General features: G+C 32.1%; 5 protein-coding genes across 6 annotated transcripts; 1 reads left to right on the forward strand and 4 right to left on the reverse strand.

Annotated features, from left to right (window-relative positions):
• The first annotated feature begins 273 nt into the window (after positions 1-273).
• On the forward strand, positions 274-14,759 carry LOC139520607 (COP9 signalosome complex subunit 2-like). 2 transcript variants are annotated; one of them, XM_071313424.1, is made up of 14 exons: positions 274-402; positions 2,970-3,083; positions 4,236-4,316; positions 4,876-5,001; positions 5,279-5,296; positions 5,436-5,603; positions 6,119-6,223; positions 6,850-6,919; positions 7,327-7,426; positions 8,397-8,528; positions 9,041-9,138; positions 9,736-9,818; positions 12,908-12,966; positions 14,154-14,759. In XM_071313424.1, the coding sequence occupies exons 1-14, from the start codon at positions 325-327 to the stop codon at positions 14,293-14,295; spliced, it is 1,374 nt and encodes a 457-aa protein (XP_071169525.1). In that variant the 5' UTR covers positions 274-324; the 3' UTR covers positions 14,296-14,759. The 2 variants fall into 2 exon arrangements, with proteins under 2 accessions (XP_071169525.1, XP_071169526.1); XM_071313425.1 differs by lacking the exon at positions 5,279-5,296 and having other exon boundaries at positions 320-402.
• Positions 14,760-15,210: 451 nt separating this feature from the next.
• On the reverse strand, positions 15,211-18,184 carry LOC139520608 (protein CA_C1420-like). Its single transcript, XM_071313427.1, has 4 exons — positions 17,694-18,184; positions 16,806-16,930; positions 16,238-16,368; positions 15,211-15,494 (listed from the first exon to the last, which is right to left on the reverse strand). Exons 1-4 carry the CDS (start codon positions 18,140-18,142, stop codon positions 15,258-15,260), a joined length of 942 nt encoding a protein of 313 aa, XP_071169528.1. The 5' UTR covers positions 18,143-18,184; the 3' UTR covers positions 15,211-15,257.
• A 5,897-nt stretch (positions 18,185-24,081) lies between these two features.
• Positions 24,082-29,551, reverse strand: LOC139520609 (translocon-associated protein subunit beta-like). The gene is made up of 6 exons (XM_071313428.1): positions 29,440-29,551; positions 28,564-28,727; positions 27,819-27,917; positions 26,448-26,559; positions 25,737-25,814; positions 24,082-24,245 (listed from the first exon to the last, which is right to left on the reverse strand). The coding sequence occupies exons 2-6, from the start codon at positions 28,725-28,727 to the stop codon at positions 24,135-24,137; spliced, it is 564 nt and encodes a 187-aa protein (XP_071169529.1). The 5' UTR covers positions 29,440-29,551; the 3' UTR covers positions 24,082-24,134.
• Positions 29,552-40,080: 10,529 nt separating this feature from the next.
• Positions 40,081-44,471, reverse strand: LOC139520610 (zinc finger protein 660-like). Its single transcript, XM_071313429.1, has 2 exons — positions 44,263-44,471; positions 40,081-42,428 (listed from the first exon to the last, which is right to left on the reverse strand). Exon 2 carries the CDS (start codon positions 42,303-42,305, stop codon positions 41,151-41,153), a length of 1,155 nt encoding a protein of 384 aa, XP_071169530.1. The 5' UTR covers positions 42,306-42,428; positions 44,263-44,471; the 3' UTR covers positions 40,081-41,150.
• Positions 44,472-46,830: 2,359 nt separating this feature from the next.
• Positions 46,831-51,983, reverse strand: LOC139520611 (uncharacterized). The gene is made up of 2 exons (XM_071313430.1): positions 51,645-51,983; positions 46,831-50,127 (listed from the first exon to the last, which is right to left on the reverse strand). Exons 1-2 carry the CDS (start codon positions 51,645-51,647, stop codon positions 48,184-48,186), a joined length of 1,947 nt encoding a protein of 648 aa, XP_071169531.1. The 5' UTR covers positions 51,648-51,983; the 3' UTR covers positions 46,831-48,183.
• Positions 51,984-72,089: the final 20,106 nt, after the last annotated feature.

Below are 72,089 nucleotides of genomic sequence, written 5' to 3' on the forward strand. Positions count from 1 at the left end.
TTCAGCTTCCAATTGCATTTGAGCAATTGTCCATATGCATTCTATAGCAATCGTTACAAAAAGATGTGCAACTTATTACAAAAAAATAATGAAAAAGTATAATGATTATGCTTCATTTGCAAAAAAAATATAAAACAGATCTTAAAATCTAGTTAAATGTTTTATTTTAGTTGAAAAACAATTTAATTTTAAAATTTTAAAATTTAGTTTTATTTATTTATCGATTAGAAATTAAATATAAGCAAGATAAGAGTGGACAGAAAGGGAGTTAATCAAAGGCCGTCACATATCCCGGAAAGTGCGTTCCGTTATCAGATTGTTTTGATGTTTATAAAACTCACAGAAAAAAAAAATATGTCTGACGATGAATGCATGTACGATGACGACGAAGAATATGATTTAGTACGTTCACCAAGTAACATAAGACCATTAATAGTATTTCATATAGCACATGAACAGATATTGAACATATAAAAATCCCAATTTGTGCCATTCTTATTACAGGAAGAAAAAGATCTCGGATATTATACCGTCATCAAAATTATTTATAGTCTTTTTTTTTTTTTTTAGATGACCGGTATCTTTCACTTTGTATGGGAAAACCGACAAAACATAAATGACAAAGCCTTTGCAGTCGTTGTAACTTACAGAATTGTTTGAATATTGAAACATATTTATTGACATAAAGTTAAAGAGACAGATGTGCACAGATGCATGCAGCTGCAGCTTTAGGCTTTAATACTAGCATATAGTACCACCTTTTAAAATTATATATGTGTGTATTTCAGTAATTTAATAATGTAATAGCACACTCCCATTTTTCCATTACACTAATTTCTTGAAATTGGTTTTCCATTGATAATTTACTTCAATGAGGGAAAAATTGATAACAAATGATTTTATAAAGATTCAATTTTTAAAGGGAGACAACTCTATTTTATTTAAATGTACCATTTATAAACATCTTCACTCTCTCCCCCTTTGGATTTTACTAACCCTCTATGGATCCATAGGGGTCAATAGTGAATCATATAGCTTGTAATATCCTGCACATAGTTTCTTTCCGCTACATTAAAAATCTAGCCCATGTGTCCATCTACCATGTCTACTACATGTACATGTACATAGCAGAGATACAAATCATTACATATTTGATGATTTCTTATTATCTGACTCTTACTTAACAAATAACAGCTATTCAGTTTGATGTTTTACTTGTTACTTACCAAACATCCAAAGCTAAGATGACGATGTGATGTCAACCTAGGATACTAATATGAGGCAGGCATTTCCTGTAAATGGGGACGAAGTCTGTATGAATTATTTTTTTGTAACTTAAATATTTGTTAAAAAAAAGAAACTGAAATACCGTAACGTTTTCGATTTTGGCTCTGTTGTTAGGGATTTTAGTTGTGACGTTATTTAAGTTATGACGTCATATGCAATGTAAACAAAGAAACACTATCATCAGGTAACGTTTTTTCATATCAAAGAATTATTAAAAATGAAATTGGTATTGCGTTCCTTCCTTTTTTATACTAGACTGATATTCATAAATATATATTTTACTCAAAGTTTCATACAAGAGAGACTGGAAAAAGGAAGTACATTGTAGATTTCTGCGCAGATGCGTGAATTCAAAACATGACTTAAAAAAAATTGAACGATTTTGAGTTCATATTAGTACAATGAAAATTTCGGGATTTTTTTTATTTTTTTTTTTTTATTGATTTTTCTACTGTTATTGGGGACTTTGTCCCCATGTAAGGTAATTTCAGACTTTTCTGAAACCCACAGCCTTCTCGACAATATTTTCATGTATGATTGCATGTGTAATATTAAGTTATGACATTGTCAATTTGTCAGCGCAATCATTGTCCAATGACATTTTAATTTAGTTTGCAGACAATAATTTGAGAATTTAAGTGTATGGATCTCTATCATGTCTATGAAATTGTACCACATTTAGCATACTTTTATCAATCAGTCAATCTTTATTAGAGCATTTTAGTGATGTAGTAGTTACTATCTTTTTGTCTTAGGCCACACCAATTTAATTTCTTGTTCTACAGATTTTTGGACTCCAAAATTCGGGGCCAGCCATTTGAAAATTTTAAATAAAAAAATATTTGTAATATTCCTGGACTTCAACCATGTTAACATATTTACTTTAACAGTTTAATATTATTCAAAATAAGTAGAATCCTCTTTTAGAAAACTTGTTTAAAATATGATGTATTTCTCCTCTTTTTGACTAAAAAATTCTAAGTTTTCAAAGCCAAAGGTTTTTTAGTAGCACTATACAAATTCTTGGTATTTCTATATTCTTTTCTACATCAGTAAAATGACCCCTTGTCTGAGGGAGGGTTGTTCTCAACCTGAAAATAACAAACACAGGTCAAAGTACGGCTTTTTACAGGGCTTTGATTCAGACCAAACAGCAAGCTATAACTGTATAAAGGACCCTAAAATTATTAGTGTACATAATTTCGAACAGGAAAACCAACCATCTAATTTATATATCCAAACCAGCAAACTGGAAAATACCAATGAACCGCATCAACAAATGATAACTGCTGAACCACAGGCGACTGAATCAATCAGGACAGGTGCATAAACATGCGTCGGCTATGGATAGTTTTGTTTCGCCAGCACTCCAACTTTGGATAAATTGGTTTCATGCTGAAACAAATATTCTCACAGATATTTACACAGTGTGGTGGGTTGCTTATAGGTTTTAAATCGTTTTATACAGGTTTAGACTGTGATTTTAAAAACAAATGTTGATATCTTTTAAAAAAAAAACAATGTGGGAAATGGACTGATTATGTTTCCAGATGCGGGAAGCGGGAATATAAAAAAAATAAAAAATTCTGTTATGAAAAAAATATGTGCGGGCGGGTCCATCGAACAAGGAATTAAATTGGTGTGGCCTTATATACATGTACATATATGTAATTTTATTATAGGAATATTCAGAAGAAAGTAACTCTGAACCAGATGTTGACTTAGAAAATCAATATTATAATTCTAAAGCACAGAAAGATGATGACCCAAGACAAGCCCTAGAAAGTTTTCAAAAGGTACAAATACTAATTCATTTGATCATTGTTGAAGTTTTTAAGGTAAGGTTGAGTAGTATTGATGTTTTATATTTAAGTGGTAAACTCTACTCTTGAAGTGTTATCACTGTAATGCATTTAGTAAATAATTAACTTTCTGTAATTTATAAGAACAACTGAAGAATGGTCTCAAAAAAAATTTCATCTTTATTCACCATCTTATTAAAAGAAATAATTTTTGGAACAGCATTCTATAGGAAATCTAGTCAGTTTGATTTTTTATCTGTCAATCAGTAATATGGTTCTGTGGGTAGGTACTGTACTTGGCGGAATAGTCAACTATAATTTAGCTTATAGTATGTTCACATCAATAGGAAAAGCTGCACAATTGTTCTCTAAATTCTCTTTTTCAGATTGATTGAATTTTTCCTTTTATAAAGTGCTTTATAAAAGGAAAAATTCAATCAATCTGAAAAACAAATGTATATATTTTGTGAAATGATGTATTAAGTAATTGTTCTCTGCTTGACAAAGAAGTGTATGAAGCCTTGAAAAAAATAATTATGTCACTATAATCAAAAAATCTAGTGTTAAATACATTTTGTATTGACACAATACTTAATATTTGCCTCTGTTGAAGATATAGCGTACTCTCCTTCAACATTGTAGTATTTGATTTCTGCATAGTCATTGCTAAATATTCTATAAAAATTAAATACTCTATAAATATCATATACTACTATTCAAAACAGTGCAACTTGACTTGCATAGTGTAATACATTCCACACACTATCAAAATACATCTTACTGTCCTTTTGTGTTAGCCGTAGGTATATTTAAGATAAATCATAATCATTATGAGATTGGGTTCAAGATGTTTAGTTTAAAAACTCAGTCTGCATTAGATAATCCATGGTTATTCAATGATAATTTTTATAAGTGCTGTGAAATCAATGCTTCATATAACAAAATGTTAAATGCCCAGTCTGTCACAACCTGCCATGTCACTGCTGTCATGGCTGTTGAATTATATTATTATATTTCTCTTCTTGAATATGCATGATTAAGTTGCTACTAGACCTTAATAAATTAACAATCATCGTTCAATCAGTGAAATAAACAGGAATCCAATAATATTAGCATAAATTAATAAGTCATTTTGTTTTTTACTAGGTTTTAGATTTGGAAGGAAAGGATAAAGGAGAATGGGGGTTCAAAGCATTGAAACAGATGATCAAAATCAACTTCAAACTGGTATGTATAATTAATAGTTCATTTAATTTTTATTTTAAACACTCTATCTGGTAGTTATAATTTTCTTCTAGTCACACCGTAATTTTTTAGTAAGCATTAAGCATTGTTACTCTAATGTTTAGGAGATTTATACTTTTCAAGTCGAGATAATTTTGTTTGTATAGATAACATGTGGATTGATTGTTCTCAGTTCTTTAATGGCTTAATTTTTTAATACAACATCAAACTGTCTTTTTCTCCAAATTTGTGATTGTACTGCTAGGAAAAAAGGAAACCTTGCTTGAGAATGTCTCACAGAATTAGCACAAATTTTTTTACAAAGGTTGCCTTCATATTATCTTAAAATCATACAAGAAATAGATTCCATCACAAAGTTGGATGCATTAATCATGATAATTCTTAAATCAGGATTTTTATTATTCTCAAAATATTTTTTGCTGTAGTATTTTATGACATATGAATACTTTTTTCCTAACAAGTCTGATTTGAATAATGTGATAAATATTAAATGAAATAATACCTGTCAGGCTACTTGTGTATATAAAAGTGATATTAACAGGGGCACTTTGACGAAATGATGAGGCGTTATCAACAACTACTGACCTACATTAAATCAGCCGTGACCAGGAATTACTCAGAGAAGTCTATTAATTCCATCCTGGATTACATATCGACTTCAAAACAGGTACACAATGTATATTCTGTAATAAAAATAAATACTAACATAAATTAGTAGTTTTAACCAATCATTGGCAGTGTTTTCATCCTTTTGGTCTGGTGACGCATTGTCTAATCAGGCTCATTAGCAGCAATTACATATATATCTAATTCATATAAGTTTCTTTTAACAGTTTGTAAGGTACAAGCGTTTAAATCTGATGTAAAATTAGGCGGGTTTTGAAATTAATGCTAATTTTTTTTTTTTAAATGCATGTATTTAACAGTACAATATCATGTTTTAGATCCAATTTCATTCATTGGTAAGTATATAGTTCATTTTAAACAATTTGATTTCAATGTTACTGTTTGGTTAAGGTTCCAGTAAAAATATTTTTTGTTTTAAAATTGTATTTATTATTGTTCAAGTTATATAATTTTGCTTCCACTTTTACTGTTCAGATGGAGTTACTGCAGAATTTTTACGAAACAACGTTAGATGCTTTAAAGGAAGCAAAGAATGAAAGATTATGGTTTAAAACAAATACCAAGCTTGGTAAACTGTATTACGACAGAGAAGATTACAACAAACTACAGAAAATATTAAAGCAGCTCCATCAATCTTGTCAGGTGAGAAACTCGAGAGTTAAGCTCATACTATATGTACTAGATTATAAAAAATTACAGAAAATATTAAAATAGCTCCACCAATCCTGTCAGATGAGAAACTGGAGAGTTAAAGCTCATACTATATGTACTAGATTATAACAAATTACAGAAAATATTAAAATAGCTCCACCAATCTTGTCAGATGAGAAACTGCTCATTGACCATTACAACATTTTATAAAAAAAAAATCAAAGTCTCACCTGACTTCTAAGTTGAAAATGTGAAAGACATACTCCTATTTTCATTATATTGTATCTTTTTACTAATATTTATTAAAATTGTTTATTTTTTAATCATTAGATTTCTTTAATTTCAAGTAACTCTTATTTTAAAATAAAGTTCCATTTTTTTCAAAGATATAACATTTTTTTAGGTAACGAAAGTTTCTTCCATAAGGATGGTAAAACTATTTTTTCTGTAATAGACTGCCTTAACTGTAGATATATACATATCTGTAAGAATATGATCGATTTCAGACTGATGAAGGTGAAGATGATCTGAAGAAAGGGACACAACTCTTGGAAATATATGCCTTGGAAATCCAGATGTACACAGCCCAGAAAAACAATAAAAAATTAAAGGTATGTTAAAAGCAAGTTACCAGCAAAGCTTGACATGAATCATTTGTGTACCTAGTTGTACACTGCTTATATGAACAATAACAAAAAGAAATATTGCAGTTATACCATTTATCCATGATTTCACATGTTGTGGTTAATTTAAGTTGCACTTTGTAAAAAAAAAAGCTGTTTCACAAACCACATCTCTTTTGGGTAGATATATGATATTTATAGATAAATATACATGAATAGCGGCAAAAATAAATTCTAAGGTAGACCCAAAGTGTAGCAAGGGGTAGTTAAAAATTTTAGTATAAGTTTAAGAAGTTTGGGACATATAAATGTTGAAAATATGCAGCACAACCTTATATTTTAACCTTTGAAAAAATTAATAGTAGTGCTTATGAACTCTACCTTCTAGGATAATATTATTTACGCAACTTTATAGTGAAAGTGGTACAGTTTAAGCCGTATAAAGAGTTCATATGGGAAATCTCATTGTCTATATATATTTACAGAAGTGCAACTTGTAATAATTTTTTTTAATATCAATATTTAAATAAATATAAAATTGTTGATTCTTGAAAAAAAGATAAGTTGTGCTTATTGATTTGTTTATTTTGTTTTAATATGTTTGTGTTTTGTAGGCATTATATGAGCAGTCCTTACATATTAAGTCAGCAATTCCACATCCGTTAATTATGGGAGTAATAAGAGGTAAGCTTGTTAATCTATTTACTGGAATCATGTTCTGGACTTCGATAGCTCAATTTGTTACATAACTGATGAGTCAGTCAATTAGAAGAAACTAAATTAAATAATGTGCGACTTTTGACTTGGCTTATGTTTTAATTCTGTTAGGTAATCACTGATATCTTAGTCTCATATTATTCGTCAAAAGGACAAAAATGTCATTTCATAGTGATTTTTAAACATGCTTACTTTCCAAGTCAAACCAGGATTCATCTCAGATAAATCAACAAGAAACATGCTGTTTAATGTTTTATATTCTTACAATGAGAAAAGTATTATTTTTCTTCCTCTTTTTATAAGTTTAAAACAATGTAATAAAAATGAAATAATAATTGATTTTCTTCATAGTTTTAATGCACATTTATTTCCAGAATGTGGCGGCAAGATGCATTTGAGAGAAGGAGAATATGAGAAAGCACATACAGACTTTTTTGAAGCTTTTAAAAACTATGATGAATCTGGAAGTCCTAGGTAATAATTGCCTTGAAAGTTTTTTAATAGTTTTTTTTTTACCTTAGGATAAAAAATACTGTGAAAAAAGTCTTGCCTTTTGCAGAATAAAATTACAAAATCATTTTTATCCATGATGTTAGCAACAACTGACAGCATCAATGGTGTTAATGCAGAACCTCTTGGTTACATAGAAAAGCTACATGCAATCCACATTTAATTTTGATTCCAGTTACATCACTATTACAATATTAGTTACACAGTGTGTAATTGTCCTAATATGAGAATTTATCGGGTCAATAAAATTCATATCGGGTGAGGCGAATTTATCCTGATTTTGTTATTACATATTATTATATTTAAATTCAATATAAGGACAACATCAACCAAATATATTTTAGATATTTAATCTATTAGGACTATGAAGTAACTCATTTTTTAATTTTTTTTTAATTAGGTCAATGGTATAAGGGAGATAGTCCCAATTGACGTAATAAATAAGGGAGATAATTCATATTGACGTAATAAAAAATTGTACTGAAATTTATTAGGACAATATCAGCTAATCAAATTGTGAAAAATTACTCTAAATTAGAATAATGTATATTTCACTTGAATTGAGTTAACAAATTAACTACCGTTATTTGTAAAATTCATTCTTTTTTAAATAACAACAGGGACTTATATCAGTAAGTCATGTGATGTTATGCTTATACATGTATTTAAAATGTCTGGTAGTTTGAGGTAGTACTTGTGTATCTTTGATGATTTTTGCAGTTGAAGTTACATCAAATTGAAACTTAGTTTACATATTTTGATGCTATTCAAATAATGTGCCAAATAAGGATTTTAATCCAGAATTTACAGTTTACTGAACATGAAAATGTGATAGTTTGATTGGACCATGGGCACATGTTCTTGTTATTTCTCTATTGACTGAAATAATTATGTTTTTAAATTAACTTATTTGATTAAATAATTACTTTTACAGGAGAACAACTTGTTTGAAATACCTGGTTCTGGCCAACATGCTGATGAAATCAGGCATCAATCCATTTGATTCACAGGAAACTAAACCATACAAAAATGACCCAGAGATCCTTGCAATGACCAATTTGGTGAGGTAGGTCAAGCAATTATAAAAATAAAAAGTTGTGGTTTTATTGCCAATGAGACAAGTCTCTACAAGACACTAAATGACGGAGGTTAACAACTATAAAGTTATACAAAAACAATAACAAAAGTTGATTTACATCACACCATTCATATTACAGAACATAACCACTCATGATAACATAGTATTAATACATAAAATATAAAAATATGCAATATTAATGTCATTTGTAAAAAATTTACAGAGACTCGGAATAAATATATATCAGTGAACAGTTCAATTTGGAATTTTCTTTACAGTGAAGACTAAAAGTTTAGCGAGATAAATAATTTTATGTTCTTTTTTTAATAAGTTATCCAAAATAACGACCCAGAGATCTTTGTGATGACTAAATTGGTGTAGTAGATCTATTAAAGGTTATACAAAATACGGTATAAAGTGCCAAGGATATTGGTTGAAAAGACGCTATAAGAGGATGTGTACCTTCTTTTCAAAGGTTAATGATAACTTTGTATTTTCAGCTCCTATCAGAATAATGACATAAATGAATTTGAGAAAATACTTAAAACTAACAGGAGAAATATAATGGAAGATCCATTCATCAGAGAACATATTGAAGGTAAGCAATATCAAAGTATGAAACTAATAACCTTTGTAATAACAATACTTATTCTGGATCAGTTTTATAATTTTTTTATTTACCAGTCCCATTAACACGGTAGGTTGTTAATCTTTGCTAATCTTATATAAAATACATATGCAGCTGGATAGATGGTTCAGAATCAGATGATGAAGTAATATTTTTCCTATTGCATAATAAGTGGTATTTATTAGGTCATATATTTGTGAACAGCTTTTACAGTTTCAATTGAGATAGTTGAAGTTAGGTTTATTAATCTATGTAAACAATCATGCCAGAATTAGACATACTTTAAAGAGTGGAAAAATTTTAATAATATTTAAACTGTGTTTATTTTATAACATTTTAATGCTTAGCCACTTTATATATATATATATTGTACAGCTGTGAAAAAAACATGAGAAATTATCTTACCACTATACTATTTTATGTGCTGGCTCATCATCAAAATACATTTGTTTTAAAGAAAATAATAGTCTGTTATCAAGCAATCAAAGATCAGAATGAAATTAAGCACCAAAATTACAAAATGCATGATAAAAACAGATAAATGATCAATTTTGTTTTATTTTTCAGATTTACTACGAAACATCAGAACACAAGTGTTAATTAAACTAATTAACCCATACACTAGAATACAGATTCCTTTTATTTCAAAAGTTAGTAACTTAGTTGTTTTATATTTTATCAAATTGTGGTTGAAAAAATCCCTACAATTTGTCACAATTTCTCCAACAGAAATGACTACTATGATATTATATATATGAGATAACATCACCTTTTTAAAAGTGACTGAGTGATGGCCCTTTAGTTTTGTTCTTCATTTTCTTAAAATTCTGCCTCCCAATTTTTCAGTCTGCTCTTTCACCACTGAAATATGCAACAAGAAAAAGTTTTGAGAAGATATAAGGTCCAAAAAGGATTCAAGTACCCTCACCATATCAATATAAAGAATGTTTAAGATGAGCATCAATATTTCTACAAATAAAAAAATGCCAGACCCAAACAGTACAGTCATGACAGTGTACATGTACCTTTCAATTAGTGGAGCAATTTAGTTACAAATGGTTTGAACTGAACAAACCTATAAATCCCTATACCAAACTATGCAATAGCTTTTTATACGACCGCAAAATTTGAAAAATTTTTCGTCGTATATTGCTATCACGTTGGCGTCGTCGTCGTCGTCGTCGTCGTCGTCGTCGTCGTCGTCGTCCGAATACTTTTAGTTTTCGCACTCTAACTTTAGTAAAAGTGAATGGAAATCTATGAAATTTTAACACAAGGTTTATGACCACAAAAGGAAGGTTGGTAACGATTTTGGGAGTTTTGGTCCCAACATTTTAGGAATCAGGGGCCAAAAAGGGCCCAAATAAGCATTTTCTTGGTTTTCGCACTATAACTTTAGTTTAAGTGAATAGAAATCTATGAAATTTTGACACAAGGTTTATGACCACAAAAGAACGGTTGGGATTGATTTTGGGAGTTTTGGTTTCAACAGTTTAGGAATTAGGGGCCAAAAAAGGGCCCAAATAAGCATTATTCTTGGTTTTCGCACAATAACTTTAGTTTAAGTAAATAGAAATCAATGAAATTTAAACACAATGTTAATGACTACAAAAGGAAGGTTGGTATTGATTTTGGGAGTTTAGGTCCCAACAGTTTAGGAATTAGGGGCCAAAAAGGGACCCAAATAAGCATTTTTCTTGGTTTTCGCACCATAACGTTAGTATAAGTAAATAGAAATCTATGAAATTTAAACACAAGGTTTATGACCATATAAGGAAGGTTGGTATTGATTTTGGGAGTTTTGGTCCCAACAGAATAAGGGGCCCAAAGGGTCCAAAATTGAACTTTGTGTGATTTCATCAAAAATTGAATAATAGGGGTTCTTTGATATGCCGAATCTAACTATGTATGTAGATTCTTAATTTTTGGTCCCGTTTTCAAATTGGTCTACATTAAGGTCCAAAGAGTCCAAAATTAAACTTAGTTTGATTTTAACAAAAATTAAATCCTTGGGTTCTTTGATATGCTGAATCTAAAAATGTGCTTAGATTTTTAATTATTGGCCTAGTTTTCAAGTTAGTCCAAATTGGGGTCCAAAATTAAACTTTGTTTGTTTTCATCAAAAATTGAATAATTGGGGTTCTTTGATATGCCAAATCTAACTGTGTATGTAGATTCTTAATTTTTGGTCCAGTTTTCAAATTGGTCTACATTAAGGTCCAAAGGGTCCAAAATTAAACTAAGTTTGATTTTAACAAAAATTAAATTCTTGGGCTTATTTGATATGTTTTATCTAAATATGTACTTTGATTTTTGATTATGGGCCCAGTTTTCAAGTTGGTCCAAATCAGGATTCCATATCAAGTATTGTGCAATAGCAAGAAATTTTCAATTGCACAGTATTGCACAATAGCAAGAAATATCTAATTGCACAATATTGTGCAATAGCAATTAATTTTCAATTGGAGTTATCTTTCTTTGTATAGAATAGTAGTTGATAATATATGTTGGAAATTTGCCAGACATGACTATGATGTCATTTTCTATTTTTATTTGCCAATAACTTTATGTAAATAACTTCATTGGAAATTTGCCAATATAAAATGTTGCTGATGAAGCTTTTTTTCCTTATCTTATCTAAAATGTTTTTAGATAATGTATGTTGGACATTTGCCAGACATGACTATGATGTCATTTTCTATTTTTATTTGCCAATAACTTTATGTAAATAACTTCATTGGAAATTTGCCAATATAAAATGTTGCTGATGAAGTTTTTTTTATTGTTTTATACAATAAACAATGTATATTCACTTTTACTACCAACCAATCTTTACCATTCAGTGATAACAAACACTTTATTTTACATTTTAATATTTTATGATGTATTTAAAAGAGTAGTTATTGTTGCAAACTCCATTAGAAATTTGAATTAATATCAGTTTTGGAAAAAGGGAAGCGGGGATGTGAAAAAAAAGGGGGGGGGGGTTAAATTTTTCTCATTTCAGATTTCATAAATAAAAAAAAAAATTCTTCAAACATTTTTTTGAGAGGATTAATATTCAACAGCATAGTGAATTGCTCAAAGGCAAAAAAAAAACTTTTAAGTTCATTAGACCACATTCATTCTGTGTCAGAAACCTATGCTGTGTCAACTATTTAATTTTAGATTTAAAAAGTTTGAAGAAGAAATCTTTAATTGATTTGTAAAATCTTGACATTTGTTTTGTGTAAAAAAAAACATGTAATGTCAAAAATTTGATCACAATCCAAATTCAGAGCTGTATCACGCTTGAATGTTTTGTCCATACTTGCCCCAACTGTTCAGGGTTCGACCTCTGCGGTCGTATAAAGCTGCGCCCTGCGGAGCACCTGGTTATACCTGCATTAAAAAGTAAAATTGATTTGTGTATGCTCAATTATATCATACAAGTCATGAAACATTCAAAAGCAGTATACTAGAAAGTCCAACAAAAGGAATGTTACTTTAATACCGTTTTATAAAATGCGAAATACCACTTTTTGCAAAACATGATACTTTTAAAACTTCTTTCCAATGTTTGCCCCAATTCAAAGTTGAGAACTCTATTCAAATGCAGGAAAACTATTGAGAGCATCTTATGTCATCTACCATGTACACATCAAGTGCAAGTCAAGATTTACTTTTGGTTTGCGGAGTTGTATTCGTTTAAAAGAACAATTTCTTTAAATTACTAAAATAAAAAATGGTTCTATTACAGGAATTAAATATAGAGCCTGCAGAAGTGGAGAATTTACTGGTTTCCTGTATACTGGATAAGTATGTGTTATTCTATTTATAACTTATTTTTAAAATTATGTCTTTATGTAAAGTTATAACTTATATGTTTGAAATGAATTGAATTCACCAAATGAACAATATCTAGAGAAGGGCGTTATTTGGATGATGGTGTGAAATGATATTGTGGTGAAAGGGAGCATGCTAACAGCTGAGTAAGAAATGTAAAAGTCACTGTTTAACAATAGATAGAACCTTTTAGACAAATCAGACAATTAAAGATATCTAGCCATTTTGAAAGCAAGAACATAAAAATCACGCTGTCACTTAATAGTCTAAGCAGTGTCCATAGTAATGTTGTTGTCTGTCTTTTGTATGACCTATTTAACAACAAATACTAGAGATTTAACCAGTGAAACCATATTAAACCAGTCTTGACTATGCGCTATGGGCTTTGTTCATTGTTGAACTTATAGTTGTTAATGTCTGTGTCATTTTGGTCTCTTGTGGAGAGTTGTCTCATTGGCAATCATACCACATCTTCTTTTATTATTGAATTAGTTTTAATATAAACATCTTTGTCTTTATAAGCTCTTAAAATTACATAGCAAACAAGCTGAATGTGTCTTATTTCAATTGAAGTTTTGTCGATGAACAAACGTATTTTTTAACGCTATTAACCAAATAAGCAAACAACTTTTTAACTGTATGCTGACAACTTGTTTTAAATGGACTATTGCCAGAAACAAATAAAATTCAAAAATCTGTAAAATTTTGCATAAGCTTTCATGGGAATAAAACAACACATGTGTACATTTATCATTATAATTTATTTGTTTATACCCACGTAATAAATTAATGTTTAGACCTATCATCAGTTAATGGTTGCCAGGATAGTTATACCCACATAAGAAATTAATGTTTAGACCTATCATCAGTTACTTGTTGCCAGGATAGTTATATTCGAATTAGGATTAAGGTTTCAACACATCATTACTGCAAATGATGCTGATAACTAGGAAAAAGATCCTCATATAAGACCATGTTACTCTGATATAACAAACAAGAACAGACTATGATGGTAGGGCATTAAAGCTTTCCTTAATGTGGGTGTATATGAGCTTATTCACTGAAGGTTGTTTCATATCATTTGTTTTAGTACCACCTCAATGGAAAGTGATTTTAACTAGAAAACCTTATTTGTGTATCTATACGTTATTTTATTTCAGTGCCATTAATGGAAGAATTGATCAAGTTAACCAGGTTTTAGAATTAAAACGGGAATCAACTTGTGCCAGATACAATGCTTTAGATAAATGGACACAACAACTATCCAGTCTCCATGTGGCCGTCATCAATAAAACAGCTTAACTAGAAAAACTGTATAGTGTGAAACAAACTTGACAGTGTTGCACTGTGAAATTCATTCTAGAATGTTTAAGTGAAATAATAAAACTCTTATAGTTTGATCTGCATTCATCCGTGAAAAATATCAATGAAACCCAGACTTTGATAAAGATAAGCAGGAACATATGTAAACAAAGAATAAAAATATCATGTAATATAAGTAGTTGAAGAATTCTGGAGAATTTTCCAACTTATGAATTTGTAAAAACATAAACTATATGTCCAACTTCTATTTTATTGGTCTTTTTTCTATAAAACTATAATTGTGTTTTACAAGTGCTATATATATTGAATTTTACCGTGATGACAAACAATAGAAAGTAACATTTATTTCACTGTGTCCTTACACTTTTAATATGTTTTGTATGGTCATTCAGATATTTATTTCATTATGAGATTGTAATAATGCAGTAAATTTACAAATTCTGTGCTTTTGTCAATTATTTTTTAACCACAATAACTAATTTGTCTATTTGGGACTTGATTCAATCAATACACCTAACTCTGGAGGATAGGGGAATACTGGATTGACTGAAAAAGTACATTCACCTTAATAAGAGCTTTTTCAGGAAAAAAACAAAACAATACGGGCTTTTCTTATGGCCATCAACCATATACGGTAATTGCATTTTACTTGCATACATTATGATTAAATTTGAACACTGTGACCTGCTACCACCCATACAAAAATAATTAAAGTATCATCCAACCCCAACCACACATTTTTTTCTGGAATAGCCCTTAGATAATAAAAAATTGATAAGACAAAATACCATGCTATGTTCACCTCAATATGTACATAAATCTGTTTTTAAAAAGATAAAGTACACCTCAAAACATAATACACTCTCCTTATTGATACATGTAATAAAAAAAACATGCGTTTAAAGGTGTTTTTATTCAACAAAATATGAAAATATTATATATTATAAGGAATCATGAATATGTGAAGTCCGGAGAAATGAAGCAACCAACATTCCATAATAACTGGGATGATAATTTGCATAAAGATTTGGTTTCCATGATGACAATTCCCCAGCATGCATCATTCCATGAAGCATGACAAGTCCAGTGTATCCACAAGATAAAGCTTTATCAACATATTTTGCTGCTTTTACAGTCAGAACTGATTGGTCTAATGTCATTATCCACTGTCCTATTGCCTGGAATGGGAAAAAAATTGCATGCACTAAGTTTATCAAAATATAGGGTTAAAAACATGATCTGTTGACTGTGACCATGATGGACGGTTTAATCAAAATGATCTTACAAATGAAAATGTCTTCATTTCTATATTTCTAATTTTTAATTTTAGTTGTATAAGTCTTGATTCTTTTTAGTGTATTTTTTTATGCACGGTTATTTTTGCTTCAATAATGAGTTTAATTATGTATTTCATGGTGCAAATTTAATTCTAGGTCTTTTTCATTTATTTTTTTCTCCAAGGAATGTGAATATGCAGCACTATAATTTCTACTTTAAGAAAGTCATAACTTTAAAAGTAAATGAAGTCTTATATGCATTAGATATTAATTTCATTTCTCCCTAATTGCCATTATAGGATAAAACATAAACAAATGTAGAAATATACTGGTAGTATACGCACATAAAAGACATCTGAAATATGTTGTTTTTACTCTGACATACTGCATCCAGGAGAAGATCCAGGATTTTTGAAAGTTATCGTAACTCAATTTAATAGATAAAATACTGCTAAGAGTATAGAGGCAATTAATTTCATGCTAATAGATCACATAAATCATGGTGGGCATCTCCTTATGGAGTTACACATATATGATTAAAGCTTAGACTCTTTACATGTCCCACTCCAAATGATGCCTAGTCTGAGGCCCCCTGGCCATCCCTTTTTCAAAGTCCTGGATCTGCATCTGGAGCCATAACTCACCTGATCAAATGGTTCTGCCGCATCGGAGTAACCATAGGGACCAGATTTGAGGTGTGTATGAGCCAAGTCTGCACTTATAATGGTCACCACCTTCTGTGGTAAATCTTCTAAGTATTTATATAAGTTAGATCCTGAAACATGGTGTCAAATTGTCAATGCAATATGTGTGTACATAAAGGAATAATTATAGTATGTTAATTAGAGGTCTCCTGAAAGAAAAGGTCTTCAGTTTTATGTACAGACAAGAAAAGACTTGTTTTTATTGTCACAAACTTTTCATGATTATAGAAACACAAATAGTATATGAAAGATTCATTTGTATATCTTATTGGTTTTAGTGTGCACTACAGATCTAGACGTCTTTAAAATAACATTCATCAGGTATGCTTAGTTCAGAGAAAACCCATATCACAAGATATTTGGGTCTAGTAGCAAAACTCTGAGACTGACCCAAATATGATACTGATGGAACTTCAATTCACAAATAAATTCTGCAGGAAAAATGATTGTAGATTTATGATATCATGAATTCAGTATGTCTGAAGTTGTTAAGTTGTCAAAATTATACCTAGCTCTAGAAGTTCAGGAATCATACTAACATCCTGTGTATATCTTCTACTGGGTTGTGACAGTATTACAACTTTAACTCTATTGATATTTGGTAAAAAGTGCAGAGGAATAACTTCTCCCCACCTGAAATTAGTAAATGTTTCCATACCTGCCAACTTTTCAAAATGCCCATGGGGGTTTTACATGCAAAATTGCTGTTACAGTTCTAAAAAACCTTGATTGGGGCCTTCAAATGTGTTTTTATGTTGGTTTTTGGCTGATCCATACTTTGAAAGACCTATAGCCATTGAAAAATTAACTGAATTGTTAAAATTATGGACAAAATTGCTCTTTCAAAATTTCCATTTGGGAGCTTTCATGGGGGAAATCCCCCGCAAATAGTGACAGTTGGCAGGTATGTATTTCACAAATGCAGATATTTTTGAAAGTTATATTAAAGAAACTCTTTGGTCATTTTACATTCACATTTATTATAAATGCAAATTACTAAGCACTTGAAAGGGCTATATAAATATTAATATACATCAGTTATAATGTGGATGATAGCCCTTGGCTTGATTTATGACTAGTGATCTTAATTGATAATAGAAAACCTTTGTAACTGAATGTTATTTTCTGAGGTAACTTTAAAAACAAATTATTCTATGTTTTATTTGGTGTCCTTAAATAAATAATTCCACTTGAACTGAACACTTTCACTTGTCCCATTGGTACCCTAGTCTCATTCTCATTTCCTGGTTTATCACTAGCTTTGATATTTTGCCCATGGTATTATATTGTATACTTCTGTATGTTCACCTTTTGTTATCTTGAGTTTTTTTAAGTGGTTCAGTAATTGGTGTTATCTATTTCATAACAATTTTCACTCACACCCTTTTATGCGTACCTTAAAGGAAATAGTTCTGCACTCTGACCTGGTGGACCAAATGCACTCAACCCACTTACATTTGTATAAGTCTTCATGGCTTGAATTAAATCAATAGACGTAGAATTGTCTATTTTTATCTTTATTGAGTAACAGCATGGTGGACATTGACAGTTGTCCGTATCTGCCTGTCCATATCCAGCAGGATTCAGGTAAAACACAAAGTTGTTTAAATCTGATAAACCATGTGGTGTGCTTAAGAAAACAAGATCAGGATCCAGTGAATCAATCACTTGTCCAACTTCTTGACATGATTTGTGTAATATCTCTGCTTCATTCTTTGCAGTTGCATTGGTAGTGTTGAAATGAGTTGGATCCAATGCAATTCCACCATGTGGCATTACAAATGTCCCAATAATTCTAGAATGGATGAGTTTTAAAACAATTAAAATCACAGCGGTAAACAACATTTCTACTTTCGGTTTGAAGTTTTGTTGATTTGAAGTGATCGGAAATTTAGCGGAAAATAACGACCGACACTCGGATTTGAAATGAAAGTGAAAATAGACGACGTGTCGCGAATAAAAGATAGATTATATAAAGAAGAAGATTCATTCCATCTTATAGCCTCTGTGAACATATTTAACATAAATTCATTGTGATTATAATCGAGTTTGATCGTGATTAATTGAAATCAGGAAAAATAGGGGAAAATGTCATGAATAAAACAAGGATTTTTATTTTAACTATACAAATCCTTTGATCAATATAAAATTGATATATATATATTTTTGGACAAGCGCACACCAAACAGTGACAGGATAGTCAACCTAATGACGGGGTCAATTAGTGGTAGAAGTGATTGTCATTCTCTACTTTAACGTGCGGCCGTATCAAAATTGTACCTTAGTATTTTGATATTATTTTCACGTACGTTCATTTATGATCCAGAAAAAAAATCCATTCAGAGTTTATTTTGTAAATGCACGATTATTTCCTACAAAATTCCACTACGGTAATTTTGTTTTTGAATCCATATTGAATTATAGAAAATTGGGTTTTAACCCGACAACCTCTTACCAAACCATTTGTTATGAAATCGAATAACTAATGCTTCATTTTATATCTCCAAATATTTAGAACAATTGTACAATATTCAATGTTTACTACAAACATTTTTAAGACGAGGACCAATGTGACATATTTTAATTAAATGCTGATTTTTAAACGTTTAATTTTGTAGCAACGTTTCTTAAAGTTTGCCTTTTTACTGAAGGGTTCGATTGTTGATACATACTTTCCACAGGGACTCGGACAGCAGATTAAAATCCTAGGATTTTTCAGTATACGGATATGGATATGGATAGTAAACTGCACATTGCTAGAAAACTAAGAAATATTGATGTCAACGTCGAATACGTTAAGATTCCCTGTGATATTTAGCTATGTTGAAAGACATGCATAATGTAAAATAATAAACATATATTTTTTTTATAGTTTCAACAAGGCTTATATTTGTATATATCACTATACAAATCCTTTGTTTTTAAGAAAACTTGTAAGATTCAAGGTTTGCATCTAGTGGAAATATCTTGATAAGGGCCCGATTATCTTTTAAGAAGCTGGATTCATTTTCTCTGCATTATTCGTTTAAATTGCACCGGCAATATCAGACATGTCACAGCATTTTGAGCCCTGTGAGCAGTAAATTGCAAACCAAGGCAAAAGTTAAATGAAAATTGTGGAAGAGATGGTTCAATTATTTATTATCGATTGTCATAAAAATTATCTAAAGTATCAACAGTTTTTGTACTGGACTGTTTTCCACTATCCTAAACACTTTTCAGAAGTCGATTATCAGATTTCGTATACATGTATGTGCATTCTTTTTAAAAGATTCAATATTCTGATAACGGATGAACGGTATGTTTATATGCATGTCTCCACTTAATTTATAGAAAAATGAACAGAGAATGTGTACCATGCATATTCCTTGAAATTTTTAGGGCATTGCGTAAAATTTTCATAACATTCGGTGCCCTCTTTTTTTGCCCACTTTTTCCTTTATTCTTATGAGGCTGACTTCAAACGAGACTTCTTAGGAAACAAGCAAAGAAGTTTTCTGCTATATAGATAACTATCTATCACTAGATAATTCAAAATTTGGTGACTATGTTGAACGCATATATTCCATCGAACTAGAGATAAGGGATACAACAAATACAGTTAAATCTGCCTCATATCTTGAATTACATCTAGAAATTGACAACAAAATCGGTTAAAAACAAAATTTTACGACAAAAGAGACGATTTTGTTTCCCAATTGTGAACTTTCCACTTCTATGTATCAACATTCCAGCAGTGTATATATATCTCCCAATTGATACAATATTCCCGGGCTTGTATTACCTAATAAGATTTCCTTGATAGAGGGTTGCTGCTCACAAGAGTTCCAAATGGTTAAGTAAATTACAGTTAGTTGATATCATCCCTTCGTAAATTTTGTTGAAGCCATCACGTGTTGGTTGACTGTTATGGTATATCTGTATCAAACATATTATCGGATATATTCCTTATATGTCGTAACTACCACCCCGTTCCCTTTCCACTAATGTGACCTACCGAATTAGACCGGGCTATTTACCGGGTTTGTAATAATATGGGCAACACGACGGATGCCAAATGTGGAGCAGGATATGCTCACCCTTCTGGAGCAACTGAGATCGCCCCCAGTTTTTTGTGGGGTTCGTGTTGCAAAGTCTTTAGTTTTCTTTGTTATGTCTTGTGTACTATTTGTCTGTTTGTCTTTTTCTTTTTTAGCCATTGCGTTATCAGTTTATTTTCGATCTATTAGTTTGAACGTTCTTCTGGTATCTTCCGCCCCTCTTTTACGAGACAACCTGACGTATGTGTGTACAGCATCTTACAAGATCAACACCGTTTATGTTACCTCTGCTGCGGCAGGGGCATAAAAACCAAAAACATTCATGGGAATTTGCGTGTTTAATGGGAAGCTTCAATCTTGAAATGCATTTTTTTCTTCTCACAAAATCTAATATATGAGGCAGTCGATACAAAATAGTACAGAAAGTCTTTTTGATAAACTTTACAGGACACCTTGCTTACGTTCGTTTAAATATTTAAAAAAAAAATGTTTATCCGAAAGAAAAAAGAAAAGAAAAAATTGGCAGTTAAAACGGAAAAAGACGTTAACTATTAAATGTTGTCCTTGAGCAAGTGTAGAATCATTCGTTACCAAGAACAAAGCTATATTGATCAGAAACTGTTTACGGCAGTAAAGAGACAAAGGGTAAACAATTGTCATCATCTCTACCCATGTCTAGAGAAAGGATGAAAATGTTTAAACGTAGGGAAAATGTTAAATTTATGTTATCTCGTGGTTTTATAATAACCGGGGTAAAAACCCTCATTTAGCATTTTAAAACATTTAAACTATTACATGGAAAATGATTGAAATATATGAAATAGTTCAGCAGAATCTTTATAAAACAAAAAGTGGAGAGAGGAGTTGAAGGTGTGTCTAGCTTACAGCTTACGGATATGAGGAAAAGTAACTGTTTTATAGATCACAAATCTGCTACCGATAATTACGAACTTCTTGGAACTTTGTATTGTTTTCGTTATTGTACCTTTTTGCATGGACTAACTCATATGTACATAATATGACCATAATATGAAGATTGATATGAACATTGCTGTGAATTAATCCAATGATTATGAAAGTTTCTGAGTTCGTTATCATTAACCTTGCTTTGTCCGTAACCAAAACAATTTTTCTATGTGCCAGTTTACAAACTTACATCGTAAAAAGACTATTATAGTAGTAGTACTCATACAGCAGATGACAGTGTGAAAAGCTAACAGAGGACAGGTGATGTCAAAACTCAGACTTTCAAATTTCAATTGAACCACTCTTCCTGTTTTTTTACGCATGTTTCCTGCAGGGAGGGGGAAAGGGTGGTGTTCAAAATGTTTAATATTTAAAGCATATACCCAGCATTTTGTGCATGAATTAAGAAATGAAAGGTTTAGTCAATAAGATAGATACCTGACGGCACATATGATTTAAAGACATCTATAAACTAGCATAGTCTACTAGAATGGACAACAAATGTAAACAATCTACCAAGCACAAAATTCTCCAAAAGACCATTTCTTAAAAAACAAAGAGTGCACACGCTGAAATGTCTCGCCTTTTTTACTAATCATTGATATACTATTGATAGTAGTAAATATACAGCTTAACTACAACTATCACATATAAAACGTAACTAATCCAAGAAAATGAGGTCATGTAATATAAACCAAACAAGAAATACATGTAAACCTTATATTAATTAATTCAATACACTTAAAATAGTTGAACTATTGCTTATAGTTTCTAAGAAACAGACTTAACCAAGAAAACTAAACATTAACTAATGAACCATGAAAATGAGGTCAAGGTCAGATGAACCATGGCAGGCAGACATGTACAGCTTACAATTCTTACATGCAACAAATTACAGAAGACGGCGCACAGACAGACAGGCAGATGGACGCCAGACATTTGTATACCATAATACGTCCCGTCAAATTTTGACGGGCCTATAAAAACTTAACACTGGGCAATGAATCATGAAAATGAGGTCAAGGTCAAATAAGACCTGAAAGACTGACATGTACATCATAAAATATTTCCATACATCAAATATAGTTGAACTTTTGCATACAGTATTAGAATAAAAAGACCAAAACTCAAAAACCTGGACCACTGAACCATGAAAATGAGGTCATGGTCAGATGACATTTACCAGCTAGACATGTACACCTTACAATCATTCCATACACCAAATATAGTAGACCTATTGCATACAGTACAAGAAAAACAGACCAAAACACAAAAAACCCACTGAACCATGAAAATGAGGTTAAGGTTGGATGACACCTATCAGTCCTTCCATAAACGAAATATACTAGACCTATTGCTTCTAGTATCTGAGATATGGACTTGCCCTCCAAAATTAAACCTTGTTCACCAATCCATGAAATGAGGTCAAGGTCAACTGAAAACTGTCTGACAGGCATGAGGACCTTGCAAGGTACACACATACCAAATATAGTTATCCTATTACTGATAATAAGAGAGAAATTAGCATCTCATCTTATTTTCAAGTAGTCAATGAACCATGAAAATGAGGTTAAGGACAATGGGTATGCGACAGACAGAAACTTTGTAACATGAGGCATCTATATACAAAGTATGAATCATCTAAGTCTTCCACTTTCTAAAATATAAAGCTTTTAAGAAGTTAGCTTACACCGCTGGATCACTTTCTCTAGGTTGAGCTTTCTGTGACAAAAGTGACAGGCTTGACAAAAAACATCATTTAGATATGACAAAAGACAGTCACTGACTAAATTTGTTTAGATCTCCTCGTTTTAATCTCTGTCATGTGGACTAACAAAAGAAATACAACCAAAACTATATTTGTAATAGCTATCAATAAGAGATGACACCCATCATCTTATTGTGAGGTAAGGGTTGCCATTTTGAAATTTTAAGTCAAAAGCGCATCTACACACTCAATTTAATATTGTTGTAAAGTTTCATTAAGTTAGAAGGGTTTGGATATTTTGGATTTTTTTGCTGTTTCCATTTTGGAAATTCCAAAGTCAATTTGAACATCTACATATATATGCCAGGCAATAATGATTTATTTGTTGTAAACTTTCATTAACTTTGGAGCAAATTGATTTTTTTCACATGATAATGACCTTTAGATACATACTTTTCTTTATACATTACCAATACTGACAAAACACATTATTAAAAGTCCATTATCCCAGGAACATACATGTATATATATGCTGTTCCCAGATTACTCATATAGGAAGTAGTATGATCATTTCAGTCATGTGGACTTATTTCATTTGTATAGCATCCATGTGCTGCTGATGAATTTTGCTGATAACCATATTTTCTCCATCTAATTTAGATTTGACACAAAAAAAAAAAAAAACACTAAAAATTTGTATTTAAGCACAAAAACTCCAGTGAATTTGACTGATTAATAAAATTCCCCAAAATTTTCAATGTAACAGCTCCTAAAATGATCAAACCAAACATTGCCTTATAAGTAGAACTTGTCTTGTTTGTCCAATTTGAAATACAAATATTTTCTCTCTTTTAAACTTTTTTATTTAATCATTTATTGCAAACAAGTGGGATTGTCAAACATATTTATAACAATGCCAAGTTTGGTTCCAATTGGCCAAGTAGTTTTTGAAAAAGTTTATGAACAAAGACAACTGATCAGAATGACTCACTTTACTCTTAGGTGTAGCCCTTTGACTCGTGCGAGCTCACAACAATCAGTCTATAGTAGTTCACTGACAAAACAGGTGATAAAATTAAAAAAGTTTTTATTAAAGAAAAAATTAAAATTGCATAGACAAAAGTTAATTTTTCTTTGGTTTAGGTTGGTCGTATCGGCTTTTACTTCTGTAAAATAGTAGAAATGGAATGACTAAAGATGGCAGGGTCATCACAGCAAATACTGACCAGTCCAACTGAAAAACAAATAATACATGTTAAAATTTCATTATTATTATTTCAAACAGTTTCATATAAGTATAAAGGTACTACTTTATATTTGATTAACGGAATAACTTTATCAAAAAATTGATGAGACTAATGTGTGCATGATTTTACTCTCTTCTGGTTATTATCTTATATGTTGAGTTTCTCTTTTGGTCTGATAATCAGCCATCTTTGTCAACGAAACCAAATCAGTGAGGCACGATTAGTATTCAAATTTTAAAGTACAGAACCGAAAAAAATCAGGTATTTGAAAAAAAATCTGACCACCTCTTAAAATGGAAAGGTGGTCTGCTTTCAAAAGAAGGTGGTTGGCACACTCAGCTTAAATGCTGAATGGAAAACACTGGGTCATAATTATTATCTTATCTTGTTCAAGATTAATATAACAAAATTGTAAACAACCAACAGTAAAAAACATACATTTGAACTCTAATGGATAGTTATCTCATATGCGAGCATACCCCATCTTTTTGTTTTTATGTGTATGTTGTAAAATTTACATGAATAATAAAATTGAGAATGGAAAGAATGCTTGAGTGTCTACTAATATAAATGTGAATAAGATAGATATCATCCAAGTTTTAAATTTAAAATTATCTGTCTAAGTTAAATAGCTAATACCCTGATTTTTTTTTTACTCCTATAGGACATACAAGATATTGTGAAATACTGCATGAATATCATACTAGTACATCAGTGTTATTGTGTAGCAGTAACATTGTAAAACTAACATAAATTATACTTCTGAGTAACTTCTATGAATGCTAAAAATAAATACCCTGCTCTATTCAAAAGCTGCAGGAAGCACTATTGATAATAGTTATTTACACCAGTTGAAGACTTACAAAAATGTATTTACTCAACTACTGTGTTTGACAATACTGACAAGTTTGGCCTACTTTGATTCGTCCAACTCAGTTAGGAGTCTGTCGAGTTTAATCGACTAACAGAAACACAACCACCCCCCTCACCCCGAGTTTGACCTTTTGAACCTACCCAATTTAACTTAACATCAACCCTGGGTTGGGACAAATTTTGTCGAGTTTCAAGATGGTGTAAAGTGATTGCAACAAAAAATATTAATACAAAATAACTTGTTTTTGACAAAATACAGCCGGAGAAAGGGGATGTCAAAGGGAATTTATTTTTGCCTGTATCTTGGAATAAACAAATATTGTTCATGTGTGTATCAACTGTCATTGATGTTAATAAATAAAACAGAAATTATATTTTTTTCTCAGAACCAATTTTTTTCTTACAATTTTATATCACGAACAAACTATTTTTTCTAAAGCATACAGCATGTACAGGATCTGGACTTTTATGAGAGTCAGCTCAACGGAAGAGTTTTGACTTCGATTCGAAAAGGTTGCATACATGCGCATTAGCACTGATCTTTTAACCTGAGTCAACCCAAGTTGGACAAATCGAAGTAGGCCCTTATGTTTTGTAATACTTACTACGTGAGGTGAGAATTTTCTATCAAAATCTTTACTATTAACAATCCCTCCTTCTCCTGGGGCAGAGGTGTATCCAAACTATAAATAGAAATTATCATCTTAGTGCATAGAACAATGAATCAATATAAAACTAAAAATATCATAACTGGAGGCCACAGTATATAATGAATTACCTGATTCCCAGACTGTCGCTTGGGAAAAATGACAAAGCAGTGCTCTCCCATTTGCCTTTTAGCATCATGGTAAGGTTATGTTATCTTGTTTGAATGTGATGCTATTTGAGACTATTTGCATAGAGATTGTGTTATGAATGTAATGCTTTAATTTTTATAACATGATATTAAAAAGTCCCTTTTTACCGAGATGTTTTTATGAAATTTTTTGGGAGAACACTGCAGAGAAAAAATAAATAAATCAAAAATGTTTAATTTAGAAATTAGAAATCTCATTTTCAAGGATTCATTTTCTTTCTCTTAATTTCCATGTACATTCTAATATAAAGTTGAATTTGAAACTGGTAGCATAATAGGTTTCTTTTATCAATATGATTAGTATAAGTTTTCCTAGTGCATATCATGACATTGAGTACAAATTATAATGTCAGATCGGAAAGAGAAATGTGTTTTAATGACATGAACAGCTTTGTTTGTAACAAAAGTAGAAAAGGCAAAAATGCTGTCTTGACAAAACAAAATTTATTCGCAAACTTACAGTGCTTTCTGCTGCGCCTTCTGTTTCCTTGTAACTAACAACACCAGATGAGAAGTTGAAGTATCCATATTGAAGAGGTTTCACTACAACTACATGTGTGACGTTAGATGCACTACAAGTTAAGGAAAGCTCAATACTTTCTTACAAAATGTGTGAAAAACTTTACTTAAAAAACTTTGTAGTTGATACATTAATTTCCATTTTAACAACACAAATTAAGATAGGGTCACTGACTTTGTTTTTATGGTAAACATCATTCAAAGTGCTGTTCTTTGAGAAATAATCCAACAAAAAGGACAAAATGATCATAACGTCATTGAGTTGCAGGCCGTAAAACATTAACTTTTTATGTTTTTTTACTAGATACAAGGTAAAAAGTTGATCATTAGACAAAAAACTAATTGGTGACCATATCATTATCTTATATGGATAAAACAGAAATTTATGTGTCAACAACAATATAGTTTTTTAAGAAAAGTTTAAGATGGTTTTTCACTTTCTATACAAATATTCACCTATATTGAAAGAAATCAATTCAGATAATAAAAGAGACGAATACATTATTTTTTTCTATTTTCAGTTGTAGTTTAATGAACCAAGGTTGCATGCAAAATTTTAGCAAAATCTGCAACATAGCCCATTTACTGTTCCTTGACCTTAAAGCAAAGCTAAAAAAAAGTTAAAAAATTGTTTCTAATAATATCGATATACCAGGGTTTTAATTCTAACTTCACTGTACAATAATGCAAAAGTCTCATTTGTTTTACATGAAGTATTAAATAAAAGCAAAACGACCTACATGTATTTTCAATGCATCACCATGATAATGTAATTACTTTAAATCAAGTTACGAAGTGACTTCTGGGTAGTTGTATTTTGATGAAGTAACACCAATGAAAAACAACAAGTGATTGGATTAAAGGTATAATTTTAGTGAAATATAGTTTAATCCTTTCTGTTAGTATACACAAGACATTTATAAATTAGTCATGACAGTGAAAGTCCATGGTGAGATTGATGATGTACAATTTAATTCTTTAGCAGAAACATTCCAAAAGTTTTTTTGTGAAAACACCAATATTGACAAGTTTCAGGATTTAACCATTCATAATACATGTATCATGATCATTTATCCTCCAGATTTAGTGAAAATGATCTTGTTTTGTCAAGGTATTCTTTTTTAATAACACTTCAAAAGAATAAAAACTTTTTGAAAACAAGGTTAAAACTATATGTCCCTGACAACTTTGTTGTGGGGCCATAAAAAAACAAAAAAGATAATGATTTTTCAAATCAAACACGTAGCTAATAATTGATCTTATGATCATGTACGATGGTGAATGTATGTAACATGTGGTTGAAAAAGGATACGGTGCAATTCTGTCCCATTTAACTTCTAAGTTCCCACGAACTACTTCAAAATCTGCTTCCGGGAAACCTTCATCCCGCAGAGCCACATCTAAGGCAGCACTGAAATCAAAGCAAAATACAATGACTTAAACATACATTACAAATCATTCAAATGTTTGAGAAAAAAAATGTTTTTAAGTACAACCGTCTTTTATCAATGTTTATGCAATAAATTATAATATACCATATATCTTCATTGTTGCATCAAATTTTCATAAATGTTATTACATACAAACACTGGGTCAGTACCACTGCTGTCAGTATAAGGGTCAGGCAAAAACTGTAACATATGCACGCCACAGTGTCCAGAACTTCTGACAAATTCATTGACATTTAAATCTCATTACAATGGAAAGGTTGTAAAAGTAACTTAAGTTACAATGTACTAGCTAGTTATAATGAATGTACAGGTACCAAGTTAAGTTTGCATCTCTCCAGGGTTTACAGCCAAGTTGACCAGTTAATGCAGTTATCCCTTTTTAGTGAAGCCTGTAGGGCCTTTATGTTTTTATTCTCCTCCCTGTTTTATATCTAATCTTTCCATACTTCATATACTGAAGCCATAAGTGTTTTTGATGTTTATTTCCTAATTATGTGAGACAAACTAACCTCATAATCATATTTTTATTGTGCTAGTCTGGTTGAATTTACAATGTTTTAAGATAAACAATGATAAAGACTGTCTAAGTTTAACAAACTTTCTTACCTAGCTCCTATATTAAATATTTTATATTCTACAGTTAAATCTCTTCCTTCTACTAAATACTGATTGAGTATATTTTTAGATGCTAACAAACGAGCTGAATTTTCCTCATCTCCAAATGTATAACAGGTAAAAGATAACAGTATAGCTGCCACCCACAACTTCATCTGAAATTAAAAGTACAATTATATTCTATAGACTATACATCATGTACATCATCTTCCAACTTCATTATATATATTTTTTTAAATTCCCATCAAATTCCAAGTCTTATCATTTTTATTGTTTAGCTAAAGCACTTAGTTTTTACATTGGCAAACCCTTATACTAAATTATATGTCACTTAGATATGCTCAACACACAAAGTGTACCCCCCCCCCTTTTATAGAAAAAAATAGATATGAACCTTCTTTTCAATACCAGGGCCAATGCATGCTACAATCCATTTATTAAGATGTTTCCATCTTCGAGTAATAATTGAAACTATTAACTTCTCAAGGAAACTATTACTGAATATTTTTCTAAAAAGGGGGAGGTTTCGATAGCATAACACAGCTGTTGTAAACATTTCAGGAGGAGAGAAAGATCGAGAAAATGTTTAAATAAATTTCAACTTTCAAAATATTGATGTTATAGCATTATCATTACTTATTGTGAAAAGCTTATGGGAAAATATCTAGCGTCATGCATTTGTCAAAAATTATTTGTACAGCCACGTCGACATACGAACCACTGCATGGGAAAGCATTTAAACATTGCAAAACACTCACTTAATTTAAAGAATCGCAATATTTGCCTTAATTTATTTTACAAGAGATTGTTTTCATTAAAAAAAATTCCCGAATTATTAATAATATTCACACTTTTTATACCACAAACCTTGAATCTAGTACAATGCCGGTATGAAAAGAAAACGGAAGTGAAATTAGTCTTGGATATGGATTCGAATAAAGGAAAGATTGAACATGTTCAATCAACGTGGCTGTTTTGCCGCAAGCTATGTAAGATTGTTTTTTACACGTGAATAATACCAGAAGCAATTTCATACTATACAAATTGAATTTGAAAAGATAAAATGACTGGGGGAATTTTCTTGAACCATTGAAACAATTTGAAATACCAGATTCATTTATATCTCAGTGTGACATATTCAGTCTCATTTATCAGTAAAATATATACATTTTAATTGTGACAAAGTTAGTGTATATATAATAGAACTTTCAAGAAGATACAAACATGCTTTTTAAAAAACGTTTTCTTTTTCAAAGAAAAATAAATCAAAACTGAATTGTGACTTTTTGTCCTGTGACTTCATATATACTATGAATTCTATCATTTTATGTCTATATATAAAAAATGATTTGGTAAGATTGTCAATGAGACATCTCTCCACAAGAGACCAAATGACACAAAACTCAACCACTAAAGGTCATCCTACGACCTTTAACAATGAGCAAACCCCATATAGAGTGGGTGCTCATTTTCGCCCTAACTTTCCATGTTTTATGCAGTTTATGTTCAGGCCAGTCTTTATGTTTTTGAAGTATACTGACATTTCTATATGATGATTACATCAAAAACAAAATATTCTTAGCTAGAAAATGTGTTTCTTTAAAAAAAAAATTCATATGAAAAGTTAGATTGAAGGCTACTTGAAAGTTCCTGATGTTTTGTCAAACGCTATATCAATCTTATTAAAATAAGTTCTCATCACTTGCTCCTCGATTTTTTATATGTCGCCTATAAAAAATCGAGGAGCAAGTGATGAGAACTTATTTTAATTAGATTGACGCCATATTCGCCGTTTTTGCACAAATATTTAAAACCAAATAACTGCAGCTTTAAACAATATTTATCAAATCAATTTCATTATAATTTTTTTTTTTTTTTTTAAATAAAATATGTTTAAAGTAAAGTAAATAAATAGCAGGCATTTCAAACGAGTGAACAACTGAAATTTATGGCAATCAGTCAAAGAATTACTAAGAAATATTTCTTTGAAATCATTTTTTCATTCAGGAATTTGACCAAAAATCGGTGTTTGTTTTTCCGTCCTCTACGGTAAGTGCCGAAATTCTGTCTAAGTTTAAAAAAAATAATTATATTTGTTTTTTAAATAATATAATTTACCGGCATATTTCTTCCATTTCACCCATCCTTTGAAGTTTTAACACCTCAAAATCGTAAAACGGCGAAATTGTGTCCACGGCGAAAATGAGCTCCTCACTCTATCGCATAACGGACAGCTATAAAAGGCTTGAAATGACAAATGTAAAACAATTCAAACAAGAAAGCTAACGGGCATAATTGACGTACAAAATTGAACGAAAAACAAATATGTTACACATCAACAAACGAAAACCACCGAATTACAGGCTCCTGACTTGGGACAGGCACATACATACATAATGTGGCGGGGTTAAACATGTTAGCAGGATCCCAACCCTCCCTAACCTGGGATAGTGGTGTAACAGTATAACATACCGGAATAAACTATAAAATATCAGTTGAAAAAGTCTTAACTCATCAGATGGATACAAATATAAATACATCTCACAAAAACACAGAGTGGACGTGGTATGTCTTTGAAAAAAATGGAAAATACTTAAAGCTTGTGAAAGAGTTTTACACTGAGACTTCATATGTATCATGATAGCTACGACTTTCAACAATGCCGAAGTACTATATATGTCTCTCGTCGCGCATGCATGATCTATTATTTTATTTAATGAACAAAGCATTATAAAAACTATCTGATTTGAAATCAATATAAGAGATACCAAGAATAAATCATTTACGCCAGACGCTCGATTTGTCCACAACAAACTCATCAGTGACGCTCGAATCAAACAAGTTAAGAAGGCCGAATGAGTTACGAAACTGACTGAGAACATTGAAGACATGCATACATTCAGAAACGAGTGCCAATATATTTTTTGATCATTTCTATAAATCTTTTTTAGTTTTCACAAAACAGTTAACGAACAACAGTCAGTCAACTGGTTAAACCGTATTGCGTTAGATGACAATTTTATGCGTTTTAGAAATATTCATAAAACAGTTTCTATGACAAACTTCTGGAAAAAAGCACAATCGTTTGCAGAAATACGAAATTCATATTTTATTACAAAACTGTTAGCTGATATACCAAATTCATCAGGAGATAAGTGCGTCGAATGCGAAAATGACTTTAGTGATGTATATGTACATGCATGCTGTTCCTGCATTTGCACTTTAGAGCTGCGCGAATTGTGGTGGGGTATTATCATCGAGAATTTTCCGCTACAACTTTATTCTGAGCTAAGTGAATATGACGATGAGGAGATATATCAAATTTTGCTCGGAAGAATTCCATTAAATTTAAGTGTTGAACATTCTGAGTTTGAGAGACTATGTCACGCCCATGTGGTTCAGTGCTTAGCATTATATGGCCGTTGTGTCAGGCTATGCAATACATGATATGTCATCAATCGAGATTATAGAAGGCCTTAATTCTGAGAGACCAAAGTGTATATATTTGTCTGTATATGAGAAAAACTGTTGTGTACCTATTTCGTTTATTTTTTTGTTGTTGTCTGATATTTAGTTAATTGTATGTATTCATTGTATCTCAATTATGAGGAAATAAAGACATGAATGAATGAATGAATGAGCACTTGCATATGGATCATGTATGTATCACCTAGTTTATGCAAGATTATAGGTACCTTTCATAATTTACTTGATAGATAGTTGCTTTCCGAAGCACATGATTTCATCCTAGCGGAATTCGTGTTCAGAGGCTGAGCCTTCTGTAAAAGAATTAAATGGTACACACCTGGATTGCACTTCATCGTTCATTTACTTGGGCAGTGTAGTGATATATGAAGGAGGAGCAGACAAAGACACCAGAGCCAGAAAAGAATTAGCAAGAACTGCATTTTTAAAGCTACATTACATCTGGAAGTCAAGCAACTTCTTTAACAAGCCGTTTTACTATTTATTCTAATTTCAAGATATCTTTAGTATGGGGCAGAATGCTGGAGATTGACAGAAAAAAACAATAACAAACTTCCAGTTTTCACAACGGTTGCCATAGAAAGATCTTAAGGATATTCTGGCCGTGTAAGACCACCAACAAAGACTCCATGAACCAACAACATGGAGATTCTATTGAAGCAAAAAAGATGTAGATGGATTTGCCATGTTCTAAATAGACCTGCTGAGGACTTGACAAAAGTCGCCAGGAGATGGACACCTGAGGGGAAAAGAAAGAAAGGTCGCCCCAAAACAATTTGAAGTTGAAGCTGAAATGAAAGAACATGGAGTCAGCTGGCCCGAGCTGGGGCGAATTAGAAAAGAAAGCACAGAACACTGAGAGATGAGTGGAAAGATCTTGTCCTTGCCTATGTGCTTCTGGGCATAATACGGACTAGGTAGGTAGGTAGGAATTCGTGTTGCGGCAGTTTTTGTTTTTTCCTTGTGTGCCGCTCGTCATATTTTTGGGTGACCATGTCTTTTTTCTCCATTATATTAATTATTTTAACGGTGGACAATCACATACAGTTGATTTCAAATCATTTTTAAATGAGCTTTTTTTTTAACTCGTGAAAATATGGATCAGCAGTCACAGATCATTAAGTCCAATTTACATGTAAAATTTGAAGAAAAAAAAAGAAATTCGTAAGGCGAGGGGATACCAACTGAAAAAAACATTTGTTAAAGAAAACAGACCACAAAGCAATTAAAATCTACCATACCCGTGGATATATTCTAGGACAAGGATGTCTTTCTATCATAAACTGTCATTTTATGGCTTTCATAGACATACTTACGGAAGCCGATAAGGGCCATTCAAAAAAAAAATTTTATGTCGTAATTACGACATAGCATGTCGTAATTTCGACATAACATGTCGTTATTACAACATCGCTATGTCGTAATTTCGACATAACATGTCGTTATAACGACATCGCTATGTCGTAATTTCGACATATCATGTCGTAATAACGACATCACTATGTCGTTAAAACGACATGATAGCTATATCGTAATAACGACATCGCTATATATAAAAGAATATGTATTATGATTGCCAAGAGACTATATATATATAAATGACACAGAAATTAACAACTATAGGTCATCATAATGCCCCCAATAATTAGAAAAGCCCCCGATTAGTCAGCTATAAAAGAGGGAGGAAAGATACCAAAGGGAGAGTCCCCGAAATGCTGTGTGGCAGACAGTGTTATTAATTAATTATTAGCTCCCTTGGTAAAACTCCAAATTTCATATTTAATGTATTTTATTGTTAAATAATTTACATGAAGCTTAATAAGTATATATTTGTTAATTGCATAGCTTTTGCTATTTGAATTCATTGGTTAAAGGTTTTTTATTTATATTGTAAAGTTTAATATTTGCATCGTCGCAAAATCTTTGGTTACCTTCTTTGGATACCTTCAGTGAGAAACATATATTTTTAAAATCCCATTTAAGTTTTCTTAGATACCTGCCGTGGAAGGGCTGTTCAGTCAGACAACTTTGAAATAGACAAATAAGACGTGGAAATATATGAGGACTGACATTGCGTGCCAATCATTCCATCTCCCTTTATATAAGCGCAAACTACATGGCTTCTTGTAATAAGGGTGAATTGAAGTATTAATAGCTCTATTTCTACTTTCAAACGTTGGGCACGACATTCCTACAACACGACGTTACACTTTCACATTGCGGTGTCGAAGAGGGTTTGTGACTTCGTCTAATTTTTGCAAGTTTTATTCGGTTTTTTTATATTGTTGGTTGATTCTGGTTCTGTTCGTTTTGTGATGTCATTTTATAAAACATTACCTCGAGTTGTGGAAATCGATTTAATAATGTTTACCCTTTAAGTTATTTCAATTAAAAATGCAGTACTGTCGCAAGTAATGTAGGAAGGAAAGATGGAACGGAAGTACATGTATACGGTTTTCCATATTTTTGTTTTATCATAGGATGTTTAACTTTCAAGGTGCATATCATCTGTCATTGTAAAATTTCTATATCTTAATTCAATCAATACAAATATATCTGACACTCTGCAAGTAAATCGAACATTTTTACCCTTGGTTAAATTTGTATTTTCCCTGGCAAATAAGTTGTCGAAATACACCCCTTCAATTACTTGAACCTTGGCTTGAGAATTATTTCCCAAGTCATATATAGCGTTTAACTTCTGATATACATTCTAAAATATAGTAATCTACTCCTGGATCGTCCGCGAAAACGGCAAATATAATCCCGGGTTTTTATCAATTCGATGAAACGGTTTTCGTTGCTGTTTGGGATTCGTCTTTCAATTACCTCCATTTCATGCACAAGTTTATATTGACGAAAAGTTCCGGCTTCGCTAGTACAGGAATTATTTTCATCACGACTGTTATAACATGAATAGCAGGACAAATCGCGAAGTAAAACATTCCGTGAACTGGTATTAAGTCTTTTAATATTGGTGATTGCACCTTACTGAAGTAACGACTTTAAATGATCTATTTCGGAGTACTTCCGTAACATAAATTTCAATTCGCATTTTACATTTAGAGACTGTCTTGGTGTCTCCAATTTGTCTTTGCAAAAGTTGGACGAAGTTCATGTAATGGGATGTTTTCCCCATTTCCCAATTCTTTTAAATAAATCGTTAAAAGCTATAAACGATTTATAAAAATTGCAAAATTTAACCTGTGTCGAACCTATGTCCCCGGGCGGAGTCTATAGCAACATGCATTATTCTTTTTTTTCGGCAGCAATCATCAACCTCTTTTTCCAAATTTCATAACATGATTTGTTTTAATTATCCTGAACATTTAATTGAAACTTTAGCACATGTAACGTCGGAAATTAGCGTCTTTAGGATTTTAGGCGTTTTCAGACGTTTGGACAAATTGGCTACCGTTTTGTAATGTGTGGAAGCATTTTATTCCTTTAAGACCCAAATATGTAGGTAATAAGAAAAGAATCTTGGCATTTTTTACTCTTCGTGTATCTAACTTTTGTTCTTTTCAATTATAAAAAATACGCGTTAACTGATTTGAAAAATGAAATATCAACTTGGACAAAATGGCTACCGTTTGAAAAACGACTGTGTAGAGAAGATTTTATTGAATCAGTAATATTTGAACTCATATTTGTACTTTTGTTAGATATTATTATTGTCTTACTCTTTTAATTCATTTTCTGCTATATCTACTTATAAAATTCACTTTCAGATGTTGAGTTAATGAAAAACGTCGTTGGACATTTTTCTTATTCCAGCTTAATATGCAGCCACCGAGTCAAATGAAATTTGGCAAAATAACGGCTTTAACGGCACAGAGAACCAACACATGTCGTTGTTCCTGCCAAGAATCAAGAAGATCAGAGAATAAGAAATGGGATCACTATACATAAGAGTTAAAACAGTTTTTCTTAAATGTAACGTTGGACATCCGTTTTTTTCACATAGCTTTCTTATTTTAATCCTCAAATAAACTAGATATTACTTAGTATATGATCAAGAGCTGTAAAAACATAATTTAAAACATATACTGAATTTGTTACAATATTGTTTCGTGTTTTCTAACATTTTTATTTTTATTTTGTTTTGCGAATGAAATTTCGAAGATTCTGTTTTAAATCCTAGGCGTTGTAGGAACATCGTGCCCAACGTTTGAAAGTAGAAATAGAGCTATCAAGACTTCAATTCAAACTTTTAACAAAAAGCCTTGAAGTTTGCACTTATTTGTAGGGAGATGAACAGCTTGACTTGCCTTGGTAGGAATGATTGTTAGACTTAACATACACGGTCGGGTCGGTATAATTTCATGGGATCTATAAAATATATAAGTTTCTCACTGAATCTATTCAAAGAAGGTAACCAAAGATTTTGCGACGATGCAAATATTAAACTTTACAATATAAATAAATATCTTTAACCAATGAATTCAAATAGCAAAGTCTATGCAATTCACAAATATGTACTTATTAAGCTTCATGTAAATTATTTAACAATGAAATACATTAAATATAAAATTTGGAGTTTTACCAAGGGAGCTAATAATTAATTATAACACTGTCTGCCACACAGCATTTCGGGGGCTCTTCCTCTGGTATCTTTCCTCCCTCTTTTATAGCTGACTATGTGGGGCTTTTCTAATTATTGGGGGCATTATGATGACATATAATTGTTAAATTCTGTGTCATTTAGTCTCTTGGCAGTCATAATACATATTCTTTTATATATAGCGATAGCGACATGTTATGTCGAAATTACGACATAGCGATGTCGTTATAACGACATGTTATGTCGAAATTACGACATAGCGATGTCGTAATAACGACATGTTATGTCGAAATTACGACATGCTATGTCGTAATTACGACATAATTTTTTTTTTTGAATGGCCCTTATCGGCTTCCGTACATACTAGTTCTAAAAGCGCAAATGTCATTTTGTATTGCTGCTAAAATTATGTCGGTCTTACCAGATGCAACTAGACAGAAATTAAATTTCTTTTGTTCTTCTCGTGTTTGCCCAAAACACAAATAAAAGTGTAGATAAATGATGATCGTCATTTAAGGACAAGAACCTCTATGAGGAGTAAACTGACGATTTCTGCTCTGTTGACTTATTTGTAGATCTTGTTTCGCTGCTCATTTTTACTTTCAGAGTTTCTATCTATCTATTATGGTTTTCCAAATGATATGCCGCACGGTTGCCTATAATTGCTTACATCCACTTCAATTGAACTTTGATGGACAGTTGTCTCATATTGACATTGGTAATTATACATCTCCTTATTTTTACAAAAATGCAAAATTCGCCATTCAAGGAAAACTCCATTAAAACTCGACAAACGATCATTGTCTTACTAATCATTTTGAATTTTCTCTCTATTATAGTTTTCAAGATATTAGATCCAAAAAAACAAGTCATTAAAGGGCAATTAAATGCAGAGATTGAACCCTGAACAGTTGGGGTATACTTGGACACAATATTCAAGCTTGATACTGTCTGAATTTGGATTGTGATCAAATTTTTGACATAATATAGGTTTCTGACCCCAAAATATGTCAAAATCTTACAAATCTATTGTGCAATACTTTGCGATTAAAGATTTCTTCTTGAAACTTTTCAAAAATTTGAAATTTGAAAAATTTTGAAAAAAAATTGAACACCTTAAAAAAAATGCCCGTCAAACTTTTTGACCCCCCTTTAAAGCAATTACCCCTACACTGGATCCCAGTCATTCCTTTGTAGTGTGGAACCTTGTAAAATTTCAGAGAGATCCATACACTTAAATGCAAGTTATTGTCTGGAAACAAGAAAAATGCTTGTTTTTGACCCCTAATTCCTGCATGAATGGGGTAATAACCCCCAAACTCAACACCAGCCTTCCTTTTGTGATATGGAACCTTGTGGTACAATGTCAGAGATCTATACACTTACACACAAGTTATTGTCCAGAAACTACAAAAAAAGCTTGTTTTGTAACATTAACCAAGAAAACTAAACATTAACCAATGAACCATGCAAATGAGATCAAGGTCAGATGAACCATGACAGGCAGGCATGTACAGCTAACAAATCTTCCATACAACAAATATAGTTTACTGATTGCTTATAGTTTAAGAAAAACAGACCAAAACACAAACACTTAACACTGAGCAATAAACCATGAAAATGAGGTCAAGGTCAAATCAAACCTGTGCGACTGACATATAAATCATAAAATATATCAAATATATTTGGTATTTGCATACAGTATTGGAAAAAAAGACCAAAACTCGTATAAAAACTGCTACTAGTATAATAAATTGTCAGACAGTTTTGTGAATAATGACATAGTCTGACATATAAACCATTACTGGTTCCTTTCAGACTGATCTCATCACAAACTTGAACAAATTGTTGATGCTGCTGATGCCACTGGAAACAGAACACCAAAGTTTTGCTTTCACTACTTCATTGAAGGGAGACAATGATACAGCTACATACTAATATCATTGACTTACCATTAGTGGTTCTCCTCGATATGACTTCTATAGACTTGAGTTGGAAGACCCAAAATTAATTCCATAGATTTTTGGAGTGAATTTTCTAAGTCCAAGGACCATAACAATGAACAAATCATCAGACCGAAACAAAATTCAAACTTGAAATGTAACTTGTCTTAATAAACTTTATACCAATTAACAAATCAATATCTTCAAAAATCACAAAACAAAGTGAGGAAAACTGATTATTTTAGTGAATTTTCTAAGTCAAAGGACCATAACTCTGCACAAAATTATCAGACCGTAACAAAATTCAACCTTGATCTGTAACTTGTCATTATAAAACAATATACCAAATATCAAATCAATATCTTCAAGCATGAAGAAAAAAAGTGTGAAAAACTGATTTGCCAGACTGATGGATGGACACAGACCGTGAGACAGACGGAGTGCAAACCTAAAGTCCTCTTCAAATTCGGAATTTGTTGGTAGGGGACTAATTAAGGAAAAGCCATTAGCATGTCTATAGATATTTACACTGTGCTTATAAGTTACTGAAATTGGTTGATGCAAATTTATCTTGATATATTGTTGTGCTGTCAGACGACCTAGTTAACAGGATCTTAATGATACTATCAAAAGTTTAAATACTAGTCCTTCTCCTGTTAAGATTTTAACCATAATAAAACATTGCAATTATTTTTAAAACAACAGTAATTGGTTTCAGTTAAAGCAAAGTTCTTAAAATGACTTTACATTTGACATGACAAATGTTCTAAAATGGTAAATCTTGGTTTTAATTTTTTCTGTTGGTTGACAGAAAACTCTTTGAATTATCAATAACATTCTACAATTTGTGGTGAAAAAAGCATGAAACATCTAGAGAACAATGCCATGAGGATATTTAATTTGAATATTTGAAACACATAAAGAGTAAATTTTTTTTTTGTTATTGCATCATTATCTAATAGAGATAGTTGTCTCATTGGCAATCATACCACATCTCATTAAAATTTGTATTTTAATAGATCTATCAAATAAAATACAAGTGTCTGAAGAAATGATACACATAAAATGATTAACATTGAAAGTGAATTATTTTTCTGATGAAAACTGACCATAAAGGATACAATTAAAACTAGACAAGTTATTTTCAAGATTTCTCAGAGTTATGTCCCTTCAATGGGAAAATTATTAAATGTATTGGGTACTTTTATGACAGTCATTGACAGTTACATGATAAGAATATTAAAATATCTTTTAACATTTCTAGTTGCATTTAATACTTGAGTTACACATGTTACATTTAGACACAAGATATTTATAATTCTCTTACTGTCTATGACTATGGGCATGATGATGCTGATTCAAAACCAATGAAAAATGTGCATGAAAATCTGATATTTTTACACCTTACTTCATTTGTGACATTATAATATGTACCACACTGGATAAACATTACATGTACTAAAATTTAAGACAAAAAAACCCAGAGTTTTATAGACAATAGACAGATGGACAATAGACAGTTAGACCATATTTATTTGAACATACACATTTTACATTTAACATGTTTAATAGTTATACCATGAAACACCAACATAAAAGCCATTAACAATCATATGCTGGTAGCTATATATACCAGTGACAGTAGCTTTCATATGAAAAAATAATTACAAATATTTGTGTATACTTGTATATGTATAACATGTATAAATAAATATAATCATTCACATACTTCATATTTAAACAGATTTTCTTAATATATGAGACAATTTTGCCCCAATTTTTATATTGACAGGTGAACTGCTGCTCATTCATGTCATTAGAGTGGACATATATGGGTTACTACATTTATATGCAAAATTGAAGTTTTGAAATTAATGTTAATATTTATCTTAATTTAAAGGCACCTCACAATAAAGCATAGCATGGAGAGACTAAAAAGAAATGGTTTAATGGTTTTCATTCTCAATATATTTAATGTTGCAAGACAAAACTCTATAAAATTGATTACAGCTACATGAATCTATTTAAACTACTTGAGTCAGTGTTTTTACATGCTTTCCAACCTTATTTTTGTCACTAATTTCACTTTATAGATTTTCTTCACCTAACTATTAGTACCCGGTAAGTCATATTTTATTTACTAAGTTTCCTCTGTACTTGTATATATCATGATATATGGTGAACCAGCATCTGGAGTGGTAGGGTAATAAACAAGTGCATACCTTTGGTGTTCAAAGTGGTCTTTGAGCAGCTTCCCCTGTAATAAAATACATAGGAAAATAGATGCCGTTACAACTAAATAACAGTGCCTGATCATAAAAAAGCGTAACCAGTTTTGGTACACCATTCACTGAGTCACTCTATTCTCTAAAGTTTCCACTGTAGTTGGAGTGGTGATTTTGTGGTAGGATAATAAACAAATGGATACCTAAACTAAAGATGTTCACAGCTGTCTTTAAGTTAAGTTTCATCGTAGTTATATATGGTGAACCAGTACCTTGAGTGGAGATTTTGTGGTAGGATAACAAACGAGTTGATACCTATAGGTGTTCACAGTGGGTGAGTGGTGACACACATTTCTTTAGTCAATTTTCCTCGGGTTCAACTTTAATGATAACATCCATGGTATCAAACTCAGCATTTGTTTCATCGTTACATTGGTTACTGGTTTCATCCATTAAAACTTCTTCATTTCTTTTTTTCTTTAAATTTTCTAATTGAGAACTCTCATCTACATTTGCTTCTCCCTTTCCATAAGTTCCATACTCTTTCAGATGTTTTTTTTTAATATGATTCTCCAATCTTTTGTCTCCCTTAAATAATTTCCCACAAAATATACAATTTCTACTCTTATCTTCTTGTGTTTTTTTGCGAGATTTTTTACAATGGTGATGCTCTTTGAGAAGTTTAAGTGTGCTAAAACTTTTACTACACACATCACATTCATGAATCTCTGGTAATATTGAATGTGTTAACATGTGACTTTCAAGATGCTTTAATTGAGCAAATAGCTTTCCACATTCCCCACATTCATAAGTTTTTTCTCCTCTCGTATCTGTCTTAGTAATTTCTGGAATTTCATTTTTCTCACTGTGTAAATCCTTTATATGTTTTTCCAAACTTGCACCAACTTTATAACATTTCCCACAGTAAGGACACATTTTTACACGAGAATTTGGTGGTTCGTGTGTTTTCATGTGTACTTGAAGATGGTCTTTTCTATGAAAATCCAATGCACATATTTCACATTTAAACTGTTTTTTAGAAGCAGAATGAATAGCCATATGACGTACGACATGATGTGATCGATTAAATGTTTTACCACATACAGAACATTGATGGGGACGTTCTCCTGTATGTATGCGACGATGAAATTGCATGTTCTGTTTCATTGCGAAGGCCCACCCACATATGTCACATTTATATGGTTTTATTTTATCGTGTATACGCATGTGTTTTCGTAGATTTGCCTTGTTGGTGAATGGCTGTAAACATGTGTCACATAAAAATAAAGTTTTTTCTGTGTAATCATCAGTAGAATTAGCGGTTACAACAGGAGCCTCATTATTGGTGTATACAGAGGTATTAATGATGTTAGTATCAGTTTCAGTACTAGCCATCAAGTTCATAAAATCAACCTCATCTTGACAATGTTCGTCCATTTCTAAAGGTTCTTCTTTCACTTGTACAAATTCACTGCCTAGATGTTGTTTATCTGTATCTTTGGTAGGATCTTCCATATTGATCCAGACTTGATTTTAAGCTTTACTAGACTTACAAGTTGAAAGTGTGATCGTCTATCTACCCCAGTACTCTATTATAAATTACTTGATTTTGTTTTCACTTGCTGAAGATCTCTCCATCTGAAAATAAAAAGTCAACTTTTACATTACTTTATACAGAAAGATAACCAGGTGCTCCACAGGGCACAGCTTTATGCGACTGCAGTGGTCGAACCCTGAACAGTTGGGGCAAGTATGGACACAACATTCAAGCTTGATACCGCTCTGAATTTGGATTTTGATAAAAATTTTGACATAATATGAGTTTCTGACACAAAACAAATGTCAAGATCTTACAATTCTATTGCACAATATTGTGCAGTCAAGGATTTCTTCTTCAAACTTTTCAAAAATATGGAATTTAAGAAATTCGGGAAAAAAAATTGAAAACTACTACCATCCCCCTTTTTTGCAATTAGTCCAAAACCTGACATTCCTTTATACATAATTTATAAGTAGTGTAAAGGAGGTAAATCTGAACATACCAAACATTGCATGTTAAATGTTTTTGAATTACCTCCCTTACACTGCTTTTAAATTGTCTTAATTGTCCATTGACCAGAAAAAACTAGTTTTCCCCTTTTTTTGCCACTAATTCCCAAAACATTTTAAGCCATAACCCCCTTAAGTCAACACTAACTATCCCTTTCTGGTATGAAACCTTGTAGTATAATTTCAGAGAGATTTAAACACTTAAACAGAAGTTATAGACTGGAAACTACAAAAATGCTTAAACCTTTGAAACCATAACCCCCAAAATCACTCCAAACCTTCTACCTGTGGTATTAAACATTGTTGTACAATTGAAATACTTATACACAAGCTGAACTCCTGAAAGTAGAAAAATGCTTGTTTTTGGCCCCTTTTTCCAAAACAGTTGGAACCATCATCCCCGAAATCAATCCCAGCCTTCATTTGAGGTATTGAACCTTTTTATAAAATTTCATAGAGATCTATCTACTTAAACTAAAGTTATTGTCCGGACAACAAATGTGTCTTCGGATGACGCAGACGACAACGACGATGACGACAACAACATTATACTGTTATACGAACGCAAATATTTTCATGTTATTCTAAAACAAAGTGTTGACACAGAAATGTGCATCAATGGCTTTATGTATATTTCAGTATACATGTACATGTATATGTATCATCATAATAATGTAAAATGTTGAAATTAAAGTACCAATATTCAAACATGGTAACTATGCAAACATTCAAAGTCAATGAGCCATTACTGATGTTGCAGTGCCAAAACCACCATGAAGAAATACCAATGCTTATAAAAACTGCACACCAAATATCATGTATCATAAGTGATTCCAACACAAACTTAAACTTGTGAACTATGCAAAGTCAATGGAACATGATGATGTTGTGAGGTCGATTGATGTTTCTGCGAGTTTCAAGTGACTTCCATTGAAGATGGTCAATCATGGAAGTGACACTACTGGTGTTGTGGTACCTGTTGGTGACGTAGCGTGCTGCCCTTCTTTGTACTTTTTCAATGTTGTTTTTTTTGTTTTTGGGTGTGAGGTGACCAAACTGAAGAGCATTATTCTAAATTCGAAACATGGATTTGTATGCTAAACTTTTTGTTTCTTCCTGGTTTATTTTTAAGTTTCTTTTAAGAAAGCCTAAGATCTTATTTGCTTTTGCAGTAATGTTGTTGATATGTGAGTCCCAAGACATGTTGTGAGAAAGGGTGATACCGACATATTTTGCAGTGCTGAGGGATTCTAAAATGTGGTCTTTAAATACGTAGTCATGTTTGAATGGTGACTGTGATCTTGTCACAGTGACTGAGTGAGAGAGTTGCATTTTTCCTGATGGAATTGCATACCCCAAGTTTGTTCCCATTTTGTCAAAATAGGTGCAATTTGGGTACCCTCACGTTTAAGGTTATAATTACCATGTATTTTTTTAATTAAATTAGTAAACACGTTGTTGATAAATCTCAGACTTGCAATACACAACTGTTATCTGAATTATCTCCAGAGATGGCAGAGATGTTTATTCTTTTCTGTGGTGTTGGTTAAGCTGGTTCTTTCCCTTATAACATATAGGTATATCAGAGCCAAACAGAAGGACAGGGAACCATTCTACCGTAGGAAAGAAAGTGGAGTTCTGTCCCTTTCCTTGACAGAAAATAAAAGTAGTTAATCACATCCGAACCCATACCGGGTTTGTCATAAGCTTTAGTCGGAGGTTAAAAGTGTTTCACCCAGCCGAAATTTACGTCCTATTAATTCATATAACAATTTAAAGGCAAATAATTTTTTGTATGACACTTTATTTCAATATTTGTATGAAAATAATGATTTCTCAGAAATGACATGTCAAAAAACTTCTTCATGATAACCATTAAAACATGTTAAACATTAATTTCATCAAAAGCAGACCGCAAATTAGTTTTGACAATGTTTTAAAATAATATGTGTTTTTATATGAAATAATAGGTGAATTTACAATACGTGAAACGTTTTGACCTCTGACTGTTTGTAGTTAAAGATCCTGGATCAAATACAAGGTATAACATGTTTCTGTCACTTATTTCATAAGTATGTATACACAGATTAATACATGTCACGTTCGAGTATTTTTCCGACACTATTTCACTTTCGTTAATGAGTGAACAAAACAAATATTTAAGATTTTTTATATATCTCGTAGCTAGTGCCCCTTTTATATAAAAATTCATTTTTTTTAAATGTTAAATTTGAAATTTAGAAATTTTCACCAAATTATTAAAATTCTAAAATTCTAAACATCGCATCTTTTTTTAAAACGCGTCTAAAAGGAAACGGAATAATTTTTATCAATGGATAGGTCCGTATTTGTTATTTGCGCATTTTAAGTTATTGCACGACTGCATGACACTCAACTTTGAGTGAAGTACAAATACGCAGCTACGTCCTGTCAGCATAGGGCGTGTAGAGAGAGTACCAAGCTCTATTCACTTTAAGAACCCTACAGTAACTCAATAATTAAAATTTAAAATTCTAAGCATCGCATGTGGCGTGTAGAGAGTACTAGGCTCTCTGCAGGATAGATTTTGCTATTTTGGAACAAACCAACGAGTTACTGATCATGAGGGGTTCTTGAAGTGAAGAGAGCTTGGCACTCTTTCTATGATGCCTCATTCTGACTAGACTTCGCTGCATACTTGTACATTACTCAAAGTTGATTGTCGTGCGTTAACTAAAAAATGCACAAATAACAAATATGAAACTATCCCTTAGTGACAAAAAAAAATCCCGTTTCCTTTTATTCGATTTTGAAAAACAGAGGCGGATTTCGGACCCCTCATGGAGCTAAAATCAGCTCGGATATCACCACGAGACGGACGTTAGTCGAGTTCTTATATAGATCGAGGGATGATACCCGGGCTATATATAGAAAAGGACATATAATAATCTTTGAATCATAATTTTGTACTACCGACGAGCGAACGCACCCAGGCTGATAACCCCATAGTATCAGCCCGAACACGTGACACCACATTGTGCTGATATGAAATGTGAGTTTATGGTTAGTTTACTTCCGCTCGTTACACATATGCAGAACTATCATATTAATGCTAAGTATATTGATGCATACCATCTATATATACTATCATGCAGCTTGTCACAGGCACTCGTCTCAGAAAAAAAAATCCTATACACCTTTATATAAAGGTATATAGGAACAAATATTTGTCAGACGAGTGCCTGTGAGCTTGTCCATGGTGTTGAGTGCAGTCATTGAGTAACACGTAAAATTTACCCCCAGCAGGATGTTTGATCTTAAGTAGGCTAATTTTGAATAAAATTGAGAAATGAAATGGGGAATGTGCCAAAGACAAAACAACCCGACCAAAGAGCAGAAACTGTGACAGCCTCATGCCACCAATGGGTCTTCAACACAGCGAGAAAATCCCGCATCCGGAGGCGTATATATACATATACATTACTATAACTTTTGTTAAGCATCATAAAAGTTATACGCCTTTCAGGCTAGATGCATCTAGGATAATTTCAAGTTTGTCTAAGTTATTGATTTAAGAGGGATAAGTTTTCCTTTATTTTGTTGATGAAAATTGCATCATTATTTTTCTACATTTCTTAATATCATCAGGCTGTATGTTTACTTTTTAATGCAAATACCTTCACACCGAACGACACATTCAATTCGACGTGAAAAACTTGGCGGTACATACAAACTCCATTTGACTTGTTTATAATTGACGGTTAGGATTTTTACATGCACTGCATTAAAAATTATCCGACTTGTGGTAAAAACTGTATGACCTCAAATTAATTAAATATGGCAGACCAGCTGACCTCTTTTGCTGTAGCAAGTCTGTTGGAGGCTACGAAAATTTTAAGAAAAGGGGATTTAAATCAAATTTCATTAATCTTTTGATGTTTCGAAACATTGAGGAGGACAGCGAACTCTCGGATTCAAAATTAAAAGAAATAATAGTTCAAGAATAAAAAAATTTCAAGTTCATGCATTTTAATTCTACAAATTTTACAGTAAACATGAGATAAGATATTTTATAACTATAAAATCTAAGCAATATAATTAATACTAAATAACACAAATAAACGATCACACATTGACAAACAAATCTAAGTTTGTTTGTTAGTTCTTTTTTTCTAATGCTCGGCAACATGTCTCTTCTCTGACTCAAATTATCTTTACGATGATCATATTTATAGGTAAAAATGTCAAAAATAGGCAGTCACCATTGTATAACGGTTATAATCTCAATCTCAATCACTACAAAAACAAACAAACATGTCATAAAGAAACACAAAAAGGCATTATATATAAGACAAAGCACATTTGCAAATATTAACAAGAATACAAAATTTTCAAAAGCACAAAAAAGGGATAAAAAGGATTTCATGATTTAATTGAGATCTGTTTCAATATTGTCTAGCATAAATTATTTGTATTTAAAATCTACATCACAACTTTATTCAGAACAACTTTCTTCCTCGGTCATTCAGGCAGGACGGTTTTGACCATTGCAGATTCATTTCCAACGTTTACATTTTGATTTAAAATTATGGTGATATAACGTTAGAGCTCGGAAAACAAAAAAATAATGTAATAATCTGGTTGCTTTCTCTCCGTGGTTATCTTTTGGTCAGAGTATTGTTTTCTCCAATTTAAGATGTTTAAAGAACATACATTGTACAATTTCAAACTATTTTAAAATAAAAAAAGAAATGTCAAATGGAACAGTTTTTTTTTATTTCACTTGAAGCATGAGCCAATTCAAAGATCTCTGGTTATGCACAATTCTATTTTTTAAGGGGAGATAAACTGTAAGATTCTTTGATTCTGAAGGGATCTTTTTTTTTATTTATCGAAACATAGTAAAGCCAACATAATTCGATCAAGAAAAAACACATTGACGTTTTCGCAAAAGATTCATAGTCGATGTCTTAAATTAAATGAAAATTATAACAAAAAAGATGGGTTTAATGACATAATGATGAAATAACAAACATTAAACAAAATATATATGAAAGACTTTGGTAAAAAACAATTTTACAAATTACAAATACAAAACGTATAAAGTTGAAAGACTCTTGGTAAAAACAATGGATAACAGAACATTTATGCATACACAAACTTTAAATTTATAATAGTAAATGTATGTGGATGAAAAGTAATAAAAAACAAACATAACAAGAGGAACAATAATACAAAGACTATTGTCAAAAGCAATAGATAACTCATTACTTTTGATAAAAAATAAAAATACACACTTCCTCGAAAGAAAAAACATAATGAAGTCTATTGGTATGATTTACAGTCTATTGGTATGATTTACAGTTTATTGGTATGATTTACAGTGCACCTCAAAAGAGGTCTGACGGCAAATGCACTTTGTAGCATTCCATTGCCACATTCGGTACTGTTTACGAGCATTCAACCACGGGTCACTGTCGTATTCTTCACTGATAGAATCAACATCCTTTGCGGCGACATAACTTTTCAAAACGCTTAGGAAATGCAGCCATTCGCTTTCTGATTCAAAGTATTGCTTCAGCAAAGGATTTCCAGCTTCATACAGGCGCATTGCTCTCCCGATCAACGGTTCATTTCCCTCATTCTTCATTTTTGTGACGTCATCAAGACGATTGACGAGCTCCTCAATTTTCTCCTTGTTGATATTTAAAAGTGCTGAAAATAGTTCTTGTCTGGAAGAATTTTGCTCCTCTGAGATTGACCCTTCGTAGAACATAGTATCAAGTCTAGCTAAAAGTTTAACTCCCTTTCCTCTGAAGGAGTTTGCTGCTTCATCTCGGCTTTCCATTATTCTTGGGATGTTTTCTTCCATATACGGACCATGCATTCCGGTTTCGCTATCCATGAACCTCAATACTTGTGCTCCACCAATTCCAATACCATCTACACCAGCATAAACAGCATGCTTAATCTCGTTGAATTTAAATCCTGCTGAGAAGTATGTGACAAGTCCACGAAGATGTGCTTCGTGTACTATTGTTAGGGCCTCTTCAAATGTCAGCTGGTACATAATACATTTAGAAGGGTAGGTATCGCTGGCTCCATCCCACGTGATCTTGTCAAATCCACCGATGACAGTGATTTCTATGGCTCTTGTCCCGATTTCCATTCTTTGATTTAATTGAGCTGGATTTTCTCGTTCGTAGTCGTCTAAAATTACTTGATTGAGATTCCAGGCTGCAGACAAGCTTTGCCTTTTCTTTTTTATGACTTGACCACGTAGTGCTAACATATATCTTACTGCTTGTGATGTCGAAAGACCCTCCATGGACACCTTGCACTCGGCTGCACCTTGGTTAAAAGCAGCAGTTGCAGAGGCTGCTGTTATATTCACTATTTTCAGAAAGTCCTCTTTGAAATCACCAGAATCTTTTACACATCTCCCAACAAAATATGTTGTGGGAGCGTTTGGTCCTACATGAAGGCGAACTCTGGCAAAGTCTATTATCGACGGGATACGATAAGATTCGATTTTTTCTCTTGGTAAATGACGTGGTCTTTCCAAATGTTCAACGTGTACAATAGCACCTTTCATCCAGTCATTGAAACGTGTAGTACCAAGCACGTGGCCATCGCCTGGGTCTGTCAAAGACATATACGTTTGGGTGTATGGTCGGAAGCCTGGAGTTCCAAGACATCTTGCTGTTGTGTGCCTTCCCTGGTGACCATGTGCAATGTTGTAATACGCAATCTGAAAGGCCAGATACTCAAACAATGACGGTTGCCTTGACTCATTACGGAGTGCTTGGGATAGACCACAAACGGCGGGAAGGAAGTCTGATAATAGTTTTTCGTTGTCCCAGTGGAGGTGTAGCTTGTTTGTTTCATCATCAATAGTTGCCTCAAACAAAATGGTATCCCCAGAATAATTGGGAATTATTCCTACGAAAAGTTCATTCTCAACTTTCCATTCCTTCACAGTATCTGAAGCTAACTCTACCGCCATCTCTAGTTGATCAATGATATCCTTTACTCTTTTGCTTTCGATGATTTTGGAGCAAATGCCTTCAAAGAATTCTTTTCTTTCCTCTTTATCAGTGAAAATTCTTTCAAGTCTGAGGCGGACGACATCGCTGGCCGATTTCATATCTATGGCGCGTCTGGTCGGTAGTTCTTTGTTGGACTTGAATTGTTTATCCAAACTCTCGACTTTAACCTTGACATTGTACAGGTTTAGCAGAACATCTTGCAAGAGTGACAAAGAAACATGCCTCAATTTTCCTATTCCAACGGTACACGATTCTTTACTCTGTAAATAAAAAAGTATGCAATACTTCATATAGGCGGACAATCTCTTAACTACTTTATTCTAAGTAAATATTATCTTCATCTTATCGCTTTCTTAGTTTTCATTTGTATCAAGTTTTAGTGGAATTCAAGTTAACTTCAATATGGTAAAAAAAGGCTGTTACAAAGTTTTAATCGAGCGTCACTGACGAGTCATTTGTAGAAAAAAAACTTGCGTCTGGCGTACAGAATTATAAACCTTGTATTGTTTATAAATATTCAAAACATATTAATTTGTGGTTAATTTATTACATGTACATATAAGGTGTGTTTTTGCCTCTTTTAAACATAGATGTTACTTTCAAATTGGGTCCGGATTCAAATTATCAAAGATTTGATTCAATAAATTTATTTTGAGTGCCTTTGTGCAATGTTTTGGTTCTACATGGAATGTGTTTACAAATGTATCATCTTACTTTAAAAAAAAAAAACATGCTTACGTTTATCGAAAATTTCTTTTTCAGTTTCATTTTAAATTGCCTACATCGACTTTTGTTAGTATGTTTGCACACTCAACTTGATTGGGGATTAATTCTGTCATGGTAATCGACCTCCAATTTTTTGAGACATCATTAATTATACACGGGTCATTGCTCAAACGTTGACGAGAGAGCAACCCGACCCAACGTAAAATGTTATCAACAGACAAATAACCTGTCAGACAAAACTAAACATATCTAACAAATATTAAGGTAAAAATTCGTTAACGAGCAGTATTTCTTAAAACGCATATTCGCTTATTTGTTTATTTTAAAAGACTGAACATTATAATTTCAAAGTGGTATAATAAACAAAGAAAAGAAAAAAAGTTAAGAAAAAAAATGACAGGTACATGTTAAATTGGTTTCATGTATAGTAAATTGTTATTTTCTACAGCTCAGGGTGTTTTTGTTCCGAGTTTTTTTTTTAGTTCAAATGTATAACATTGCGATCATTTTTTTTTTAATTTTGTATCTGTACATTTCTATGAACCGATAGGCGAGTCGCCGACCCTAAACAAAGTCACTTTGATTTTCCCATTTTCACAGGATATGAATGTTTTGTTACTTCATAATTCGTTTCCTTTCGTTTTAAGATAAAATTAAGATTGTGTTATACACAAAAAGCGGAAAACACAACAAATAAATATGCATTCTATTAGACAATAAAATCCTTTAAGATGAAATCCTTTAAATATCATGTCTTTAAAATAAAAAAAAATAGCAGACGCAAAAAATTGTGTTGATAGTTGATTTTTTTCTTTAAATTAGTTATTTACAATGATGAAAGTCTAGTGTTTTCTCTATAAATTGAATGCATTTTCAAATAAATAAGCATGTAGTTAAATTTGGAAAAAAATATAAAAATAAAATACCAGCTGTAATCAATCTTAAGTATTTAAGAAAAATAATAAAGATAATAATATATCACCCTCATGCTATTTCCTCAAACTATATGTATGACCCAGGGTTAATTAAGTCAAAGAATGTTATAACTTACCATTGTCAGTTATAAGTATAAGATGCTTTGTATGCTGTGTTTTTGGTTAAACTTTCAGGAGAACCGTATCAGTTTAAATCTCTCAGGTGATGAGCATCAATAAGGTTTGACGGATTGACAGATTAAACACCTTTATATAGTAGACTGTGTCCGGATTGTATTTTTAAACTCTCAAGGTGTGCCGGATACTTCAATTTCTTGAATTAGGTTCTATGAAAAAAAGCCCTACTTCCTGGATACATTCTGATTGGTCGAACTTTTTTTCTCTCATATTTTTAAGTACACAATATTCAATTATTTGAAAATATTATGAATGACCTTTACTTGGGTATACGTGACCTAAAACAATTTTAAAAGTGTTAGAGTACAGGAGAGCATTGAAAGTTAAACATAACTTTTGCAAGTTTAAACAAAATTAACGATGATTCTGATATAAGCGCAAAAATTTCGAACTATTGAAATATATTCTTAAATGAAATATAAGATATTGGTTTTAGCTTGAAACATCTCTTTAGAAATATTATAATAAGAAAGCAGTCTTCATGGTCTTAGACGACATACATGTTTTGTATATAAAATGGCGAACAGAACACGAAACTGTGATATCAACAACTCTTAAGGGAGTGCATACCTTTTGAACCCTTATTGAAATCGAGAATCAAAAAGTATTATAAATAAACTAGAGGGAGACTAAACAAAAAACCTCCATATAAAGATATTCACATGACAATACTCCATAGGGTGTCCGTTTGCATATTGTTGAATTTTGTCCTGCATATTAGGTGTATGAATTCAAACTTCTATTTTGAAATGCAGAACTGCAACTCAATATTGTCACGTAAGTATTTAGACTCACCCTGCTAGTGGCTTACCAAAAAGATTGTTATAGGTAAATATATTTTGTTTATGTCTTCTTCACCGATGCTTTTTTGTTTTTGTGATAAGAGTGTGCTGTTTACACAATGTTGAGGATATCAAGTGACAGCACAAAGTTCTACAATAGTTGAACATAATGGCGCAGAATAGCATCCCGGCCATTCATTTGCCAACATCAGCTTGGTTTTGAAATATGAATATTGTTACTGTTTTTTTCGAATTAACCTTGGCCAGATTATGACTTTTATCGAACCTACTCCCTTCTATGAAAGATACATTCGACGATTATATCTTTACAATATGAACAACTAATGATATGTTCATGCATATTATTCGGGTTTCAACATTAATAGCACTTCTCAATTTTACGGAGATTATTTTACCCTGCACATACATTCAAAGTAAAGTGATTTTGACTGCCTTGCATAGTTTACTTGTTAAAGTTTTTAAATATCATTTAAATATCAACAGACGAGACATATTTATCAACAGGTAATCATCTTATATAGCATTTTTTATGAATATAATCGGCTATAAGTTTCTATATGTTAGTCCAAGTTAGTTATACGTCCTTGTTTGTTTTTCATAGTTTGACAAATTTTGGTAAGTTAGTATAATACACAATAAGGTAACTGGGAATCAACGGATGACTGAACGCCAATATCGGCGACATTGGTACCCGAACTCGTATAATGAACTATAATGGGTAAATGTTATGTCACACTATAATAGTTATGTCTTCAATCTTTGAAAATGAATTTGATAAAATCTGATATACGCCCTATACTGTGTTAATGTACCAGGAAGACTATTTACAACGAATACCTTAATGCAAACTTGATAATTATTTCAATCAATAAAATACACGTGCTAATCTATATGCATATAATTGCAGTTGGATCATTTTGTTAATTTATTTTTGGAGAAACTATTTGTCACGTTTATTCCACGAACTAAAACGCTAAAACAAAACAAGAAAAAATATACGTGTTTTCCACTTTCCGGTATTACTAATACATATATATAAGAAATTGAAAATAGAAACACTGATGCATGTATTTCATCAGTCATAAAAATAGATACATTTTATCAAACGCCAACACAAAGATTTATATAAAATTCATAAACCTTTAATGTCTCGGAATTTGAGATAAAAACTTCAATACGTTTTCAATTGCAAAAACGTACTAATTGACCTTATTTTCGTGGGAGATGTAGGTTTGGATTGAAAAAAATGTTCCGTCCGGGCATGAAAAGACGACATTTGGAGTAAATTTGATTGAGAACATAAATGTACCTATTGTCCTTGCCATACTGTGTCTGTTCTCTACCCACAACGATGACGAAGGTGGAAGCGAGATTTTATAAGCGAGAACAATTTTGATAGCACTAAATAAAGTTTCAAAACTACATACAACACTCATTTACAAAACAGCTGTTTTTAAAAGACATAAAAAAAACTAGTATCTCAATTGTTTGTAAAACAATTGAAAGGTCTTTCCTGTAAAAGTGATGTTTTCGTAATGTTCTTTGTACGACCTTTCGTTTGATATACGACAAGCATACCTTTTTAAACTTTTCGCTTTTTGCACTTAATAACCCCATATAACCAATTTTTGGAGGTTGGGAATTTGATATTTCAAATGTACACATCATGACCTTTCATTTGATATACAACAACCCTATCGTAAAAGAAATTTGTTTTTTGCACTCAATGACCCCATCTAGCCAATTTTTGGAGGACGTCAATTTGAAATTTGAAATGTACGCTTTATGTTCTTTCATTTGATATGCGACAACCTTACCATCTGATAAATCTGGATTTTTGCACTAAATGACCCCACCCTTCCACCTGGGATGAAAAAGAGGTTTAAAATTTTCATTTTTAAGTAGAGTTTATTAAGACCTTCAATTTGATATATCAGATGACCCCATTTCTTTTACGATAGGGTTGTTGTATATCAATTTGACAAAGTGCAAATAATGATGCAATATCAACTATATAAATAGAAGTTATGAAACTTACAAAGTCAATGCAAAACTGGAAAATTTCAAATTGATTTGTTGGTGTTTTTTTCCATGGAATGTTTTTGGTATTTAGTCAAACATACAACTATGTTAACCTCTTCAATTTGTAAAACATTTTAAGTAGTAACCTCTTGTTGATTCAGAAATACATGCATCCGCTTGAAAAACTTCAAACTGCATTATCTCTAAAACGACAATAGATATCTCAAATCTGTTAAATGATAACTGATCTACAGTCAAAGGACAACATTATAGAAAAAGAATTGGGACAATTTCAAAGTTCACCAAGGTCACAATTAATCATCAAATATATGATGCAATTCCAAACTTAAGAACCGGAAGTCGTAGAGACATGAGACTATCACCATTCAACTCAGGACCACTTGACCTTTCAAATATCACAAGGTCAAGGTCATAGTATACTGTGAAGGTCAAGGTGAAATTTCATCATGACCTGACATTGACCTCAAATTGAAGGTCTTGAATTACTGATCATCTTTGCAGTTTATAGTAGGTTGATATCTGTTACCTTTAAAAAGATATACACAAAATACTATACTTTTAAGAATCATCCCGTTGTAACTTTTGAACAGACGGTCGGACCTTTATGGGCTTATAATATAAAATGTAGAGCTCGTCGAGAGGAACATTTTATACGCTGTATGTATGCAGCAAAGTCTTATCGTTTTCCTAATATGTAAGCTTGAAATTGCAGCGTAATTTTATTCTGACCTTTGACCTTGGGTGCATATTGAAGGTCACATGAATTAAAGATTATTGGTGAAGGTTCAAGGTCTCTATGACTTCCGGTTCTGAAAATAGAATTTTTCAAAAATTATTTATAATTTTTAAAGGGAAATAACTCCTTATAAGGGTTAATAATAAAATGATTGTACATGTTCATTAACATTGCCATCTGTTCCTGTACATGTTGACGTTTTCAAATCGATTCTATCTCTTATACTTTTTGAGAAAAATGCAAAGGAAAGAAATTGTTTCAAGGGGATATAACTCTCATAGGGGACGATGAAATCCTATTCAGCCTCACATGGTAATACATCATGATAATATCTACATTGTGTCCAATTAAGTTCATGATATCTTTAAAACCAACGAGGGAGGGCCATGTTGAAAAAAATCAATAAAAGGGAGATAACTCATCAAGGGAATGATGAAATCCTTAACAGAGTCATTTGGTAATACATCTTTGTGAGGTCCAGCGATGGTCCATATTTGGTCTTAATAACTTCAACAGAAACAAGAAGCGGGCATGTCAAAATAATGTTGGAAGAAAAAAAAGAAAAACTAGTATCTCAATTGTTTGTAAAACAATTGAAAGGTCTTTCCTGTAAAAGTGATGTTTTCGTAATGTAGCTTGTACGACCTTTCGTTTGATATACGACAAGCATACCTTCTGAAATTTTCCACTTTTAACACTTAATGACCTCATCCGCCTACATTTTTGAGATCGGAATTATGATATATATAACACTGAGTAGATGAGATTTCATTTGATATGCGACAACGCCATGTTCTAGAAAGTTTGATTTTTGCACTTAATAACCCAATCCAAGTAATTTTTGGAGGTCGGGAATTTGATATTTCAAATATACACATCATGACCTTTCATTTGATATACAACAACCCTATCTTAAAAGAAAATTTATGTTTTGCACTCAATGACCCCATCCAACCCATTTTTGGGAGACGTCAATTTGAAATTTGAAATGTACACTTTATGTTCTTTCATTTGATATGCGACAACCTTACCATCTGAGAAATTTGATTGTTTGCACTAAATGACCCCATTTTTAAGTAGAGTTTAATAAGACCTTCAATTTGATATATCAGATGACCCCATTTGACAAAGTGCAAAAAATGATGCAATATCAACTATATAAATATAGAAGTTATGAAACTTACAAAGTCAATGCAAAACTTGAAAATTTCAAATTGATTTTTTGGTATTTTTTTCCATGGAATGTTTTTGGTATTTGGTCAAACATATAACTATGTCAACCTCTTCAATTTCTAAAACATTTTGAGTGGTAAGCTCTTGATGATTCAGAAATACATGCCTCAGCTCGCAAAACTTCAAACTGCATTATCTCTAAAACGACAATAGATATCTCAAATCTGTTAAATGATAAATGATCTACAGTTGAAGGACAACATTATAGAAAAAGAATTGGGACAATTTCAAAGTTCACCAAGGTCACAATTAATCATCAAATATATGATGCAATACCAAACTTGAGAACCGGAAGTCGTAGAGACATGGGACTATCACCATTCAACTCAGGACCACTTGACCTTTCAAATATCACAAGTTCAAGGTCATAGTATAATGGGAAGGTCAAGGTGAAATTTCATCATGACCTGACATTGACCTCAAATTGAATGTCTTGAATTACTGATCATCTTTGCAGTTTATAGTAGGTTGATATCTGTGACCTTTAAAAAGATATACACAAAATACTATACTTTTAAGAATCATCCCGTTGTAACTTTTGAACAGACGGTCGGACATGTTTGGGCTTTTTATATAAAATGTAGAGCTCGTCGAGAGGAACATATTATACGCTGTATGTATGCAGCAAACTCTTATCGTTTTCCTAATATGTAATCTTGAAATTGCAGCGTAATTTTATTTTGCACTCTGTGACCTTTGACCTTGGGTGCATATTAAAGGTCACATGAATTAAAGATTATTGGTGAAGGTCCCAAGTCTCTACGACTTCCAGTTCTGGAAATACAATTTTTCTAAAATTGTACACAATTTTTCAAGGGGAATAACTCCTTATAAGGGTTAATAACAAAATGATTGTATATGTTCATTAACATTGCCATCTGTTTCTGCACATGTTGCCGTTTTCAAATCAATTTTATCTCTTATACTTTTTGAGAAAAATGCAAAGGAAAGAAATTGTTTGAAGGGGATATAACTCTCATAGGAGACAAAGAAATCCTATTCAACCTCATATGGTAATAAATCATGATGAGATCTACCTATTGTCCAAATAATGTCATGTTATCTTTAAAAACAACGAGGGGGTGCTGTGTTAAACAAAATCAATAAAAGGGAGATAACTTCTAAAGAGGATGATGAAATCCTTAACAGGGTCATTTGGTAAAACTGCATGATGAGGTCTATCAATGGTCCATATTTGGTCTTGGTAACTTTAACAGAAAGAAGGGGCGGGCATGTCAAAAAAATGTTGGAAGAAAAAAAAGAAAAAAAAAGAAAAAACTAGTATCTCAATTGTTTGTAAAACAATTGAAAGGTCTTTCCTGTAAAAGTGATGTTTTCCTAATGTTCTTTGTACGACCTTTCGTTTGATATACGACAAGCATACCTTCTGAAACTTTTCGCTTTTTACACTTAATGACCTTATCCGCCTACATTTTTGAGATCGGAAGTATGATATATGTAACACAGGGTAGATGAGCTTTCATTTGATATGCGACAACGCCATGTTCTAAAAAGTTTGATTTTTGCACTTAATAACCCCATCCAACTAATTTTTGGAGGTTGGGAATTTGATATTTCAAATGTACACATTGTGACCTTTCATTTGATATACAACAACCCTATAGTAAAAGAAAATTTATTTTTTGCACTCAATGACCCCATCCAACCCATTTTTGGGGGACGTCAATTTGAAATTTGAAATGTACGCTTTATGTTCTTTCATTTGATATGCGACAACCTTATCATCTGATAAATTTGAATTTTTGCACTAAATGACCCAACCCTTCCCCCTGGAATGAAAAAGGGGTTTAAAATTTTTATTTTTAAGCAGAGTTTATTAAGACCTTCAATTTGATATATTAGATGACCCCATTTGACAAAGTGCCAAACATGATGCAATATCAACTATATAAATAGAACTTATGAAACTCACAAAGTCAATGCAAAACCGGAAAATTTCAAATTGATTTTTTGGTGTTTTTTTCAATGGAATGTTTTTGGTATTTGGTTAAACATATAACTATGTTAACCTCTTCAATTTCTTAAACATTTTAAGTGGTAATCTGTTGTTTATTCAGAAATATATGCCGCTGCTTGCAAAATTACAAACTGCATTATCTCTTAAACGACAATAGATATCTCAAATCTGTTAAATGATAAATGATGTACAGTTGAAGGACAACATTATAGAAAAAGAATTGGGACAATTTTAAAGTTCAATAAGGTCACAATTAATCATCAAATATATGATGCAATATCAAACTTGAGAACCGGAAGTCGTGGAGACATGGGACTACCACCATTCAACTCAAGACCACTTGACCTTTCAAATATCACAAGGTCAAGGTCATAGTATAATTTGAAGGTCAAGGTGAAATTTCATCATGACCTGACATTGACCTCAAATTGAAGGTCTTGATTTACTGATCATCTTTGCTGTTTATAGTAGGTTGATATCTGTTACCTTTAAAAAGATATACGTACAATACTATACTTTTAAGAATCATCCTGTTGTAACTTTTGAACAGACAGTCGGACATTTTTTGACTTATCATATAAAATGTAGAGCTCGTCAAGAGGAACATTTTATACGCTGTATGTATGCAGCAAAGTCTTATCGTTTTCCTAATATGTAAGCTTGAAATTGCAGCGTAATTTTATTTTGCACTCTGTGACCTTTGACCTTGGATGCATATTAAAGGTCACATGAATTAAAGATTATTGGTGAAGGTCCCAAGTCTCTACGACATTTTGTTCTCGATATACAATTTTTCTAAAATTATGTACAATTTTTCAAGGGGAACAACTCCTTATAAGGGTTAATAACAAAATGATTGTACATGTTTATTAACATTGCCATCTGTTCTTGTACATAATGCCGTTTTCAAATCAATTCTATCTCTTATACTTTTTGAGAAAAATGCAAAGAAAAGAAATTGTTTCAAGGGGATATAACTCTCATAGGGGACGATGAAATCCTATTCAGGCTCACATGGTAATACATCATGATGAGATCTACATTATGTCCAATAAAGGTCACAATATCTTTAAAACCAACGAGGGAGGGCCATGTTGAAAATAATCAATAAAAGGGAGATAACTCTTGAAGGGGATGATGAAATCCTTAACAAGGTCATTTGGTAATACATCTTGGTGAGGTCTAGCGATGGTCCATATTTGGTCTTAATAACTTCAACAGAAACAAGAGGCGGGCATGTCAAAAAAATGTTGGAAGAAAAAAAAGAAAAAAAAGAAAAAGAAAAAAAAAACATTAGAAAAACAATAAGGTCTTTCCTCACGTAGGGGAAAGACCTTAAAAATATGCGACAACCTTACCATCTGAGAAATTTGAATGTTTGCACTAAATGACCCCACCCGTCCGCCTGGGATGAAAAGGGAGTTTAAAATTTTCATTTTTAAGTAGAGTTGATTAAGACCTTCAATTTGATATATCAGATGACCCAATTTGACAAAGTGCCAAAAATGATGCAATATCAACGATATAAATAGAAGTTATGAAATTTACAAAGTCAATGCAAAACATGAAAATTTCAAAATGATTTTTTGGTGTTTTTTTTAAATGGAATGTTTTTGGTATTTGGTCAAACATATAACTATGTTAACCTCTTCAATTTCTTAAACATTTTAAGTGGTAAGCTGTTGTTGATTCAGAAATACATGCCGCCGCTCGCAAAATTTCAAACTGCATTATTTCTAAAACGACAATAGATATCTCAAATCTGTTAAATGGTAAATGATCTACAGGTAAAGGACAACATTATAGAAAAAGAATTGGGACAATTTCAAAGTTCACCAAGGTCACAATTAATCATCAAATATATGATGCAATACCAAACTTGAGAACCGGAAGTCATAGAGACATGGGATTACCACCATTCAACTCAGGACCACTTAAACTTTCAAATATCACAAGGTCAAGGTCATAGTATAATGTGAAGGTCAAGGTGACATTTTCATCATGACCTGACATTGACCTCAAATTGAAGGTCTGGAATTACTGATTATCTTGCAGTTTATAGTAGATTGATATCTAATACCTTTAAAAAGATATACACAAAATACTATACTTTTAAGAATCATCCCGTTGTAACTTTTGAACAGACGGTCGGACATTTTTGGGCTTATTATATAAAATGTAGAGCTCATCGAGAGGAACAAATTATACGCTGTATGTATGCAGCAAAGTCTTATCGTTTTCCTAATATGTAAGCTTGAAATTGCAGCGTAATTTTTTTTTGCACTCAGTGACCTTTGACCTTGACTGCATATTAAAGGTCACATGAATTAAAGATTATTGGTGAAGGTCCCAAGTCTCTACGACTTCTGGTTCTCGAAATACAATTTTTTAAAATTATGTTCAATTTTTCAAGGGGAATAACTCCTTATAAGGGTTAATAACAAATGATTGTACATGTTCATTAACATTGCCATCTGTTCCTGTACATGTTGCCGTTTTCAAATCGATTCTATCTCTTATACTTTTTGAGAAAAATGCAAAGGAAAGAAATTGTTTCAAGGGGATATAACTCTCAAAGGGGACGATGAAATCCTATTCAGCCTCACATGGTAATACATCATGATGAGATCTACATTATGTCCAAATAAGGTCATGATATCTTTAAAACCAACAAGGGGGAGCGATGTTTAAAAAAATCAATAAAAGGGAGATAACTCCTAAAGGGGATGATGAAATCCTTAACAGGGTCATTTGATAATACATCTTGGTGAGGTCTAGCGATGGTCCATATTTGGTCTTAATAACTTCAACAGAAACAAGAGGCGGGCATGTCAAAAAAATGTTGGAAGAAAAAAAAGAAAAAAAAGAAAAAGAAAAAACACTAGTATCTCAATTGTTTGTAAAACAATTGAAAGGTCTTTCCTGTAAAAATGATGTTTTCGTATTGTACTTTGTACGACCTTTCGTTTGATATACGACAAGCACACCTTCTGAAACTTTTCGCTTTTTACACTTAATGACCTCATCCATCTACATTTTTGAAATCGGAATTATGATATATGGAACAGAGTAGATGAGCTTTCGTTTGATATGCGACAACACCATGTTCTTGAAAGTTTGATTTTTGCACTTAATAACCCTATCCAACAAATTTTTGGAGGTCGGGAATTTGATATTTCAAATGTACACATCATGACCTTTCATTTGATATACAACAACCCTACCTTAAAAGAACATTTATTTTTTGCACTCAATGACCCCATCCAACCCATTTTTGGGAGACGTCAATTTGAAATTTGAAATGTACGCTTTATGTTCTTTCATTTGATATGCGACAACCTTACCATCTGAGAAATTTGAATGTTTGCACTAAATGACCCCACCCGTCCCCCTGGGATGAAAAGGGGGTTTAAAATTTTCATTTTTAAGTAGAGTTTATTAAGACCTTCAATTTGATATAAAAGTGATGTTTTCGTAATGTTCTTTGTACGACCTTTCGTTTGATATACCTTTTGAAACTTCGTTTTTTGCACTTAATGACCTCATCCGCCTACATTTTTGAGATCGGAAGTATGATGTATGTAACACAGGGTAGATGAGCTTTCATTTGATATGCGACAACACCATGTTCTAGAAAGTTTGATTTTTGCACTTAATAACCCTATCCAAGTAATTATTGGAGGTCGGGAATTTGATATTTCAAATGTACACATCATGACCTTTCATTTGATATACAACAACCCTACCTTAAAAGAACATTTATTTTTTGCACTCAACGACCCCATCCAACCCATTTTTGGGAGACGTCAATTTGAAATTTGAAATGTACGCTTTATGTTCTTTCATTTGATATGCGACAACCTTACCATCTGAGAAATTTGAATGTTTGCACTAAATGACTCCACCCGTCCCCCTGGGATGAAAAGGGGGTTTAACATTTTCATTTTTAAGTAGAGTTTGTTAAGACCTTCAATTTGATATATCAGATGACCCCATTTGACAAAGTGCAAATAATGATGCAATATCAACTATATAAATAGAAGTTATGAAACTTACAAAGTCAATGCAAAACTTGAAAATTTCAAATTGATTTTTTTTGGTGTTTTTTTCAATGGAATGTTTTTGGTATTTAGTCAAACATATAACTATGCTAACCTCTTCAATTTCTAAAACATTTTAAGTGATAAGCTCTTGATGATTCAGAAATACATGCCTCCGCTCGCAAAACTTCAAACTGCATTATCTCTAAAACGACAATAGATATCTCAAATCTGTTAAATGATAAATGATCTACAGTTGAAGGACAACATTATAGAAAAAGAATTTGGACAATTTCAAAGTTCACCAAGGTCACAATTAATCATCAAATATATGATGCAATACAAAACTTGAGAACCGGAAGTCGTAGAGACATGGGACTATCACCATTCAACTCAGGACCACTTGACCTTTCAAATATCACAAGGTCAAAGTCATAGTATAATGTGAAGGTCAAGGTGAAATTTCATCATGACCTGATATTGACCTCAAATTGAAGGTCTTGAACTACTCATCATCTTTGCAGTTAATAGTAGGTTGATATATGTTACCTTTAAAAAGATATACACACAAAACTACACTTTTAAGAATCATCCCGTTGTAACTTTTGAACAGACAGTCGGACTCTTTTGAGCTCAAGAGTATAAAATGTAGAGCTCGTCGAGAGGAACATTTTATACGCTGTAAGTATGCAGCAAACTCTTATCGTTTTCTTAATATGAAAGCTTGAAATTGCAGCGTAATTTTTTTTGCACTCGGTGACCTTTGACCTTGGGTGCAAATTAAAGGTCACATGAATTTAAGATTATTGGTGTAGGTCCCAAGTCTTTACGACTTCCGGTTCTCGAGATACAATTTTTCAAAAATTGTGTATATTTTTTCAAGGGAAATAACTCCTTATAAGGGTTAACAACAAAATGATTGTATATGTTTATTATCATTGCCATCTGGTCTTGTACATGTTGCCGTTTTCAAATCGATTCTATCTTGAATATTTTTTGAGAAAAATGTAAAAGAATAAAATTGCTTCAAGGGGACGTAACTCTCATAGAGAATGATGAAATCCTTAGCAGCCTCATATGGTAACACATCATGATGAGATCTAACTTTTGTCCAAATAAGGTCATGATATCTTCAAAAACAACGAGGGGGGGCCATGTCGAAAAAAAACAATAAAAGGGAGATAACTTCTAAAGGGGATGATGAAATCCTACACAGCCTCAGCTGGTAAAACTTCATGATGAGGTCCACCGATGGTCCATATTTGGTCTTGATAACTCCAATAGAAACGAGGGGAGGCCATGTCAAACAAATGCTGGATGAAAAAAAAAAAAAAAAAAAAACAGGAGAAAAACTAGAAAGTTTGAGTTTTGCACTTAATAACCCCATCCAACTAATTTTTGGAGGTCAGGAATTTGATATTTCAAATGTACACATCATGGCCTTTCTTTCGATATACAACAACCCTATCTAAAAAGAAAATTTATTTTTTGCACTCAATGACCCCATCCAACCAATTTTTGGGGGACGTCAATTTGAAATTTGAAATGTACGCTTTATGTTCTTTCATTTGATATGCGACAACCTTACCATCTGAGAAATTTGAATGTTTGCACTAAATGACCCCACCCTTCCCCCTGGGATGAAAAGGGTGTTTAAAATTTTCATTTTTAAGTAGAGCTTATTAAGACCTTCAATTTGATATACCAGATGACCCCATTTGACAAAGTGAAAATAATGATGCAATATCAATTATATAAATAGAAGTTATGAAACTTACAAAGTCAATGCAAAACTTGAAAATTTCAAATTGATTTTTTGGTGTTTTTTTCCATGGAATGTTTTTGGTATTTGGTCAAACATATAACTATGTCAACCTCTTCAATTTCTAAAACATTTTAAGTGGTAAGCTCTTGATGATTCAGAAATACATGCCTCCGCTCGAAAAACTTCAAACTGCATTATCTCTAAAACGACAATAGATATCTCAAATCTGTTAAATGATAAATGATCTACAGTTGAAGGACAACATTATAGAAAAAGAATTGGGACAATTTCAAAGTTCACCAAGGTCACAATTAATCATCAAATATATGATGCAATACAAAACTTGAGAACCGGAAGTCGTAGAGACATGGGACTATCACCATTCAACTCAGGACCACTTGACCTTTCAAATATTACAAGGTCAAGGTCATAATAAAACATGAAGGTCAAGGTGAAATTTCATCATGACCTGACATTGACCTCAAATTGAAGGTCTTGAACTACTGATCATCTTTGCAGTTTATAGTAGGTTGATATCTGTTACCTTTAAAAAGATATACACACAATACTATACTTTTAAGAATCATCCCGTCGTAACTTTTGAACAGACGGTCGGACTCTTTTGAGGTCAGAGTATAAAATGTAGAGCTCGTCGAGAGGAACATTTTATACGCTGTAAGTATGCAGCAAACTCTTATCGTTTTCTTAATATGAAAGCTTGAAATTGCAGCGTAATTTTTTTTTGCACTCGGTGACCTTTGACCTTGGGTGCAAATTAAAGGTCACATGAACTTAAGATTATTGGTGTAGGTCCCAAGTCTTTACGACTTTCGGTTCTCGAGATACAATTTTTCAAAAATTGTTTATATTTTTTCAAGGGAAATAACTCCTTATAAGGGTTAACAACAAAATGATTGTATATGTTAATTAACATTGCCATCTGGTCCTGTACATGTTGCCGTTTTCAAATCGATTTTATCTTGAATACTTTTTGAGAAAAATGTAAAAGAAAGATATTGCTTCAAGGGGACATAACTCTCATAGGGAATGATGAAATCCTTAGCAGCCTCATATGGTAACACATCATGATGAGATCTAACTTTTGTCCAAATAAGGTCATGATATCTTCAAAAACAACGAGGGGGGGCCATGTCGAAAAAACCCAATAAAAGGGAGATAACTTCTAAAGGGGATGATGAAATCCTACACAGCCTCATCTGGTAATACTTCATGATAAGGTCTACCGATGGTCCATATTTGGTCTTGATAACTTCAATAGAAACAAGGGGAGGCCATGTTAAACAAATGCTGGATGAAAAAAAAAAAAAAAAAAAAAAAAAAAAAAAAAAAAACAGGAGAAAAACAATAAGGTCTTTCCCATGTAGGGGAAAGACCTTAATTAGAAAAACAATAAGGTCTTTCCCATGTAGGGGAAAGACCTTAAAAACATTAGAAAAACAATAAGGTCTTTCCCATGTAGGGGAAAGACCTTAACTAGTATCTCAATTGTTTGTAAAACAATTGAAAGGTCTTTCCTGTAAAAGTGATGTTTTCGTAATGTTCTTTGAACCACCTTTCGTTTAATATATGACAAGCATAACTTCTGAAACTTTTCGCTTTTTACACTTAATGACCTCGTCCGCCTACATTTTTGAGATCGGAAGTATGATATATGTAACACAGGGTAGATGAGCTTTCATTTGGTATGGGACAACGCCATGTTCTAAAAGTTTGATTTTTGCCCTTAATAACCCCATCTAACCAATTTTTGGAGGTTGGGAATTTGATATTTCAAATGTACACACCATGACCTTTCATTTGATATACAACAACCCTATAGTAAAAGAAAAATTTATTTGTTGCACTCAATGACCCCATCCAAACAATTTTTGGGGGACGTCAATTTGAAATTTGAAATGTACGCTTTATGTTCTTTCATTTGATATGCGACAACCTTACCATCTGCGAAATTTGAATTTTTTCACTAAATGACCCCACCCTTCCGCCTGGGATGAAAAAGAGATTTAAAATTTTCATTTTTAAGTAGAGTTTATTGAGACCTTCAATTTGATATATCAGATGACCCCATTTGACAAAGTGCCAAAAATGATGCAATATCAACGATATAAATAGAAGTTATGAAATTTACAAAGTCAATGCAAAACATGAAAATTTCAAAATGATTTTTTGGTGTTTTTTTAAATGGAATGTTTTAGGTATTTGGTCAAACATATAACTATGTTAACCTCTTCAATTTCTTAAACATTTTAAGTGGTAAGCTGTTGTTGATTCAGAAATACATGCCGCCGCTCGAAAAATTTCAAACTGCATTATCTCTTAAACGATAATAGATACCTCAAATCTGTTAAATGATAAATGATCTACAGTTAAAGGACAACATTATAGGAAAAGAATTGGGACAATTTCAAAGTTCACCAAGGTCACAATTAATCATCAAATATATGATGCAATACCAAACTAAAGAACCGGAAGTCGCAGAGACATGGGACTACCACCCTTCAACTCAAGACCACTTGACCTTTCAAATATCACAAGGTCAAGGTCAAAGTATACTGTGAAGGTCAAGGTGAAATTTCATCATGACTGACATTGACCTCAAATAGACGGTCCTGAATTACTGATCATCTTTGCAGTTTATAGTAGGTTGATATCTGTTACCTTTAAAAAGATATACACAAAATACTATACTTTTAAGAATCATCCCGTTGTAACTTTTGAACAGACAGTCGGACATTTTTGGACTTATCATATAAAATGTAGAGCTCGTCGAGAGGAACATTTTATACGCTGTATGTATGCAGCAAAGTCTTATCGTTTTCCTAATATGTAAGCTTGAAATTGCAGCGTAATTTTTTTTTTGCACTCAGTGACCTTTGACCTTGGGTGCTAATTGAAGGTCACATGAATTAAAGAATATTAGTGAAGTCCCAAGTCTCTATGACTTCTGGTTCTCGAAATACCTTTTTTTTTAAATTATGTACAATTTTTCAAGGGGAATAACTCCTTTTAAGGGTTAATAACAAAATGATTGTACATGTTCATTAACATTGCCATCTGTTCCTGTACATGTTGCTGTTTTCAAATCGATTCTATTTCTTATACTTTTTGAGAAAAATGCAAAGGAAAGAAATTGTTTCAAGGGGATATAACTCTCATAGGGGACGATGGAATCCTATTCAGCCTCACATGGTAATACATCATGATGAGATCTACATTATGTCCAATTAAGGTCATGATATCTTTAAAACCAACGAGGGGGGACAATGTTGAAAAAAATCAATAAAAGAGAAATAACTCCTAAAGGGGATGATGAAATCCTTAATAGGGTCATTTGGTAATACATCTTGGTGAGGTCTAGCAATGGTCCATATTTGGTCTTAATAACTTCATCAGAAATAAGAGGCGGGCATGTCAAAAAAATGTTGGAAGAAAAAAAAGAAAAAGAAAAAACGGAAGAAAAACAATAAGGTCTTTCCTTTGTAGAGGAAAGACCTTAATTAATCAAAGTGATAGATCGGTAAACTTAGGTAGGTAAACAATCAAATGAATTTACAAAATAAAGAACAGTGATTAGAATGATTAAAGCACATTTAGACTAAAAACACGATACACGTTATAGATAGTAGGATTATAAAGCGCGTGGCTATTTGAGGTCACCAGAGACGTTTAATTCCACGAAATCAGAAAAATGGTATAATAACTTGAACCTGCAATACCCTTAAAAAATTATCCAGTTTAATTTTAGTGTTTCATTATCATTCAATCAAAACCCCCAAAGACGTTTTAAAACTTCTACACAGTTAAACCCTTTACATGCATGGTGTATGACTTTATTAAGATCTGTGAAAAAGACAAAAGTCTAGAAGTTAATAACAATGTTTTCCAATTTGAAATTTTAACCAGAAGTGAAACGGAACCCTTCAGCACTTCTGCAAAAGTTTTCCTACAATCTGCATTAATAAAATGTTTCTCAAAACATGTGCATACCATTGTCAACAAAAACTGATTCCACATTACTTTTTTAGATTTATTTTTTATATTTTCTATCTGGTAGTGGTTAAAGCATGTTGCGAGTTGTTTTGTGACTAAAGCCTTTCCTAATATGTGATTGCAATTGCGTATTGATGTATTGATTGGGGAGGGGACATAATTTGAAAAAAATGCAAACAAAATACCTTTGGCTATTACACTCAGTATTTCTAATAGTCAGTAGCTGCACTTGTCGGGTCAACGTAAATCAAGAATTATGTTGTAACTGATTAAATCGAACACTTTTCTTTTAAATGCATATCTATTGTTATAGACATAACTACTACTTTGTCTAACTAGACTACTTAACTAGATGTTAAATTTATTCATTAATACTTAAGATTACTGACAGTGAATTCAAAGCTTTGATTGGATAACCGAAAAATATAGAATACCAATTTAATTCCCCTGATTTTCTTCAAAGCTATCTGTTTTTAAATTACATACAAGTACCCTTTGTTATATATGTACACAGTTTAACACCTATGCCGAACAAGGAAGAGTTTGCTTTACGTCGGCAAAATGTATATACTTTGTACGATATTGATATGTGTCCAAATATCCTGCTTATTTTTTTCTAAACGTATATGTTTACACAAACTTTACGTGATTAAATCCAATTACAATTGTATTTTATACAAAACTAAAAAGTAACTCTTAAAAAGAATTTTGTACGTGCGCATGAAATAGTAGTTTAAGTACGAAATGGTTTAAAAAAACAAAGGGCCCGTAGTTCTTCAGATTTGTTTTGTGGAACTTTGTTTTACTACACTCTGAAAGTCATGTAGGTTGTTAACAAGTACAGCAATAATTTGCAATCTTTTGCGTTATTGATTGCCGATATGGAAATAAAAAATGTGTGGTATGATTGGCAATGAGACAACTCTCCACTGGACCACAAGAGAAGAAAATGACGGATAAGATTAAGGATTTTCTTTTTACAATAAAGTCCAAAGTCCATTTACACGTGTTTTATAGTAAAATTTAGTCATTCAAGTATTTATAAAATATTTTCTTTTTTTTAAATTTGATGTACATGCATCATATGACTTTACTATATAACCTCGTATCGTTTTTGTTGTTATTACATGTCGTATAAACAAATCATCGAAATATTTGCATGTATGATAAGACCAATGTATAAAAAAGATAGCATCCTTTTGTGGTTTATTTTGTTTGATAATTTTTGACCACAGTTAAACAGACCTTAATTAGGACAGATAACGCAATGTTTTTCCAGAAAATAATCAAGCCTATTTTTAGTTTTACTTAGTGGAATTTCAGAAACCCCGGACTAACTGATTAACATGAATTTCTGTCAAGACGATGTTTATAATGAGTTAACATTGGTTACATTCAATGGTTGTCCTAATAATCATTTTACATGTACATATCAAAGTGTATGGCCAAACTTAACAAAGTTGAGACTGTTCCACATAAACTCCACTAAGAAAACACTTACCGTTACTTTGATGATATTTTTTGTTAAATACTAGTAATCAAGAACGTTCTTATTATACTGCGGTTTACCAAAGGGAACTGACTTTAAATATATATATATACATATTATAAAAATATATATCCATTTCTAGACTTCGATTTTTCAATTTAACACGGGAAACTCTTTACAAGAAATGACGACATAAGAGAAGATATATCGTTAATTTTCCTTTGGTGTTCATTTTTACATCTTCCTGCCGCGATTGGTTATATTTCGCCAACCAGTTCGATATGCCTGTGTCTGTAACGATGTTTCAGATTTCAATGAACTTATGAGTATAACTGGTAAATTTTTAAGTCAGAGATTTCGTTACCACAAATAACGCAAAACCTTAACTAAATACTTTTATAAAAAAAAAATTTGGTTTGGAAGTTTGGTAGCACACAATGTACATATATAGACGCATTATCACAAACAGTATGTCAGAACCTAATTTTTACGGCATATACTGTCTATAGAGCCCGTAAATTTAGATAATATCCATGGAAACGTATTCATTATTTGAAAGTTGATCAATTTACAACAGTGGTCAAATCTTTGTTTACAATCTTCATCGATTCCACATAGATTTGGTTTTCGTAAGTAAACTTGACACATGTCGGGTTAAACGTTAGAGTCTGAAAATGGACCAATTTAAACATATACTTTATTAAGTGTTGCTATTTACTTATGAATATACAATGATAGCCATACATTCAGTCAATACTTTAAAATTGCACAAGAGGCCACACTTTTATCAGACTATTCACTTCGTGTTTTAAAACCCTTAATCCATTAGATGTTAACTAATTGATATTTGAGTCTTGAAAAACAAGTGTTTTTAGCTTTCTGTTACAACGAGTAATCTGAGACCGGTTAATTCTGTTTTCTGCCATTTTTTAGTTTATTTTTGGTGCTACCTGCCGATCTGACCACAAGTCGTACTCATCTTCTTTTTACTGTTTTTTTTTACAGTTTGTTCGAATGGTGTGCATTCACATGTCTGTCTCAGCATAGATGACTGTTGATGCTCACAAACATATTCAACCCGCTACAGCTCTAAGTCAGTCGTCTCTCATTTAGTAGTTGTCGTTGATTGATTACTGTTTTTTGGTTTTCGTATTGTTTCAGCATAAATCAGATTATGTTGTTTTTATTTTTTCATGCCAAGGCCTTTTATAGGTTTACTATACGGTATAGGTTTAAGTCATTGTTGGAGGTCGTAAGGTTGCTTGTTGTAGTTGTTACTATACGGTATAGGTTAAAGTCATTGTTGAAGGCCTTAAGGTTGCCTGTTGTAGTTGTTACTATACGGTATAGGTTTAAGTCATTGTTGAAGGCCGTAAGGTTGCCTGTTGTAGTTGTTACTATACGGTATAGGTTTAAGTCATTGTTGAAGGCCGTAAGGTTGCCTATTGTAGTTGTTATTATACGGTATAGGTTTAATTCATTGTTGAAGGCCGTAAGGTTGCCTGTTGTAGTTGTTACTATACGGTATAGGTTTAAGTCATTGTTGAAGGCTGTAAGGTTGTCTATTGTAGTTGTTACTATACGGTATAGGTTTAAGTCATTGTTGAAGGCCGTAAGGTTGTCTTTTGTAGTTGTTACTATACGGTATAGGTTTAAGTCATTGTTGAAGGCCGTAAGGTTGCCTATTGTAGTTGTTATTATACGGTATAGGTTTAAGTCATTGTTGAAGGCTGTAAGGTTGTCTATTGTAGTTGTTACTATACGGTATAGGTTTAAGTCATTGTTGAAGGCCGTAAGGTTGCTTGTTGTAGTTGTTACTATACGGTATAGGTTTAAGTCATTGTTGAAGGCCGTAAGGTTGCCTATTGTAGTTGTTATTATACGGTATAGGTTTAAGTCATTGTTGAAGGCTGTAAGGTTGTCTATTGTAGTAGTTACTATACGGTATAGGTTTAAGTCATTGTTGAAGGCCGTAAGGTTGCTTGTTGTAGTTGTTACTATACGGTATAGGTTTAAGTCATTGTTGAAGGCTGTAAGATTGCCTATTGTAGTTGTTACTATACGGTATAGGTTTAAGTCATTGTTGAAGGCTGTACGGTTGCCTATTGTAGTTGTTACTATACGGTATAGGTTTAAGTCATTGTTGAAGGCCGTAAGGTGACCTATTGTAGTTGTTACTATACGGTATAGGTTTAAGTCATTGTTGAAGGCCGTTGCCTGTTGTAGTTGTTACTATTCGGTATAGGTTTAAGTCATTGTTGAAGGCCGTTGCCTATTGTAGTTACA

The sequence above is a fragment of the Mytilus edulis genome, chromosome 4 (assembly GCF_963676685.1).
Source record: "Mytilus edulis chromosome 4, xbMytEdul2.2, whole genome shotgun sequence".
Classification (NCBI taxonomy): domain Eukaryota; kingdom Metazoa; phylum Mollusca; class Bivalvia; order Mytilida; family Mytilidae; genus Mytilus; species Mytilus edulis.

What these genes read in the sequence shown, in the direction of transcription:
- LOC139520610 (XM_071313429.1), bottom strand. Translation starts at nt 42,305, where the DNA reads ATGGAAGATCCTACCAAAGATACAGATAAACAACATCTAGGCAGTGAA.
- LOC139520607 (XM_071313424.1), top strand. Translation starts at nt 325, where the DNA reads ATGTTTATAAAACTCACAGAAAAAAAAAATATGTCTGACGATGAATGC. An exon ending in CCCTAGAAAGTTTTCAAAAG is followed by an intron (nt 3,084 to 4,235) that starts GTACAAATACTA and finishes GTTTTTTACTAG; the next exon opens with GTTTTAGATTTGGAAGGAAA. An exon ending in AATTATGGGAGTAATAAGAG is followed by an intron (nt 6,920 to 7,326) that starts GTAAGCTTGTTA and finishes ATTTATTTCCAG; the next exon opens with AATGTGGCGGCAAGATGCAT.
- LOC139520609 (XM_071313428.1), bottom strand. Translation starts at nt 28,727, where the DNA reads ATGAAGTTGTGGGTGGCAGCTATACTGTTATCTTTTACCTGTTATACA. An exon ending in AAATGGGACAGAATTGCACC is followed by an intron (nt 26,560 to 27,818) that starts GTATCCTTTTTC and finishes CTTAACTTGTAG; the next exon opens with TGCATCTAACGTCACACATG. An exon ending in GAAAATTCTCACCTCACGTA is followed by an intron (nt 24,246 to 25,736) that starts GTAAGTATTACA and finishes TTTGTTTTTCAG; the next exon opens with TTGGACTGGTCAGTATTTGC.
- LOC139520608 (XM_071313427.1), bottom strand. Translation starts at nt 18,142, where the DNA reads ATGTTGTTTACCGCTGTGATTTTAATTGTTTTAAAACTCATCCATTCT. An exon ending in TCCTGAACTTCTAGAGCTAG is followed by an intron (nt 16,369 to 16,805) that starts GTATAATTTTGA and finishes ACCATGTTTCAG; the next exon opens with GATCTAACTTATATAAATAC. An exon ending in CGGCAGAACCATTTGATCAG is followed by an intron (nt 15,495 to 16,237) that starts GTGAGTTATGGC and finishes TTCCCATTCCAG; the next exon opens with GCAATAGGACAGTGGATAAT.